A 72089-nucleotide genomic window follows, 5' to 3' on the forward strand; every position below is an offset into this window, starting at 1 on the left:
ATTACAAATATTCAAATAAAACCGCACTCGAATTATGACCCCAAAATTTTATGCGCAATATTCAAAGGTTATGTTCGCAGGGCATACTTCATATGCAGTGTTGCTTATTCAAAAAATGAGAACTTTTTTATTCAAGTTTTTAATGAAAATGGGTACACCGAAAGCCAACTAAAAAGTATTGCAAATCAAATTAGGAAAAAACGGTCCGTAAAGAACAGTAGAATTCAATCCGAAAACAATGCTTTCCCAACAGTATCATTACCGTGGATACCTTCACTATCACCAAAGTTAAGGAAAATATTTAGAAAAGTTGGCTATAGAGTAGTTTTTAAATCAAATTCTAATTTAAGAACAATATTACATGTAAAAACAAATCTAGATTGCCCCAAAATAGCCAGCCTGGTACATATTTAGTTGAATGCAATTGCTCAAAAAAATATGTAGGAGAAACAAAATTACAAATTAGAACAAGAATTCAACAACATCAAAAAAGTTTAAATGATGGCAAACATTATCAGTCAGCAATTGCAACACATAGCAAGTTTTGCTCTGAAAAAATAAATTAGAAGAAAACTAAAACTCTTAAAGTTGAAATAAAAAAATTCGACCGTAAAGTACGAGAAGCACTCGAAATACAGAGGCACCAATGTTTCCCATCGAATGGCGGAATAAATCTCGATAATGGGCAATTTTTCAAAACTAAATTTTGGACTCCATTTTTTATATTCTTGCGTAACGAAAAAGGAAGCCATTCAACTGCTGACGTCAGTTAAAATTTTTTTATTAAAAAGTTTTTTTACGTTCAAAAAATTTTGTAATATTTTACGAGCTGATGATGCTGGTGTCCATTACCCAGTGAAAATTCTCAAAATGAATTATTATTTGTATTAAGAGAATTCGTATTGTTTTATGTTTTCTTATTAATATAACATACACTCTTATAAACGATGTCTACACTCAAATCATATATATATATATATATATATATATATATATATATATATATATGTATATATATATATATATATATATATACATATATATATATATATATATATATATATATATATATATATATATATATATATATATATATATATATATATATATATATATATATATATATATATATATATATATATATATATATATATATATATATATATATATATATATATAGTAGGCTCGTTTATTAAGGGAAGAATGTTGTTTTGAGAGAAAGTGTTTAAGAAACGTTTTACATTTATTTTATATATCTTATCAATCAAGGCGACGTCTTCAGGTATATCAAAAACTGGAACATTTTCAATCCACACAACCATGTGAAGGTACAGACGTCCTCTGTTCTGAAATTCGGTTCTCCACCAAGGGTCCTTAAGCTAACCGCTTAATATTTCATTATTTGCTTTTAAGAACTTAAGAAGTGCTTGAGCTCTTCTCATAAAATGACAGCTTACAAATGATGACAACAAATGACGGCTAACAGTAGCTGAATATATCTCAACCAGTCGTTGCACTTAATTGATGCTGATATCTATCAGCATCAATAAGGAGTTTTTTTCAAAATTAGAAATTTCTAGGTATAGAGGAGTTTTTTTAGTTTCAACTTTCACCTGTTAGTGAAAATCTAGAGGGGTGACACTAAAAGTTTACCGCACTGGGTGACACCAACCACTGCAACGCCAATAGAAGAGATAGTCGTGTCAATTGAAACGAGTACCTGGGCCAAGAACTTACAATTGTAAATAGTCTAAATAAGAAATTTTGACTTCTCAATTCTTTTGTTTTTCAAATTCCTTTGCTTTTCTGTCATGGTTATTGTTAAAGATAATGTTTCTTGTTTTGCAATCAATTTTATTAGCATTTGAACTTTTTTCGATTTCATCCTCAATATTAGAATCAATTGTGATGCATTAAAGCAGCAATTGTGGTGCATTAAAGATATTTGGAAATTCATATGTTGTGCGAAAACGATTGGACTAGACTTAGGTTCATCTTGAGTTACCAGCTTGAAAAATATGCTAAAAATAAGAAAAACCAATTTGTTTTCATACACAGAGTCTTAGAAAAAAATACTTAAGTCTATAAACTAATATTTAGTTAAATATTATTTTATTTTTAAGCGCCAATTCGATACGTTTTGGCATAGAATTGACTAGTTTTTTACATAATTCTTTGGTAATCTCAGTACATCAAACTCGCGTAATCCAACAGACTAAATTTTGCCTTTTTGTGTCATGCATGTTGTTTCATTCGCCGCTTAAGAACCATCCATAAATTTAATTCTATTGGATTTAAGTCTGGTGAGTTCCAAGGCCATTCCAGCACCTTGATCTTTTTTTGAACAAACAAGTGTTGAACTGTCTTTACTGCATGGCACGGTTGCCATCTTGTTGGAATTTGGATATCGATGTATTTGCATTGTATTTCAAACCTTGCTTTTCTATATTTCCAGATATTCGACTGCATTTACAGTTATGCTTTGAGGTATAAACTACAGTGCACCACGTCCAAAAACCATCAACTTTTGGCAGTGCTTCACAGTAGGAATTATGTAACAAGGGTCGTATCGTTTTCCGACAGGACGACGAATATAATGATACCAGGTACCAAATGACATAATTTTTTTTTTTTTTTTTTTTTTAAATTTTCCGTTTTTGTTACAATTAAATTCCGTAATATAATACAAGATACTCTTATTCTTTCAAAAATAATCCAGTTATAAATATAAAAAAAAATCAAAGACAAAATAATAAGAGATAGTTACACAAAAATATATAAAAACGCGGGAAACTTGCAGAAGACCATTAAGTCTTATCATCAAGAACCGTTGTACTAGTTATGTTTTTACAATATTAAATTCCTATAATATTGTTAAAAGCAAAAGTTAATTAACTAAGGTAAATAGTGTTAACACCAAAAACATTCAATGTAAAAAGACAAGAACAAATAAAACAAACAGTCAAAGAAACAAACAAAACAAAAACAAAAAAAGCAGTTTAAAAGAAATCATTAATCAGATTTTTATACTTTGAAATACTCTTTTTTATTAGTTTTTGAAAGCAATTTATATTGTTTACATCTTGTAAATTACTATATTTTGCTAAGATTTTATTCCAGATATGCGGAGCACGATACGTAATTTTAAATTGTTCTTGTTTAGTTTTGCACAATGGTTCAATTAAGTCTGTTGTGCGTAAAGTATTCTTAATGTTAGGTTTTATTTCATAAAGATCATTAAAAATTGAGGGGCATTGTTGAAATTTACTTTTGTACATGAGACATAAAATTTTATAAACGTTTATCTCGTATAACGTAAAGATGTTCATAATTTCGAACAGTGGTTTTGCATGTTCGTTTTTATTTTTAAAATTTAAAATCATAGTTTAATTTTAATTTAAAATCATAGTATAATTAAAATCATAGTTTCATCGCTGAATAGCACTTTACTACACTGATTAGAAGTCCAGTTCTTGTACTTTTTGCAAAATGCTATTCCATTTGTTCAATGCTTGTCATTTAATAACTGCTTCTTGGCTGCGACTCGGAAAAGCAATTTAAACTTAAAAATTATCTACGTCTTATTGTTCTTTCACTTACATAAGGTGGTAACTGTCTCCTAATTTCTGCTGATGATATAGAAGGATTTTACAAGTCTTTTCATACTCAAATCATTATGCTTTGTAGTAATTTTAGGCCTTCCAGATGATTTTTTAGAACTAAGATGACCAGTTTGTTTGTTCGATAATATTGTTAACAGTTCAAAATCAGGCTTAAAAATCTTAATTTTTTTTTTGAACTTTTCTGTTAGAAAAACCATCCTTGTGATACGGTACTACTACTGCACGTTGATTAGTTGAAACAGGTGTTGTTTTCTTCATTTTACATTATAATAAAGTGATAAACATCAAAAAACTCAACAAATAATTTAAAAAATTACATGATATTGCACCTAAAAAATACCAATAAAAGACTATTAAAAACTTTAATAATAATATTATTATTGCTCAATTCGCCTCATAGCAACAGCTTTCCAATACCTTCTAAAAATTGTTTTAACATAATTAATAACCTAGATCAATATAAGGAGTTAAAAAATTGCAAAAATATGTAAACTATGGCTGGCTAAAGTATTTTGGCCACGACTGTATGCAAAATTAGACCAGATTAAAAAGCAGATTTGAGAATGAGATGACAAAGTTAAGCAAAATATGTAACTGTTACAGAAAAAGCTTATGTTTTTTATTATAAAAGTGAAAAAATTACATCAACGTAGTCAGTTTCTGAATATGATTCAGATGTCTCAGAGTCTAATTATGTTTCTTCCAGACAAAATAAGAGCAACAAAGTTCTCTTAGAGCTTTCTACTGAAAAACTTATTAAAGCAACATTTGCTTGTGCTATTAGATACAATTTGAATAATAAAAGTCATTATAATATGATAACTAATATTATTAATGCTGCTAATCTTAATATTAAAAATAATAATATTTCTCTGTCAACTCTTCATAGAAACCGTCATATAAGTGTTGAGAAACAGGTTGATTTTAGAAATAAAATCATAGATAAGTTAAAAGATAAAAGATTTTTGTTGCACATTGACACTAAACTTGTAAAACAAATTTGTGATCAGAAGAACATCTCTGTTACAAATGATAGACTGGCATTAAGTGCATCCGCTCCAGATGCTCCGGATTCAGAAGACATTATTAAAATGTTTACACAGTTTTTAACATTCTTTAAAGCTATGATTAAGTTGGTTAGTAGATTGCAGTTAATTGCAGATAAAACCAGTTAAAATACTGATAAATAATATAGAAAATAGCAACTCTTACTAATATTATTGACTGCAAACCCTTTGAGTTCTATGTAAGCATCCTATATGTAAAGTCCACATTTGACATTTTTCAGAAGTTTTGCTTGGAGGTACCAAGGGTCCACAAAAATTGCTTTATATTAAATTAAAAAAAAATATGCTCAGAAATCTTTAGTGAAGTAAATAAGCTTATTAATGTAATTATCCTTGAGCATTCTAACTTCTAGTTTAATTTTTTATGTCAAAGCCAAAAAAGCTTTAACCAACTTGACTTATGCACTTAATTATGAAACCATTGCTAGAGTTGTTCACCGCAAAATATTAATCTAAGTATGTTCTTTCCTGGTGAAGTTATTAAGTAATTTAGATTACCGCAGCCAGGTGCAATGCATAAGGCAAGATTCATGATTGATGCACTATATATCTATATATCACTATATATTTTAACAAATTAGATGACCAAAGATACTCACAAGATACTAAAAGTAGACGAAGAGGAAAAGTTTAACGGTGCCAGCTTCTTTGTAAGTGTTATGTTTCCCATGGTTCCTAAAAAGTAGAATATAGATCGGAAAGATTAGAAAATATAAAAATATGCTCTAATAAAAAGTTTAAAATGTTAGAACATAGTATTTAGTTGAACAACTAGTTGTTCTTGATTAGAAAATAAAGAGCTGCCTAATATCACAAAGGTAGAAATGATAAAAAAATTTGCTCATCAAATTTTATACGGCTTATGTTTAAAAGTTCTAAGGATTTGTTTTTGTGCTATAACTTTTTCTTTTTTAATAAAATGGTTAAATAATAGATATTCTTTGAGCGCTTTGCATTATTTTGTGCTGGATTTTTTGCTAACTGATTTCATGCTTCCATTTATTCCAATATCACAGAATACTGAAATAGGCTTTCAGATAGCTATATATCAACATGCTACTAAACATAACTTTACATGCTGCTAAGATTACCTAACACTCTCCATTAAAAATAAAATCAAAGGTGTATTTATTATAGTTGAAATTAAAAGAAGTGAAGAAATACCTTTTTACAAAGAATATTTATGGCGTCTTTGTCTTTTTTTAATGTCATTCAATTGATCTTTGCTAACTGAATATTTTGTTTCGTTTTGCAAACTATTATAAAAAAATATTTTTAGCAATACGAGATCTAAATTTTAATTCCAACTTTTGGTGATTCTCGCTTGTAGAATTTGTTCTGCAAATTTTTTAATTAAAAAAAAAAGCTGCAATGTTTGGTTATAATAGGAGAAATAACATCTATAATACTAAAAATACGACAAATAAAATTAGACAGAAGTTTACTTGAATATATAAGTTCTCCTCTGTATAATATTTTCAGGTATTTATTATTAACAACAATATTTTTTTTTGACAGAATTTTAACATCCAAATCCTTTTTTTATAATTTTTTAGAAATATAACTTGCTATAGTGCTAGCAACTTCTATGCTATGCTATTCTTAAGTTAAGATTATCTAATGTCAGATAAATATTTTCTTCCCAAAAAATAATACCGTTCTAGAGCAGACTTCTGCCAAAATCTTTTCACTGATGTATATATCTAAAAGACTCACAAATAAACAATTACTGCTCATTTATCTATACTTCTAAAAACGTAGCTCCAAAGGATCCATTTTTATACTGGAAGTAAGAACAAATGTATAACTTTCTTCAAGCAAATGATTCATAAGAATGATTTGCTTAAAGTATTTTTATTATAACATGAAAAATTTGGTTAATGTAAAACCTTCAAATTTCAATATAATAAGCAATATCTCTGGATTTCATCTTTCAAAGCAGCATTGCTGATTTGATTGGATGTATTAAGTTTCTACTTTAAGTTAAGTGTGATAAATTACTTATAAAACAATGATAAAAATTGTGCTGCATTATTTCTTTCAGAAAAATAACTCAGCTGAAACAATATTTAATGAAACAGTTGCAGTTCAATATTTAATGAAACAGTTGCAGCTGCAGTTGCAACCCTATTTCAAATATCTGTAGCACGTTTCTACATACTACAGTTTATTGATTTTTAATTTTCATCACTGCAAAACCATTCAGGTTCAGAAATATAATTTATAAGACAATGAAAAATTAATAATTTGATTAACAGTTGTTGAATCAAAAACAGTTTGTATGCCTGATATTTCTAGACCTACTGTTATTAAATAGCCTAATTTATGGCATTTTAATTGCTGCATGTTTGAAATATCCAGCATTGTAGAGTACTTATCTTGCAAAACATTTTTTTGCAGTGAAAATATTACTAATAACAAAAAAAAAAATTTATTCCCATTAATTGCAAAAAAAGGGGGTTAAACGGACATGTCATGAATTTTTGGTGTTCAAGATAGGTGACTTCCAGAAATGCTACAAACTTTAAAATTTGTAATAATAATACTGGTATCAAATAAGAATGTTTAATAAAAAAGTTACGATCATCGGGGTCTGGAAACAATATTATTCTGAAAATTCGGGTCCCACTGTCCCATATGTAGAAGGAAAAGAGAAAAAAGCTTTTTTTTTAAATTTTTTAAACTAGATCAAAATATATCGAAAAAATTAATTTATATAAAGGAAATTTCCTGTCATTTAAAATCGGCGACCAAGTAAAGTTTATAATCAATTCTATATGGGGGGATATCAACTTTACAAAGTCATAACATTTCAACGTTTAAATATTTTCTTACTAAATAACAATTTTACACATAAATTTTAATCACGCTCATAATGGCTGTTTTTTTTAAATACTCATTGAGTCCCCCTCTTGATCCCTTTCATTTAAGTATTTTGACCTTGGGGCCCCAATTAAAAGGTAAATATTAATAGTTACTTATAAATATATTAAAAAATAATATTTTAATTACGTTAAATAAACCTAAATTACTAAATAACAATTTTACACATGAATTTTAGTCGCGTTCATAATAGTAGAGTTTTTTCTAAAGAAAATAGTAAACCCCCTTCCCTCCCTTCTCTATTTTATTCAAGTATTTGGACCTTGAGGCCTTAATTTTGAAGGTTAATATTAATATGTTAATTTTTTTAAATACTAACCATCATTCTTATGCCTAATGTACTTCCTTGTGGTATACCGCAAGAAAAATTTTTTTATCTACTGTTAATTGTAATAATTTAAACAGTTAATTGTAATAATTTAAACAGTTTAGCATTGCTCAAATCAAAAATGCCAAACTACAAAAAATCTCACTAAAATTATAGAGCCTTAGTCTGCTTAGTTTGTTTTTCAAAAGGATCAGGAATGATAGAAGTTAAAGAAGGAACTGTGACATTGAATAGAATATTTAAGTATTTTTTAAAATCATTTGATTTAAGCAATGAACATTTTCCTAATGGTATTTGTACTAAATGTAGAAAAGCATTAGAAAGACTGGAAAAAGAAGATAAAAACACCATTCTGAGTGAACCGTATGACTTCTCAAAAGTCAAAGTAAGCATACTCACCAGAAACCAATCGTTATGTGTTTTTAACATCTGTGAAATTGCTCAGACTACAATTACTCCTGGATCAACATCTGATAACAGAGGAAGAATCAAGCTGGGTGGAGTAAATATATTATCACCTGAACCAATAAAATATGCAAAAGGTGCAGGGCTGTTATTGGACCAGAATTATCCCACCCTTGCACTCTCACAAAGAGAAGAGAAAATTCAACTGGGGAACTGAACAATGGTAGGGTTAACTTTATACTGTTGATATAACATTTCAAACTCAAAATTTAGAACTTTTCGTAAATAGTTTGAAATATAAAAACTGAAAACCTTGATTTTTCATATTAAGATACACGAGGTGCGGAACTTCAATGCTCAAAAGTCCTGAAAAGAAAATTTTCGGAGGAGTGAACTAAAATTGAGGTTGCAGCCAAAAGTAAAGCACTTGCCGTTGAAAAATCGAAAAGCTCTGCTAAAGCACTTTTTCTAGTTAAAAAAATTCCTATTACTGAAATTAATAAACTTAAAACACTTGCAGACTTAGTAATAGATACCCAGTGAAAAAGCGCACATGGGATACGCGTGGATTTTTTCCACATGTAACCCATGTGGGGATTATTATTTTGTCCCATGTGGGTTTCATATGGTAAATCCCACATGGATTCCATATGGTAAATCCCATATGGGATACGCGTGGGTTTTTACCATATGTAACCCATATGGGGATTATTATTTTGTCCCATGTGGGTTTCATATGGTAAATCCCACATGGGTTTTATGTGGTAAATCCTACATGGGATATAGGTGGAAAATACGACATGTTATAGATCTTAAATGCCACATTATTTAATCCAAATGGTATAAAAGTAGTCAATACTAGACAAATGAAAGTCCGAATGCTTCTATGATAATTTTTAAAATTCTTTTAATTTAAAAATTACTTAAATAGTAGTTTAAAATTAATCAGCGAAGCTTTCAGAGAGGCTTAACTTAATCTGGTCTTTGCTACTTTATCCCATTTGGTATTCAAAACGTGTAGCATTTTTGATCTTTTACATGTGATGTTTTCCACCTATAACCTATGTTGGATTTACCTTAAACTATTATGACGAAATTTTATAAAATTAAAAAACGTGTTGCAAAATGAATTTATTTAAAAATAAATGCTATTAATCAATACATCCAAAACGAATATTAAAAATATTATTTTTTCTTTTGCGATTTACAAGCCGTTTTTTGTCAATTGAATTAATTAAATCGCTTCGGCTTGTATAATACCAAGGTTTTTAGTATCTTCTAACTTTCTTCAAACATTTTCTAAAAAAAAAAATATAAATACAAATATATATATATATATATAAATATATATAAATATATATATATATATATTTATATATATATATATATTTATATATATATATATATATATATATATATATATATATATATATATATATATATATATATATATATAGAGAGAGAGAGAGAGAGAGAGAGAGAGAGAGAGAGAGAGAGAGAGAGAGAGAGAGCGAGAGAGAGAGAGACAGAGAGAGAGACAGAGAGAGAGAGACAGAGACAATATTTCACAAATAATTATTTCCTAATTTATTACTTACAATGACTAACGTTTATGCGTAATTGAACACATATTATGCGTAATGAGCTTGAACCCATGAGGAGAATCCTGAAAAAAAGTGATCAATAAGGATAAGTAGTTAAACAAAAAAACAAAAATGTAAAAACCTACTTTTTCAATGATGTAGACTTCTATAATAACAGGCCTTGACATCGCGCAAAATGCCGTAAAAACTGAAGGCCGATTAAACTTTCACTTTTACTTATATTGATATATTTTTATATTAGGTAGGGTGTAATGGCAGTCTATGTTTTCTAATAATAATCTCTAGTAAAAACGGAAATATAAAAAGAAAACCAAAAAATTGTTAAAAGATAATCATGCTTTTCGTATTTCAAATTTCATTAAGAATATTTATGTAATATTAAATAGTATCAATAACAAGCAGAACCATAACAAAGTATATATCTATATATTAGAAAGATAACTGTTTTTTTAATTTTTTTTGCTAAAAATGGTAACAATAAAAATCACCAACAATAAAAAAACACCAACAAAAGTTGATTCAAGCAAAAAAAAAGTTTTATCAATATATCTCAACAGGGTTAAAGTCCTTATACTTGGCAACTTGTAGTCAATACACAAACAATCATATAAACTTCGTCGCATAGCAAAATACTCATATGCTCTACATATAATATCTGAAGTATATAAAACTTCACCAACATTAACTTTTCTCATAGCAATAAGGTGTTCGAATAGAATATTTGATTGAAGCGAACTTTCTTTATTTTTTAAAAATCTAACTGCTTCAAATAAAGCTGATTTTGTTTTTATTAACTTTAATTTGTTTACAGCTAAATATGAAATATTACAAATTGTGCCATTATGGTTAGCTACAAATGAATAATCATTGAAAATTACTAAAATAAATAATGAAACACCAAGTTTGTACATTTTTGACTGTATGTGTAAACTTTTTTTATTAAGCTGGAAAACAATAACATCGTTATTATCACTCAACAAAGATTGAATATCGTCAAATATAATTTCATCCTCTTTTAGAAAATCATTTAACTCATCTGGTAAAATGCTTCGAAAACCGCTTGAAGTAACATTTTTTCTAACTTTACTTGCTGGTGTGGCATAACAACTAGGCGGAATATTTTAAAAACAGATGGTTGGTTTAAAGGTCGTTGCTTCCCATATTTGCTTTCAAAAGGTGCTTCATTTGGCCAATGCAGTTGACATAATGCTGTATAGTCTGTAACAATAAAACCAGTTCTTGGGATAGCTTCACTACATCTTTTTCTCTCCTCTAGATTCTTCGGGAATTTATAAATTAATATTTTTGTCGTAGTTGAGTATTGATATTTTTGTTGTAGTTGTAATTGATATAGTAGTTGTATAAATTGATATTTTTGTTGTAGTTGAGATAGTTCGACTTGCAAAGAGATACACAGCATTTTAAAGGCATTTTTAAGGCATTTTAATTATTAAAAAACTTATCGTTAGTTTGACAATATTATTACCTTACAATGTAACGCCTTGAACCTTACAACGTTATCGTCTTGATGTTGGGCTATCTAATTTATAAACCAATCACATTTTAAAGATTTATTAAAAAAGCGCGAACACAAACTTTCGTCTAATGTTAAAAGATGAAAATGTAAACACAGTTTTAGGAATTGGCATTCAGTTTGTTGCGCGATGTCAAGGCCTGTTATTATAGAAGGCCGCGGTCACACATAATATAATATTCTGAAACTAATAAACAAAAATCTAAATTTCTATAAGTAAATTTATTCTTTGATCTTTGATTATTCTTTTGATATTCTTTGGCCTTCATATCCTATCTTATTTTCATATCATAATCTATTATGGAATTATTTATATAACATATCACAACAATATTATTAAATTTGTGATGTTCAAATATCATATGAACATTCTCTAACATGTTCATATGATATTTGAATATAGTTCTTGAGTATATTATCTGCAAACAATTGACTGATGCAAGTTCTAATGTTGTCAAAAACCAAGCATGCATGCATGGGACACTGCAGTGTCCCACAAAGAAATGCAGGTTTGAAAGTCAAATTTTCTTTATTAAAAAAAAAAATTAAAATAGGGGGGAGTTAGGGAGGTATCTGTAACTTTTTTTAGGCTCTAAAACTTTTAACTTTATATATAATAAGGTTCATAAAACTTAAGGGACTAACGAAGTACATTGAGGAACAAAAACAGGATATTTACAGAAACTTTTAAATTTTTAATCTGGAGTACCACAGTGTAATTGGGAATAAAGTCTCTATATGTATAACTAGTTATACATAAAATTTATTATATAAACTTATTTTTTAAGGTTATGCTTGAACAAATTAGAACCAATTAATTCAAATTCAAGATTTAGTTCAAGTTCAAGTTATTTGTTCATTGTTTTTTCACTATTTTATATTTATTTGTTCAAATTTGTTAACTAGTACTAATTCTTACTACAGTAAGAATATTTATCATTGTTGAACGTGATTTTATTAGTAACTTAATTTTACTATCAACATATTTTGACAACACCCTTTACATTTTAAATGATGACAGCTTTACTTTTCTATTGATGTTAAATTTATTACGTTTCAATAACTCAGATTGAATTTTAACTGAATTATTGTAAGCTTTGTTGTTTCTTAAATGGTGTTGTAAATAAAGTAAAAATAATATATATATATATATATATATATATATATATATATATATATATATATATATATATATATATATATATATATATATATATATATATATATATATATATATATATATATATATATATATATATATATATATATATATATATATATATATATATATATATATATATATATATATATATATATATATATATATATATATAGTATTTAGGCTATGGGATCATCCATAAATGATGCCAGTAGATAGAGGGGCAGTGTGAGTTTAACAATAATTGACAATGGGGAGGGAATGTTGAGACCAAAATAATGTCAATTAAAAAATTGAATTAAAAAAAAGTAAAATATTTTATTTTAAAAAAAAGTAAAACAATTTATGCTAGCTATGAGCAGGTTTTAGAGGTATTTACACCAACAATGTGGTCTAAAAACTTCTTGCTTTTGTTGCTTAAAACTGTAGACGATCATAGGAAAAACAATTTAAATTCAGAAATTAGCTTGCTTATCTGAAAGAACAATATAGTTCTTTTTTTTTTTACTTTTAGTACTGTTGAGAATAAATGTATAATTGAACCAGGAAAAAATTGATGGTATATGCTTTTTTTATACTATATTAACAATTCAGATATACCATCATAATACGATAACAAAAACTGACATCATTTTCAATGGGAGATGGCAAAAAATTGACTGAGTTTGATAAAGGGTGAAGTTGTTCAACAAACCGGGTAATCATCTGACATCATTATGCATATATGACCCTACGATTTAAGTAAAATAAGTAATCAATTTGCCATATTTCTCTTTAGAAAGTGTAAGAAAAAAGCATTGTTATGCTGAGAACCTACCTATTGAGCAAGCTTTGACCACCTATTTTATAAATTTGAGAGACAGAAGTGGAAGTGCGAATCGCAAAAGAACTAATAACAATGCTCTAAATTGATTTTAACTTTGTAGACTAGCATTAATATAGTATTTAGTAATAATACATGATTTTTATAATTTGTATTTATTTCCATTAATTATCAGTTGTCATCATTTTATAAAATGAATTAAAAAACTGTTTATTTATAGTATCATAATAATACATAAATACTAGTTTCCTAATGCTATTATCATCACAATGTTAATGGTATTCGTTTTAAAGTGAAATTTTGTATCAATTTATTGTTTTAATGTTATATATATATATATATATATATATATATATATATATATATATATATATATATATATATATATATATATATATATGTATATATATATATATGTATATATATATATATATATATATTATATATATATATATATATATATATATATATATATATATATATATATATATATATATATATATATATTATTTTTACTTTATTTACAACACCATTTGATATACAACAAACCCCTACAAAGCTTACAATAATTCAGTTAAGATTCAATCTGAGTTATTGAAATGTAATAAATTTAACATCAATAACAACATAAAATCACGTTGAATTTGAATTAATTGGTACTAATTTATTCAAGCATAACCTTAAAAAATAAGTTTTTATAACAAATTATATGTATAACTAGTTATACATATAGTTAACTATCAGGAGTTATATGTATAACTATATGCATTTTAAAGCATATTATTTTATTTAAACATTACTTAGATCGTATTACTTTGAAAACTGGACCCAGAGGCTTTATTATCAATAACACTGTGGTACTCCAGATTAAAAATTGAAAAGTTTCTGTAAATATCCTGTTTTTGTTCCTCAGTGACATTGAGGAACAAAAACAGGATTGGACAAACTACATTGACAATGTAGTTCGTAAGTCCCTTAAGTCTTAAGGACCTTATTATATCTAAAGTTAAAAGTTTTGGAGCATAAAAAAAGTTACAGAAACCCATCCTATTTTTTTCTTTTTTTAATAAAGAAAATTGGGAATTCTTTGACTTTTAAACCTGCATTTCTTTGTGGGACACTGCAGTGTCCCATGCATGCAAGATTGGTTTTTGACAACATTTCAACTTGCATCAGTTAATTGTTTGCAAATAATTTACTCAAGATCTATATTCAAATAACTATTATATTATCCTAATAATACGTCTATTCGCACAAATCTTAATCTTATTTCTATAAGGAAAGATAAAAATTACTCGTGGTACTTACATACTTGCTTGCCATTCTCTTTATTAATATAAAATATTTTCACACAATATCAACGTAACGCATTGCAATGTCGATTTAAATTTTTTTTTTTAGTTTCCAGCTTTTAAATTAATTCCCATGCAAATCCCACAGGAAACCCACGTGGGATTTCCCATGTGTGTAAATACCATATGGTTCCCACATGTAACCCATGTGGGATTACCCACATGGGTTTAAGGTGACAAATTTCCATACAGATACCACATGGGAAAATCCGTCCCACCTAAATCCCATCAATCCCACACGGAACCCACGCGGAACCCATGTGGGACGCGGTTTTATTTTTCACTGGGTAGGGAGCCAAAGTACTTAGTATATTTAGAAGCTGGAAAGGAATAGACATATTTGAAAGTAATTACTTTCAAATACTTTCTTCCTTTCCAGCTTCTAAATATACTAAGTACTTTGGCTCCCTATCTATTACTAAGTCTGCAAGTGTTTTAAGTTTAAAATTGAAACATGGCATGGATATATCTCTTAAAAGAAAGAATTCTTTCTTTTAAGAGATATATCCATGCCATGTTTCAATTTTAAACGATTCATCAAATTCGTTGTTCCATAATTAACAATCGTACAAACTTCATTACAGTTGCTAACTTGACATTTTGCCTGATTTTTAGTGATTTTTACAAAATGTTTCTACACTTCACTCGTCATTTTCTAAATAAAATTTTAGTTTAGTCAACGTAACCTAAAAAAGTATGAGATGACCTGATAGTAGTAGTTATAGTACTTCTTTGTATAATTTCAATAGTTAATTAAATTCACAATTAAACAAAGATAAGTTTTAAAAAATTTGATATAAAATTCACGGAAATTGCGTAACTTGGAAATTGAAATAAAGGGTTCGTAACAAATTTGATTTTTAAAAATGTGACGGTTATTTTTTAAAAAAATGCTGAAAAATAATTTAAGAATTTTTGCACTATTTGTATACAATTATTTGGGTAAAAATACAAATATTTGGGTGACCCCAAATAGTGCTAAAAACACCAAATACCCAAATAACAAAATAATTGGGTTCGACATCCCTAGAATCAACACAACCTTGCCCTTGGTGTAATATTAGCTAAGAAAAAATGCAAGGTTTTTAAACTCACGGTAAGCTCAGAACTCTGGGAAGTATCTGTTCATCAGCTAATGCTTACAAAACTTCCTGTAAAGATATAAAAAAAATTCAAGCTTTTAGCTGCATTTTATAATAATTGCGTCAACCGTCTACTAGTTGATCTACCTGATGACATAAAGGTTATTGAAATTCTTGCTTCAATGGAACTTCATCTACTTAGTGGAAATACAAACGGAATTTACAACTACCTTGAAAAATATTTTCAATCCATAGATACCACTTTATCGGCGAATCATTAGAACCAAAGTTTAGATTTTGAAAGGCCTTAGCTGCATGGTGGTCAATAAAAAGATGGGGAATGTTCAAAACTACTAAAAAATACTCACGTTTTAGAAAAATTGATAAAATTTTCGAAACTAGAAAAATATGAACATATTATTTCTATACTCAATTTCTTTAAATATTTAAAAGCGATTAAAGCTGCATGTCTTGGTTCTGGTTTTTTACCTGAATATGAATTATCTAATAACGAGTACAAAGAGGTCTATGTCAAACTTGGTCTAAGAGTTTCCCTGAAAGTCCACGCTCTTATCAAGCATACATGTGAATTTCTTTCATTTATGGCAAGTTCCGATCCAAATAAAGGATTGGGTTTTTGGTCTGAACTATCCTCAGAATCTGTTCATTATGATTTTAAACAATTTTGGGAGAGTGGATATAAAGTTTCCAGTAGTCTTAAAGATTATCTACAAAGACAGCTTAAAGCCATGGTTACGTACAATTCCAGACATATCTTCTTTAAAACAGTATAAGTATAAAAAGTATATTTTAATAAAGACCTAAAGACTAGAGCCCCAAGGTCCAAATACTTGAATAAAATGGAGAAGGAAGGGGAGGGGGGGTTTACTATTTTCTTTAGAAAAAACTCTGCTATTATGAAGGCGACTAAAATTCATGCGTAAAATTGTTATTTAGCAATTTAGGTTTATTTAACGTAATAAGAATATTATTTTTTAATATATTTATAAGTAACTATTAATATTTACCTTTTAATTGGGGCCCCAAGGTCAAAATAATTAAATGAAAGGGAGAAAGAGGGGGACACAACGAGTATTTAAAAAAAACTCAGCCATTATGAGCGTGATTAAAATTTATGAGTAAAATTGTTATTTAGTAAGAAAATATTTAAACGTTGAAATGTTATGACTTTGTAAAGTTGATATCCCCCCATATAGAGTTGATTGTAAACTTTACTTGGTCGCCGATTTTAAATGACAGGAAATTTCCTTTATATAAATTAATTTTTTCGATAAATTTTGATCTAGTTTAAAAAATTTGAAAAAAAGCTTTTTTTTCATTTCCTTCCACATATGGGACAGTGGGACCCGAATTTTCAGAATAATATTGTTTCCAGACCCCGATGATCGTAACTTTTTTATTAAACATTTTTACTTGACACCAGTATTATTATTACAAATTTTAAAGTTTGTAGCATTTCTGGAAGTCACCTATCTTGAACACCAAAAATTCATGACCTGTCCGTTTAACCCCCTTTATTTAAAAAAACTTCGACAGAATATTTTAAAAATTTAGATTATTATAGTAGGATGTTTCGTGGTTTCGAAAATGCAAACCCTTTTTTGGTGGACATTTTTTTTCCAAATAAATTATTTCCCCTACGGTTTGTTAACGGTAGTTTTGTTATGGAACTTTGTTGTTATAAGCGCTTTATTTACATTATTTTAACTTAGGTACATATTCTGCGAACTAAGAACTTTTAAACATAAGCCGTAAAAAAACTGGCCAATTAATTTTCAGAAAATGATACAGAATATAATTTCAGATACAGAAAATGAAACAAATCAGGCCGCGTAATTTAAGTTGGCCATGAGAAACCAATAATTTTTAAGAATTATTCAGAACTCTTTAATTTACCGTATTCGGACTACCGTATTCCCATACCCACAAAAATGTAAGTTTTAAAATGCTCAAACCCATAAACTAAAACGGAATTAAAAGAATTCGCGTATTTATTTCAAACAGAAATTCAAAAAAAATATATTCTATTTTATTACCTTTTTTCACTTAAAACAGCTTTAAAAGCTTTTAATTAACATAAGTCAAGTTTTTAGCCGAACCGTCAACGCAACAATTCTTAGCTGTGACAAAATTTGTTCATGGTGGCGATTTTTTATTAATAGTGATGATTTTATTTACAAAGATTACTCGATATATTTTTGTGGGCCTTATGCTGTTTTTGGGATTTAAAAGTAATAATTATATCTTATAGAGTTTTTAAAAGTATATTTATATTAAAGTGATTAATGTGTTTAAATTTCAATATTTGGTATTTTTGGTGACATCGTAGATATTTTCATTTTATCTATATAAATTGTAGATTGAAAATAAACTCGGTGCTAGATTATAAAGTATGAGATTAGCATCGAGTTTATTTTGAATCTACAATTTATATAGCTAAAATTAAAATATCTATGATGTCACCAAGATAAATATTCCTTTTACTAAAATTTAAACTTTATTTATAATAGGCATTTTTGGTGTCACAGATGTTCTAGTTGTTAACAAAAAATCAGACAATTCAAAAGAAGACACAAATGAAAAGGATGAAATTGCTTTAAATGAACCATTTATTCCAACTAATGAATGGCAAGTAATAAAACCTGGACAATCTATTCCTGCAGGATTACATGTTCGCATGAATTTTGAAACAGGAATAAAAGAAGCAAAGATAATTGAAAAAGAGGAAAAAGTAGTTAACAAAAGGGGTGAATCTTCAGGTGAACATGCATCTCCAAAAATTATTTTAGGTGATAATATAAAAGAATTTCCAACATCAGATGAAAAGATTTATTTTACAAAATCAGAGTTAAAAGGAAAGTTAAAAAACTTGCGCGATAAAGTTGGTACTAAAGATATTATAAATAATATAGTATGGTCTGAAGAAGCCAAAGATGCATTAAATGCTGCAGAAAAAGGTTTTTAACTTTAAATAAGAGATTGTTAGTAAATCTGCAGTTAAGCAGCCTAAAGTAATTTTGTTTTTCGTTTTTAAAAAGACAGAACAGTGTTAAAATGCATATCAATAAAATAATAATAAACAATAATAATAGTTCATAATTATGATTTATATATTTATGATAATAATAACTATTATTGTTCATAAAAAAAGTATTTATAATAATAAGTGTAATGTTTTTTATAAATATTAAAAGATATTTTAAAATCTCTACAACAAAAGTGCAAAAATGAAATTATTTTTGTTCACTTAACTGCAGATTTACCAGATAGTTTATTAATTAATATCTAATTAAAAAATAATTTTATTTAAAGTATATATTTTTGACGAAGTATATTTAATATGTTACAGTTTAGGTCATATTTGAGAAAACAAGATCTAATTATAAAACTATGAAAAACAAAAACATTAAAGTTATATCTAAAATAATCTGGAAAATAAAACATTAAAATAATATTTGACTTGTTTGACTAAAGTTGTTACCAAAAATTGAAATGGTTTTTATTGGTCTGTAATTAATATTTGTAGCTGAAAGCGTTATGTTTTGAAATAAAACTTTTGAGCAAATGTATCTTAAAGATTAACTGAATGATAAAATATAGTTTTAAAGTAATCTTATGTTTAAAGTAGAAATTTAAAAATTAAAGTTTTTATTATTCCTTTAAGGTACTTTATTACTCTAAGGTACTTTATTACTCTTTATTACTCTTTATTACCTTTAAGGTACCTTATTGCTCTTTCTTCACTTTTTTTAATTTTTTTTTACTTTCAAATCCAATAACTCAATTGCCCTTATTTGAATGCTTTACACAACATTACAGGTTGTTAACCAGCCCAATGGTGCTCTGTAGAGTTCCCAGCAGGTTTAAAATCCCCAAAATTCAATGACCTTTTATTTGCTTTTTTTTTTGTGAAGAGATACGAAAATTTCAATAAAAGTTCACAATATTTTGTAGAATAATAGGGGAGACTTCGGACAAGAGGAGAGAATAAACACTTCGAAATCTCCTACCCTGGTAACATTAGGACAATGTTGTCTATGGTTGATATGTTGGTAAACATGCTCTTAGCTATAAAATAGTTTGGTGGTAGTTTCTTGCTAAAAAACAGATTTTAGATGGAAAAAATGATTTTTTAGTTCTTTAATGTAAAATTTTCTAATCCAAGTGAATCATTCAGATCCTAGTTATCAACTCTGTGAGAGTTAGTACAATTTTTTAGAACAAACGGTTACCTATGGAAGTTTGGAAATGTAAGTATTTAAAATCTATAAATGAGTTTGTAACAATTTCCTTGATTTTTTCAATTCAGCCCTTATGGGAGACTTCAGACATTTAATCATTGTCCAAAGTCTCCTCTGATACTTTTGTAATGATTGCTAAATAACTATACCCTATGTACAGTTATTAAAGGTTTGTAAATTTCTATTTACACAATCATCAACAATTCCATCAGTATAATTCCTTTGTAAATTATTTCCTCATGAAGGAATTCTTGAGTGAATGTATATAAAAGTCATATTTCTATATTTATTTATTTTATGTCCATAATATCCCTTTACATATCCAAAGTCAACCCACATGACTTCGGGCACTTGACTAGCATTTTCTAAAAAGTTTTTAAACATTGAAAATCAAGAAATATAAAGGTTAAAATGTTAAAAGATACTTTGTAGTTTGACAAAAAAATATTCTAGTTTGAAAAAGTACAATAGTTATTAAATAAGCCCAATTAGAGTAAAACTGTTAGAAGTGTAACCGGTCTCCCCTAACAATAAATATTCCCAATATTGCAAAAACTTAAAACAATTTATATCTGCCTAACACACTGCATTACTGTTTTCACAATTTTTTTTTGCTATTTATGTTTATTTATTTTTTTAATTTTTTTTTTTAATTTTTCAATTTTTTTTTATAAATATTAAAATTATTAATGAAATAATTTTAAAGTAAATTTTTAATACTTTTGATTGCATTAATCATATTTAAATCAACTTCATCTTGTTTGAAGATTCTTGATTGAAATCTTGATTGAAAATCATAATTTTTTCAAAATGCAGGATTGAGATTTTCAATTTGAAAATGTAATAGCATCAACAAGTTTAGTCTGATTTTTATTTACAGTTTTAAGATTTTTTATAATTTTTTATAATTTTATTATTAGATTCGAAATTAAAATTTCGGAGTATTGAAGAGATCAGAGCAGACTTAGAACAATCATTTAATTGGAATGTTAAATCAGATCTTCAAATCATGCAAGAGTCTATAAAGTTGCTCCAGAACTTATCCTTGTCTGTTGATGAAAAGGTAGCAGCTTTAGATAACTTAGAGTATTATGCACATCAAATCGACAATGGTCGTGATTTAGAAAAAGTTGGTGGCTTGGAAATAGTTGTTCAACTGTTAAATCAGTCTACTGAGCAGTTGTTGCAGAAAGCTGCTAGTGTTGTAGGTGCTGCTGCACAAAGGTAACACTCATGAAACACTAAATTTTTACTATTTGTAACATTACTTTGTACTTTGTTCCTTCTTTATTTTTATACAATAGTAAGGTAATAGAAGGCGAGAGGCACAACTCTATTCCTTTTTTTAATATAAACTTTAACTTAATCAACAATTTTATAAACAAAAGATTATTTTATTTGTAAATTAAAAACTTTTGTGAAAAACAAAAATTTTGTGAATCTTTTCTTATGCAAAGCTATTTTCAATACTAAGCAGATCAGATTTCTAATTTTGAAAGTATATGCAAGCCAAACTTTTTTCTAGAAGGTTCTATTAAGTTCTGGAAAATTCTTGAAACTTCTAGAATATTTTAAAAAGTTCTAAAGACCTGGAAACATCTAGAAACTTTTACAAAGTTCCAAAAACTTCCTGACAATCTTTGAGTTTTCTAAAGTAAATTTTTTTTCAGCTTTAAAAACTTGGCAACTTTTTCTGGGTTTGGTTTTAGTTAATTGATAGTTGGTAGTTTACTAATTAATCTTAAATAATTTTAATTAAGGCTAATTAATTTTTTACTTTATTTTTATTTGTTTTTATTTTGAAACGTTGAATAAAATCACCTCTAATTCTTCTCTCAGAAAAACATTTTCTTTTTTTTTTTTGGACAGGTTTTTTTCTTAAATTCATTTATTCTATACTTGAAAATAGACAAATACTTATATACAAACATTTGGTATTTATTATTTGGCAAAATCAGTATTTATAGCATTTATTTTAGAGTTGTAAAAATACTTAATTATTAAATAGTATAAAGTTGTATATTGTATAATTTTTTATATTTATGTAACTTATGTTTATATTTTTTGTTTGTTTTTGTGTTTTTAATTTTTTTTTACTTGTTTTTAAATTTTTAAATTAAAAGTGCAAATAAAATAATGAAGAAATTTTAGTTTTAATAAATAATAAAGTAAAAAATAATTTAAATATCCATCTTAATATAGTTACTGTTGTTAACTATGATTTTACTTTATTTGATACAATCTTAGACTAAGTTGGCTAATACAAAAGCTATTAATAATTTTAATACAAAGCAAAATACCACAATTAAAAGTTATTTTCTGTGCTTAAACATTCAAGAGGAAACTCTTTTTTTAATCCTTAACAGAGCATTAGTTTAAAATTTCACTACAGCTTGTTTAACAGAATAGTTGTCACAAAAAAAAAACAGTATCTGGTATACTGGTTTGGGCACCCAAATTTTTAGCCCAAACTCCAGCTCAAAGTATTTCAATACTTATAAAATACTTACATAAGTTTGTTTTTTATAGAGTGTAAAGACTGTTTTTAATAGTGATATATTGTTTTTCGCGCAGATTGTTGCTTGAGATTCTGAAATATGTTGATACTACCAATTGTTAAGTCGTTTACTTTAAAAATAAAAAAGATCTTTTATGCGCCATCGGAGGTATGACCAGTATGCCCAAAAATATTTTAGATACGTCACCGTAAATATTAAGTTTTTAATTAAAAAGCTGAATTATTTTTAATATTAAAGCCAAACAATTTTTTTGACTAATGTTCTTTTAATTTTAATGGAGAGACAAGAATCTTATACATTACATTATTTTTAATCCTAATGGAGAGACAAAACCATTACATATTACATTATCTATATCTCAATAGAGAAATCTTTTTTTATATATAATATTATATTTATTGTTTTGTAGTAATAGCGAGGTACAGAATGCTGTAATCAATCATGGTGGTTTGGTATTTCTTCTTCGTTTGATTAATGATAATCAACCATTGACACGAAAAAAGGCTCTATATGCTTTGTCTGCGGTTGTACGTGGAAATAGTCATGTTTTGGAAAAATTAATTGAGTTAGGTGGTCTAAAATTAATTCTAAATATAGCTAAAGACCACAATGCTGGAGCACTAAGAGTAAAAGCAGTGTCTCTTTTGTATGATTTAATTGTTGAACAACAAGAAGCAATTCAAGACAGCAAAATACACAGGTTATAGTTTTGTTTTTTGTATGCTTTTGAATTCAAAAAAATATACCCTTGTGAATATATGTAAATGATATGAAATAAAATTTTATATATTGTTATTTATTTATTTTGTGTGTGTGTTTGGATGAGTTTTCATAATATCATTTTTCTATTTAAATATGTTTTTTACAACAACATTCATTTACTAGTGTTCATAGAAATAAGCAATTGGTAGTTTCTATACTCTGAATGTTTTGATTTTTTCTCCTATAAGTATTCCACAAATCTTTCAATGTTTTTTGAGCTCACCGAAAATAGTTTACTCATCACTTTTAAAACCAAAGTCTTTTTTAGAACTCCTCATAAAGTAAGCAAGTATATACATATACATTTGTATATATTTTTATATGTATTATATATCAATAAATGCGTAATATCTATACAAAAAACATAATTAATGACATCATACTTAGGTTTTCACCTATTGTTGCATTTATGTTTGTATGATTTGTCTTACTCGAACATACTTGTATCATATGTACTATATTTCATTAATTTCAAAGTCTGATAAAAATGTGCCATGATAAATTATATGGCATCATTCTTAAATTATCATCTATCATATATCCTTCATACAAAGGTACTGCCTGCCCAAATCCAAATCCTCTGTTGATGTGTACACTGAAGACTTGCAGTTAGCTATTTCATTACGACATTATTATTGATACTTTATGTATATCTAAATCCACATATTTTTATTGATAAAGTCATTGATATCCATTAATTATTAAAAAGATCAGTTTTTACATAATATAAAAAAGATTTATTAGTAATGCAGTGTATTTTATACAAAGAAATTTCACCTAAAATTTGGTTGGATTTCCTGCATTTAAAAAAATTATATAGATTTTATAATAATATAGAGCAACCTGTATTTAGAAAAAATGAGGTATTTAAAAAAAATGCAGGTCAGTAAAGTTTAACAAAAATTAAGATTGTCATTTTTAGAAGTTTATACTTACTTCAAATGAGTAGCATTGATGAGCATTTTTTCAGGTCTGCTCAGCAAACATAATGAGATTATATTGACTGTTGAAGAAATAACATACATTTTCATTTTATTATTCTTGTCAAGAAAGTGAAGTTTCCAGATATTTCTTGATTAGTCAAAAGTTTTTTTTTATATAATCAAGGTGAAACCTTTCCAACTCTCATACATCGGCCTGAGCTTATTACCTCTCCCAAGGATAAAGTAAAATTATTTGCAAATAACTTTATCTCTAATTTATCTATTGAATCTAATGCTTCTTTTAAAATCCCAGAGGAACAGATTAATCGATTGTTAGGTATCCTAATCACTGTGGCTTTTGTTACAATTTTTGTAAAAATATTGAAATTTTTGAAATTAAATTTGACTTGATTTTCCTAAACTAAAATGACATGATGATTTAAGTTGAAAACTAAGTTTTGAATTTTGTCTGTTGAAGAAGTTACGTCAATACAAATTTGAACTATTCAGAAAAAGAAAAAAAAAGCATTTTTAAATCAATGCAATAATGAACTTCTGGGCTATTGGACTTGATTGGTGAATACCTTTTTTAGGGCTTGAATTAAGCATCATGATCATGAATCGCAATCATGAATCATGATCATGAATCGCGATTGCTTTTACTCTATAATTTCTTTCTTTAAAAAAATATTTTTGCGATTTTTGGAGGTTTTTTTTGTTGCTTTGTTTTGTAAAATTATTTTTTCTTTTTAATTCGTTTTTCTTTTCTAATTTTTCAATTTTTTGGCCAACCTTAAAAGTGATGTTTTTGTCTAAATTTTTTATTAGGGGTCATAAAGTACATCACACTAAATTTATCTTTTGAATAGAAGTATGATCTTTGCTCTCTTGTGCAGAGATTTTATTCAACATAAAGTGCTTTTGAGTTTAAATTAGTCTCTGCGTGGAAGCCAATATACTTCTTCTTTTTCTTTCGGCATTTCTCGTTTAGGGGTCGCGACTTCAGATCAAACTCCTCCATCTAATCCTGTTGTGAGTGTCCTCCACTGACACGCCAGCCACTCTCATGCCCCCCCCCCCCACTTTCCTCCTTCTCTTTTTCCTTGTCCCAACAGTAGCCCAATTTCCACTAATGCCCTGTTGGGCAACAGCACTAGAGGCAGTTGTTGTTAACCCGGGGCCCCGACAGATCCGGTATGAAATTCCTATTGTTGATCCACATCATTTGATTTGGTGCAGTTTTTACACTGAATGCCCTTCCTGACGCAACCCTCCCTATTTATTCGGGCTTGGGACCGGCACTAAAATACACTGGTGTGTGCATCCTAGTGTCTAGGAAGTCAATATTATTTTAAAGTTATATTTAGTTTGATTTACTGAATGGATAAAGTACATCACAGTAAATTTACCTTTAAACTAAATCAAAACAACCAGTTATGTTACTACAGTAACTTACAGTTACTTAACTATTAAATTTACTTAATATACTCTATTCGCAAAAAGCAGCCATATAAATCTTTCTACAGTTGTTTATATATGTTGTTAACACATAATATAAGCTTCTAACAAAATTTATTTTAGCAAATCTCGAATAGAACATAAAAAACGCAATACCATTTTTTTATATTTCATTTCAAGTGATACCAAAATCAAACATTTTTTATAAATACGCAATTTGTTTTTAGGAATTTAATTTAAAAAGAAATCTATTTGAACAAAGAGAATTTGAATAAGAGAATTTTAGAAGACTAAAATTCTCTTATTCAAAGAAGTTTTTTTTTTTAAATAACTTAAGCATACTCTTAAGGATAAACTTAGGAAATAAAATTCAATTTATTAATCGAAATTTTTTTGTTTTACTTTTTTTATTGCAAATTTGAATGAAAAAAGTGAATGAAAACTTAAAAACCATTTGAATGAAAATTTAATTATACTTAAATTTTTAATAGTACGCTAGATCAAGGAGCAATAAATTATGAAAAATGTGGTATCTAATGTTTTTTTGCTTTGATCTTACTCGTTTGGTCTAGACTCATGGTCTATAGGCATGTTTTTGCGCAAATATGATGTTTAAAGTTTTATGATGATAATGTTTTAATTTATTATTTAGAATAGTTCTATTTATTTACTTTGTTTTATTTTAAAGGCGTTTTATGTTTTTAACTGTATAAAACAGCAGTAAAACAGCATTACAAAGTTGTTTTACATTAACACAAGCTCTTTATATTGTTGTGATAAAACAAGTTTGTTTTATTGTTGTTTTATAGCTTTTTACAGTAACAATTAAATATTCTTTAAAAATAACAAGTGTTTTATTGTCAGCATGAACGTATTAAATAGTTTTCTAATTAACATTAACATGGTATTGATTTTCATCATGTTGAATAATAATTCCATCTATCTTCATAATGTCATTGTTAGTCAAAGAAAGAGACTGGGTATTTTCATTTGGCTTTTTCTCCATTTGAATCATGAGTGGCCTTTGGGTAAAATCTGAGTTTTAGTATTGCTGCTTCCACAATAATAGTAATACATTCATAGTTATTGCTACGCTCACAATAATAGTAATACGTTCATAGTTATTGCTACGCAATAACTATGAACGTATTACTTTTCACAATAATACATTCATAAGAATAGTAATACTTTCTTAAGAATCCTAAGTGGAAAATACATTTTCATAAGATTGCTTGTAATAATGTTGTGCCGTTGGTTGTAAATCTTGTTCCACAACTTTTATCATAGCTAAACTTTACTTTTATTTTATGGGCGTTTTTAGTATTTCTTTAGAGGCCTTAGATTTATGGCAATTAAAAACACTCAAAACATCGTACAATAGCATTGACTATAGTTATTGTATTATGTATTTTTAATGCACATTAACAAGTTAAATCAAACATAAAGTTTAGGCTTTTTTTGTTTATGTCAAATTTTTACAGTTTAGTGTCCTTGTATTTTTTAGTTGTTATATGAGTTTGGAAATGTTTTTTGTTGATTGAGTTGGCAATTCGTATTTAAAACAAGAGTTGTGACCTAATATATTTTAATGCTATCATTAAATAATAAATATATTAATATTTTATTATAATCATTATTATAATATAATCATTCTAAAATATTTTATAGCTGCATTTTTTATAGTTTCCTTTCATAGTTTCCAAATGATCATACGAGGGCGGATACATAGGATGGGGGGTGATTGCCCCACCCACCCTCCTTACATGAATTGAAATTTTTTTTTTGTGATTAATACTTGGTGTTTGAAATCCTTTATAAAAAAAGCATGGAATGTTAACTAAAGTTAAATAGTAAAATATCTTGATTGAAGTAAAAATTACTAAAACACAACTATTTGATAAAGATTAGAGAGTTTAGTTGTTTAACAAAATATTTAAAACATTGATTTGTTGGTTATTCTATCAACTCATATTAAAAATTCTAAATTACAATTTGCCTACTTTACAAAACAGTTAATCATGTTTTAAAATGTACTCGAGTTTCTCTTTACACATTAAGTAAGGCCAATCCTACTTTTTTTTTTTTTTTTTTTTTTTTAAACATCTTCGCTTCCAACAAGGCTGCAAGCAGCCACTAATTAAAGTTGGAAGTTACTGTAAGAGAAAAGATGAAGATTGTAGAGCAAGATAACGATTGACGGACGACTTAAAAGATTACAAATTATATGAATCAGAAAAGCAAGATGAAGGAAGCGAATTCCAAAGAACTGATGTTCGAGGAAAAAAACTAGACGAATAAGCGCTTTTGGAGCACTTAGGAACAGTCACAGAAAAAGGATGACACTTAATTGAATGACGAGTAACACGAGAATGAATTTTAGTAGATGGCACAAGAGACGCTAGCTCTTTAGAGCAGTGCCCATTATAGTATTTGTAGAAAAGAGAAAGAGAAGCAACATTACGACGATGTGATAATGGTTGGAGGTTGGCTGCAAGAGCAGGTCCAACTATGTTTACAATGCGTTTTTGCACCTTGTCTAAAAGAGAAAGGGCATCATTAGAAGATCCGCCCCAGATATGGCAACAGTATTCCATACAAGGCCGGATTTGAGATTTATAGAGATAGAGAATAGAATCCGAAGTAAGAAAGTGACGAGCTCGATAAAGAGATGCAACCTTAGCAGATGCTAATTTTGCAACTGATTTGATATATGGTTTCCAAGAAAGATTGGAAGTAAGAGTTAATCCTAGAAGATGAAGAGTAGGTGACTCATCGAGTACATCACCGTTCATAAATATAGGAAGATCTAAATTATTGCGATAACGATTGGCTGAAAAAAATTGAGTTTTATCTGAATTAAAGTTCACCAGCCACTGTGAGCCCCATGCTGTAGCAGAAGTGAGATCCTTTTCAAGTTCAAATGCCCCCTCCAAGCAATCAGAGGGTGATGGTTTCTTATCACGACAAGAATAAATGGTAGTATCATCAGCAAACAATGCCACCTTAGATGTGAGAATATCTGGAAGATCGTTAATGTAAATTAAAAAGAGTATAGGGCCAAGGATAGAACCTTGAGGAACCCCTGAAGTTACAGAATAAGAAGAAGAGTGTTGTCCATCGAGGACAACTTTTATGCTACGATTGGAAAGGAAGGATTCAATGATCTTAAAGATGTTGCCGGATACACCATAAGAAGAAAGCTTATGGAGAAGACCAGCATGCCAAACTTTATCAAAAGCTTTTGAAATGTCAAGAGCGATGGCCTTAACCTCTCCACCTTCATCTAATGCACGATAAAACCTGTCAGTTATTACTGTTAGCAAATCAGCTGTAGAACGAGAAGATCGAAATCCATATTGATGGTCAGAAAGTAAGATATTAGATTCAAGATGAGAAATTAAGTGTTTGTTAATTAAAGATTCAAAAACCTTGCTTATGATAGGAAGAAGACTTATGGGACGGTAGTTAGACGAATCAGATCGCTCCCCAGAATTTTTGAAGATAGGGATAACAGATGCGGCTTTCCAGCAGGCTGGAAAACAAGACTCTGATAAGCACTTGTTGAATAGTTTTGAGAGTATAGACGACAGCTCCGGAGAACACTTCTGCAAGACAATAACAGGTATGTTGTCCGGGCCACAAGCTGTAGAAGAATCTAGGCAGGAAATCACTTTAGATACAGATGCTGGAGTGATATGAATGTCAAGCAAAGGATCAACCTGTTTGTTGGCAATATCAGGTAGAACGCAACTAGTGGAATCAAGAGATGATATTGATGAAAAGTTTTTAGCAAACAATTCAGCTTTGTCTTTAGGTGAGGTGACAAAGTCTGAACCATACAAGAGAGGTGGAATTATAGATTTGCCCTTATTATTGATATTATTAAAGATTCTCCAGAAGTCACGAGAGCCTAATTTTTGAGATGAGATACGATATTTCATGACCTGAGAATAGCGGGTTTTGGCGTTAGACAAAACCTTTTATCAGTTGTTTCGAGCAGTAATAAACAGACGCCTGTTTTCTGGAGAATAGTTTTGCTGATAAATATGGAAGTAACGGTTTCGATTGGCAATCGCAGCAGCACAGTGCGAGGAAAATCATGGAGGAGAGTGAGACTTGACCTGGAATCGTCGAGAGGGAATAAAAGATTCCATGCCAGCCTGAATCCACGAAGTTATGTAAGAAGCACATTTGTCGACAGGAAGTTGAAAGATTTCTACTTGTCTGTTTTCTGTCCTTCATGTTCTTAGCCAGTTTTTAATTGCCGAATTGAGAAGTTACATTTAGCACTGGCAACACTTAGAAATCATAACTTAATAATTTAAAACATTTTGTTTATGATTGGGTATTGCATCTGGTCACACAAATCAAAAATAACAGAAAGATCAGTAGGCAGTAATGCGTGATTCCTCACTCATCCTTCATCCTTAAACATTAGCGCTGCCATAACTTCTGATGTTATTTCAGGTACAGGTCAGTTTTGGATACTAAGTCCAAGAATGACATCATAGACATTACTGATTGCAGAAACAGTTTCACCAATATCTTTATGATTCAGTGTAATAATATCTTTTGATATCAAAGAATAGATTTGAAGACATTGCAATTTATCGCAAATTGAACGTTCTTAACTTGATGTTTTGGATCCATCCCTGTAACCATAAGAGTATTTTCGATGCATAGAGCGTATAAACATATTTTTAAACATAAATTGTGACCATGTAATTAATTATTATTCAAGGAAAGTTAACATTTTTTCCAGTGTCTTTTTCTGTGTCTTTATTTTTATTTTTTTATTTTTTTGTGTCCTATAAATATTGTATAGTCTTGTTATTATTTCTAATGGATAAATGTTCAAAGTTGATTTGTAAAAATATATTTTATGAACTTATATAATAATCCTAAAATATTTTTACAGCTGCATCCTTCATAGTGTCTATTTTGGTGTCCTAGAGTTATTGTATATTTTCAGGAAATATTTTAAAATTCATTAAGCAATGGCAATATCTTAATTCATATTTTAATTTCAGATTTAAATAGGACAATTATTACTAAAATTCTTTTTATTTTGGTATGCTTAAAGGTTAACACGGTTGGAGCAGTCCTGTATTAGAACTTCAATATATTACACTAAAACCAATTAAGATAAAGTTAGATAATTTTATCTTAATTGGTTTTAGTGTAATATATTGACACAATAAACATTGTTTATTTACAATTATTATATTTAGTTACATTTAATATCTGATATATATATTTATATCTGATATATATATTTATATATATATATATATATATATATATATATATATATATATATATATATATATATATATATATATATATATATATATATATATATATATATTTAAACAATTTTAAAATATATTCTACAAAGTAGAGTGCTCAATGTTCCTAAAGGAACAGCAATTATAAACTAGTAGAAAATCATTTAACAAGTGATTTTCTACTAGTTTTACTATTTTTCTCATTTTACACTGTGTTTCATCAATAAAGATTTCTGATGAGTCTTTATCGATGAAACCAGAGTAAAATGAGAAAAAGTTTTGTTAAGTGATTTTCTACTAATTTTTATATATATATATATATATATATATATATATATTATATATATATATATATATATATATATATATATATATATATTTATATATATATATATATATATATATATATATATTTATTTATATATATATATATATATATATATATATATATATATATATATATATATATATATATATATATATAGATCTATAGTTTGTTGTCTTAGGGAAGAGCGGAAGGAAAAAAGTGATTCTTACCAACACATACGTCACTTTTAATTACTTTTGACTTTCGTCCAACATTTGCGTGTTGGACGAAAGTCAAAACCATTAATTTAATTACAAATAAATCGTTTTTTAAAAAAACCACAAAAACGCAAATTTAATTGACCAGAATGTTTTAAAAACATTCTGAATTTTTTTAACAATATAAACAATGTTTTTATTTTTATTTTTTTTATAAAATGTTTTTATTTTTAATTTTTTTAATAAAATGTTTTTATTTTTATATTTTTTTACTGTAAATCATGCGCGGAGTGTTGCTACATCGACTATCTTATAGCCTGACTCACAAGGGAGTGCTGCTACATCGACTGACAAATAGCCTGACTCGCAAGGGAGTGCTGCTACATCGACTGACAAGTAGCTTGATCCGCAAGGGAGTGCTGCTACATCTACTATCTTTTAGCCTGACCCGCAAGGGAGTGTTGCTACATCGACTGAGAGTTTGGTTGGGGCAGGCAGTCTATCAATTAATTGAAAAAAAAATTCTGGTCTTGAATTTTAATTTTTAATTTTCGTCAACAAAATATGGAAAAAACTTTCGGACAACATCTAAGGGTTGTATATATATATATATATATATATATATATATATATATATATATATATATATATATATATATATATATATATATATATATATATATATATATATATATATATATATATATATATGCGGTAGTGGTGTAGTGGTAAAGCGCTCACTTCATAAGCGAGAGGTTCCGAGTTCAATCCCCACCACGTCCCTGGTAGTACCGCGCTCAAATTGTTTCTCAGCGCAGCGGCCTTGTTCCTCAAGGTTCGTGTTTCGGAGTTATAGAGTTGAGAGAGGGCTATAACCACTATTAAGTAGCCTCCTCATCTGTAGTGGCCTTCTCGGCCATGAGGAGGTGAATTACAAAGATATATATATATATTATTCTGATTCACTTCCAACAAGGCCTCAAGTAACCACTATTAATGAGGCAGTTACTAGTAAAAAAAAAAAAAAAAAATAGAGTTATAGAGCAAGCAAACAGTTGACAGAATACTTAAAGTGTTGTATGAGTCAGGAAAATATTAAGATAGGAGAGAGTTCTGAAGGGTTGAAATGCAGTGTAAGAAGCTTTAATACTTTCTACAGTATAAAAGTTTAGAGCATGCAGAGACAGGTACAGTAAATGTATGAGACTTAGACAGTTGGACCTACTCAGATAGAGTGGGTCCAACTTTGTTTACAATGCATTTTTGAACCTTGTCTAGAAGAGAAAGAGCATCATTATAAGAACCGACCAAATATTACACAGTTCCTGTTCTAATCAATCAAAAAGAGATGACTTTTGTCAAGACAGAAGTAAAGTTCAGTCATCAACAAAAAGAGTTACTTTAGATATAAGGTTGTCTAGAAGATCATTAATGTAGATAAGAAACAAAACAGGACCAAGGATAAAACCTTTAGGCACCCCAGAAGTTACTAGAAATCAAGAATAGTGTTAGCCTTCAAGGATGACCTTAATAAAGCAGTTAGAAAAAAACGATTTGATAATCTCAAAAACTTTACCATATACATATATATATATATATATATATATATATATATATATATATATATATATATATATATATATATATGGGTATATGGGTGGTACCTGTCCGGTGGCATGGGACGACTTGTTTTCTTCGAGGGCAACTGGAAAAAAATGCCTGTCAGTGGCCCAGCAGGACGACCAGACAGTTTGTTACTTGCAAAATTGTGTTTAATAAGATTTTATTCCTTGCAATTATTTAATAGAAAACTTCAAAAAGCATTTAAATTAGTTTACACGTCGTTTAATAATTTTTGTTTTTAACTTTGTCAAACAAAATTAACAAAATAAAAAACTTTTTTAAGATGCACATGATAAATTGTTATTAGAATGCAATTAATGATGCAAGTGGAAAGTCTTTTTATAATGGAAAATAATTAAAACATTAAAAACATAATGTTTTAAACATTCAACTAAATTAAATTTGATTGAAGATTAAGAGAGAATGATAAAATATTTTTCTTTTAATAAAACATTTCTTTGCGGTTTTGGTTTTCAACTTTTTTGCTTTGTGTAATGAAACCTTTGTTAAGATTGACAAAAAGAAACGACACGAAACAGATATCGACTATGACAGAAATGATGATCTTTAAAAGTTGTATTTATTGTCATCTCTTTACAAATTTTTCTTTGTAACTAATGTTACCTAACAATATTTTTTAACAGGTTATAAAGTTTCCCTTTTTTTTATAGTTATAATGAATAAAAATAAGAAAAATGTTATAACCTAACCTATAAATTATAAATTAGCCAAGATCCAGAGCTAAGCGTAAAACAACATCAAGAATAAATCGACAAATTGTCAAAAAAACCATTTTTATTAGCACAAAAAGTGTCAAGCCTCCTTGAGAAAGATTTTGAGTTACAAGTGAGCTCATGTACTATTTGAAATCGATTGAAAGAAAGTGGATTCAAAGCAAGAGTTCCATGCAAGAAACCATTCCTTTCAAAAATCCATCGAAAAGGAAGACTTGCATTTGGTTAAAAATATCTAAATATGCCGGTATCATTCTGAAGTAAAGTATTGATGGACAAGTCAAAATTTAATCTTGTGAAGTCCGATGGAGCTCAAAAAGTATGGAGAAAAAAAGGTGAAGCATTCACTCAGTTGTATTTGAGGCACAGTAAAATTTAGTGGAGACAATATTATGGTATGGGGATCAATGGCTTGGAACGAAACAGGATAACTGGAGTTTATTGATGAAATTATGAACTCTTAGGTTTATGTTAACATTCTCAATAAAAATCTTCTGGCTTCAACTAAAAAACTGCGATTAGGAAAACATTTTATCTTCTAATGACCCTAAACATACGTCAAAGAAAGCAAAGAAGTTTTTATCCAAAAGCAAATTGAGTTACTTGAATGGCCAGGGCAAAGTCCAGATCTCAATTTAGTTGAACATCTCTGGGCTATTCTGGATAAAAAATGTGGCACACAATGTCTAAAAAGAAAAGAAGAGTTAAAAATCATGATACAAGAAGCTTGGGCTGATATCGACTCAAATACGACAAAGAAATTAGTTGAATTGATACCATGTCGACTTGCAGCTAAAGCTAAAGGCAGTCCAACTAAAAGCTAAAGGCAGTCCAACTCGATATTAAAAAGTCATACAAATAATTACTCTGAGAAGCGTTAATCTTTAAGCCTTAATCTTTAAAATTTTGTTCAGATATGTAACATAAAATCAATTCTATTGTACAGTTAGCAGTTAAGCATAGAAATAATTATTAATTAAAATTATTAAAAAAAAAAAAAAAGATGCTGGGAGTATTAAAAAATTATTTTAAACAATAAAAAAACTTTTTTAAATTGTCATTCTCAAAAATATATAATTAGCTTAGATATTTTTCAGAATGACAAAATTAAAGTTTCTCAAATGTTGAGGAAAAAATAAACTTTATGCTGTTCAAGTTAGTTTTTTTGTTAGAGAAATAAAGTTTGACTTTTATTGTATCAAAATATATTACAAAATCTTATTACTTATTTAAAGCTAAAAAATTGCATAGTTTAAATTCTTTTTAAATTTTTTTTAAATTTTTTATTTATTAAGTATTATTGATATTTTTTTTTTTTTTTTTGCATATTGAATTTGTAATTAAGTTTTCTTTCAGAATAATCATTTTTTTTATTTTTATAAAGTTGTTTTTTTCTGAAATAACTTGACTAAGTTTATTTTCCATAATAAAATGTTTTGTTAGGTACTTATTTCTCTAACTGTATTTATAATAAGGGTGCCTTTAACCCTCCTATAGATAAAAAAAATCAGCACTCGGTTTTTTGCATGTGCTGTGGTTATCTTTTGTGATTCATTTAAGTTTAATTGTCCAATATTTAGTTTATGCTCAAGCTCAATTTTTATTTAACAGATCCCTAATATTGTTATAAAAAAATCTCTTTGAAAATAGATCATTTTAGTACTCAAATAAAAGGAAATTTTATATAAATCCAAAAAAAAAAATTATAAAAAAAGATATCAAAAAACTTATAGAAATTCATGTTTCTCATTTTTGATATAAAAACTGTAGTTTTTCTGCAATAGAATCCAAAAAAGGATTAACACAAAAAATAACCACACCACATTAAAAACGCTGAGTTATGATTTTTTATCTAAATAGGTTTTAAGGCACCATACTATCTATATATACATACATATATAGAGAGAAAGGATATCTTTAAAATGAGTGATTTCTTATTGTTCTTCTTGTTGGTAACCAATTATGATTAAGCTTTCCACACGAGGGCATAAATTAAACCTTAGTCGCCCATTTATTTAAACCTCTGAACCAATTTAGTAAAATAAAAAAAGTTAAATGTTCCTTTTGCCATAAGGTTGTCTAAAAATTGAACTTGAACAATAAAGTATGTTAAAAAATTTTGCAAGTGTCCTGATATAGTACTATATGAAAATGTCTGGATAAATAAAACATATTAGAAAAAAATTCAAATAAAAAAAAACAAATTACAAATTATCAGATGAAGGTGGTCTGGGAAACTCAGTAAATAATAATAATTCAAAATTTTTAAATTTTCCATGAACTTAAGTTCAGTGTAGGGCTTTTTTGTTAAGGGCCTACTAGCGATATATATATTTTTGACAAATATAACAAACAAGGTAAGACTAAATTTTTACACAATATACAGTTGGTCAATGAAATAAATAATCTTGATAGATTGCTTATTTCTTTGAGCATTTGAATTCTGATATTAAATTGACATGGTATTATATACTAATGTATTGCATTATAAAATTTAAATGGTAACTTTCTTATAGGATAAGAATAGTTTATATATGAGAGTGTTGTTAGGAAGTACAACATGACAAATAAACATTCCCATAGAGTATGCCTAGATGTATAATTAACTTATAGCTAATTTAATTTTTCATGAAAAATATAAGTTAAATTGGTGCTTATACGTGTATTTTTGCTTTTAATGATCATATACTAAAAATATACTAGAGTAAAGGAAACTTATTCAAAAACTGATGCCAAAAAACTAAAAAATTGCTTAAAAAATGCAGGAAAACAGCCAAAAAGTATAACAATAAAACACAACAAAAACACATTTTTTGACCCAAAAAAATGCCATAACAACTCTAATCATGACCATATATTATTTTCCTACACCGCAAAAAGAGATTATTCTTAAGTACAGTTGAATGTCTGCAAAAAGTACCAAATAAACTACTGCGCATAGTATGGACCACATTCCATTCACATTCTGACAGGGATGTTGAACAACATTCCTGCCAGTTCCTATTTTTAAAAACTTTGGGAATTGCTCTGACCCTTTAAAATATTTTCCAATCGTTTCCAAAAAATTTTCAAACCTTAGCAAGGTTTCATCTACTTAGCAAGGTTTACCAAGGATTTTAGGTCTTTAATTAAGAAACTTCTAATCTTATCTTCCAATAACTCTTTGACGATCAGTACACATCAGACATATGACAAATCAATCTTATCTTGAATCCAATCTGACAATCAGTACAGATTTTTTTCTTTTGTATTACTGCTGACTTGTTAACTGTGATAACAAAAAGGTTAATGTATTAGATTGAAATATTCATGTAAGGGTTATTGCTGTTGAAATATGAAAAGACATGCAATTTCAATAAAGTCTGGCGTGTTGGTTTTTTTTACATAAATTTACTTCACATGGTGTATCTAAAAAAGTTTCGTTAAATTATTGAACCATTTCTCTTTTAATTACAGTATTAAAGTTGTAATTGATGGACTACATTCTTCTTTCCAGTAACTTTTTTTAACTCCAAGTATTTTGTATTTGGTCCTGTATTGTTTCACGTTTACAAGAATCGTTTTTCTTGATTATCTTACTTCTTAATTGGTTCTATTTTCTGATGACAACTATATCCTCCAGTCTTAATATAAAGTCATCACTTTTGCTTAAATAAATATAGTTGTTAAGAACCCAAGTGTTTTTATTATACATATTTCAAAAGTGTCGGTATACTATATAGTCTTCTCCGTTCAAAATTTAATGCCAGCGTACGAAAAAGCGTTGGCTGGAGGTTCATTATTAGGCTGGGGTTCGCGATTTAAAAATTCATGTTTATTTGCTATTTAAAATGAACGTTTTATTTAAACTCTTCATAAAATAAATAAAAACGGCATAAGCATTTTTTTAAGCGCTGACGGATAAAAACATAGAAAAATAATTTTTATAGAATATTTTTTGTGTATTTTGTTTTTTCACGATATAAACGTAATAATTAGTAAAATATGGATGTGATCAGTAACACTTTTAAGTCCAGTTGTTTAATTGCTTGTATTGTTAGCGTAATATTATTAAATTTCCTAATTTAAATTAATAACCATTGCAACACTATTTAGCACTTTCAAAAGTATGTTTTCCGTCAGTCTAGATTTTGTACAACAATTTTAAAATCATGAAATGGTTGTATTTCTATTTTCATTTTTTATTTGCTTATCAAATTTTTGGAAATATTTCAATTAATTGCATTCTTGTAAAAGGCGTAAACAACTTCTTAATTTGTTTTTAATTTTACCAAGTTAATAAAGTAAAAATTTAATAATTCAACATCTTTATTTTAGAAAATATATTGAATAGTGAGCTTTATGATTTTAGGTCCCCTTTCTTTGAATCACTCATAAAAAATGGCTGGTGTCATATACTAATACCTTTGTTAAAAATTGAAGACTACGATACTAAAGAAAAAGTAATGCAGTCAATAGAGATTTCAGTTAAAGAATGCAAAAAGGAATGGATTGATGACCAAACTTTAAGTATATTAGATGAAATATCTCGTAGCCTTAAAAAGGATTATGAATTAGAAGAAGATGCTGATTTAAAAAACTATATTGCTGATTTAAGAACTATACTGAATGAGAAGATAATAAAACCTTTGAAAGAAGTAGAAATTTAGAATTATGTTGAGTTTTTTTTTCAATTTTTTTTTTTTTATATGTAGATTATATTTGAGAGTTATAATTGTATTTCTAGCGTTAGATAGTAAACATTTGTGGTGTATTGTGGTGGTAAACATTTTGGATGTTTGTGGTGTATTGTGGGTGTACAGTTAAATTTTAAGTTTTATATTGTTTAATAGAATAGCTATTTAAAAAATAGTCGGTGTATGCAAACTTATTGTAATTGTGGTGTAATTGCAGTGGTAAGTTTTTGTAGTGCTATCGTATTTGTGTTGTTTCCTGTTTATATTTATTTAAGTTAATAATATCAAATTATAAATTTTATACTATTTATTGTTCATAGCTAAAAAAAAAAAAAAGAAAGCATTACAATAAATGAAATTTAAATCAATGGGTCCGTTTATTTAAAGTACGCTATTGATTTACACAATTTATTTTATTTTTTCTCGTTCTACCTATTTATAGTGCGTGTTCTAGAAGAGCCGATGTGGAAGGTAGGTATTGCTTAATAGTAGCGCTCACTGTGCAGTACGCCGTACCTGAAGGTAACAAACACTGTAGAGTACGCGCTACCTAGGTGCTAATCACTGTACAGTGTTTCCTACCTGCTAGGTACTGAACACTTAACTTAGGGACCGTGCACTAACAACGAAAAAAAGTTATTGTTAAAGAAATGTTTCTTGTTTTAAATTTTTTTTTTTTTAATAATTTCATAAAAGTTTAAAGTAAAAATTAATTTTATGACATGTATTAGGATAGCGTCTTTTTGCTGTTTGTAATCGCATTATGGTTATAAATGATTTTAAATAAAAGATATTTTAGAAGATTACTAACCTATTGTTTTAATACCAATTTCATTAGTGTAAAAAATGTGGAGCACTATAATATACTTGGGGCATCATAAAACATTACACATAAGACACACATAACTCATACTTTCAGATCTTGCTCAGGTCTAGGAAATCTCGGTAATTTTTCAAACTCGGAATAACGAGAAAAATATTAACACCGAGATAAATGAAATGTATTGAAAACTGCATTTGAAACCAAAATTGAAATATACTAAAAACAAAATAGGCGCCAATTTTGGAAGTTTTCGATATTGTTCAGTAACCTGTGTGGCCATGGCGCAGTGGTTAGAGCGCTTGCTTAAGAAGCAGGGAGATCCAGGTTCGAAACGAGCTTATGGACATATTTTCGCGTCACGGTTAGGAAGGAGGCGTGAACGTCCTGGTTAAATGCTCTGTGACAAGACCGTTAGGTCTACTTGGGGCACCTAAATAACAAAAAAAAATCTCAATATTATATTTTGAAAAATCTCGCAACAAGTTGCTACTGCAATGCAACGTTTTCGCTCTTTTTTGATTATAATGTGAACAGTCACAAAAAAGTGCAAAAATAAATGTACTGTAATAAACTAAAAAAAGGAAGTATTATTAATTTACTACATTTTGCATAGCAATTGCAACTTATATGATTTTTTTTTAATTTGAACAGATTCAAAGAGTTGATAATGCCTCCCGGCGGTAAAGTAACTTTCTGCCAAATAGCCGACTTTTTAGGGAGGCGGTGGCCTCCCGATAAACTTTTAGCTTTTTTCAAGACGTTTTTCTTCCGCCTCTAATTGCTTCCACCTTTCTATTGGCGGCCGCAGCTAGAGCATAATGAAAATAATTTCACATTTGTTTTTAAGTTAACGAACAATTAAAACATTAGGAACGAATGTTCAAAATTTGCCATCAAAGTTACGTTTTATTTGATTTATTGCAATAGTTTTGACTATTTAAAAAAAGTTAAAGTTTTTTTTTAAATTATTGAACAAATTAGTAGTTTTTTTTTAATTAGTCGATATCCTAAACTTTTTATGCATTTTATTATTCACAATATTCTTATTTTTATTATTTAGATATTGTAAAATTATATCTTTTGATATTCATTAAAAATTTGCGACCTCGTATTTCGCTAATAGTTTTGACAAATTACAACAAGCTCGTTGAATACATTAAAGCAATTTTTACTCGGTAATTGGTCAGCTATACAACAAAAAAAGACTTAAGGATTTTCAAATTTTTATTCACGTAAAGCTGAGCGTTTTTGGAGTAAATTGCATAACTTTACGCAAATAAAAATTTGAGCAGTTTTGCTCAAATTTTTATTTACGTAATTTTATTGTTATAATATTTCTATTATTATTTATAGTAATGTTCCGTTAAGTAATTAATTAATCAATAACTCCAAAAACGCTGAGTGAACGAAATTGTTTTGTTTTTTTATTCACCCAGCCTAACAACAACAAAATTCGTTTAAAGTTAATTTTTAAACGTTTAAAAAGGTTAAAAGTTTTAAACTTTTAAGCAGCCATAGCGCAATGGTTAGCTATTCGAGCAGCCATAGCGCAGTGGTTTTTGCACTTGCCTCAGAAGCTAGAGATCCGTGGTTTAACGCCATCTCTGGGAGAATTTTAGAACATCAGTAAGGAAGAGGAGAGATCCGTTGTTCAACGCCATCTCTGGGAGAATTTTAGAACATCAGTAAGGAAGAGGTGAGATCCGTGGTTCAACGCCATCTCTGGGAGAATTTTAGAACATGAGTAAGGAAGAGGAGAGATCCGTTGTTCAACGCCATCTCTGGGAGAATTTTAGAACATCAGTAAGGAAGAGGAGAGATCCGTTGTTCAACGCCATCTCTGGGAGAATTTTAGAACATCAGTAAGGAAGAGGAGAGATCCGTTGTTCAACGCCATCTCTGGGAGAATTTTAGAACATCAGTAAGGAAGAGGAGAGATCCGTTGTTCAACGCCATCTCTGGGAGAATTTTAGAACATCAGTAAGGAAGAGGAGAGATCCGTTGTTCAACGCCATCTCTGGGAGAATTTTAGAACATCAGTAAGGAAGAGGAGAGATCCGTTGTTCAACGCCATCTCTGGGAGAATTTTAGAACATCAGTAAGGAAGAGGAGAGATCCGTTGTTCAACGCCATCTCTGGGAGAATTTTAGAACATCAGTAAGGAAGAGGAGGCGTGAATTTCCTTTTAAATGCTCTTCCGCGGTGCTCTGTGATATGACCACAAGGAGTTTTTAGGAAAAATATAATAATTAATAGAAAAGTTTTAAATGAAATTAAATGAAAAAATATAGTAAATAATTTCATTAAATGAAATAATATAATAATTAATGAAAAAGTTTTGAAATTTAAAACGTTTAAAAAGGTTCAAATTGAATTTTAAAGCTTTTAAAACTTTAAATCTTTTAAAACTCAATTCAAACCTTTTTAAAAGTTTAAAACTTTTAAAATTTTGAAAACGTTTAAAAGTTTAAAGAGGTTTAATTTGAGAATTTAAAGGTTTTAATTGTTTCAACAACCATGAATAACACGGATCCTGATAATGCCACTTAAATGGAGGTAATCAATCAAGGTAACCTGTTGCTAATTTGTGCGCAGAAAATAATTTAATTTGGAAGTTTAAATTACGTGAAATTTTGACTTCATAGTGCGACAATAAAAACACCTGCAAAATAAAAACCACTTTGTGTAATTTAATAAAAATTAGTGCAAATGTAACATTTGGTCTCACCAAACTTTGGATAAAATTTCAGCCGGATTGGTTAACTGGTTAAGGATATATGGCAGTTTTAACTTATATTTTGTTAGTTTTTTGCTACTTATACCTCAAAACGTCACTGATTACTATGAAATTCGGTCACAATTCAAAATAATGGTTACACGTGTGTTCTACTATGTAATACCAACAATTTTTGTTATAATAGTTTTATTGCTGCAACTACCATTTTCATTTTATTTAAAAACTTTGGCATATAAAATTCGCCGAATGGTCGCACACGAACAGTGTACGCCTGAGGGAAGAAATGAAGTACATTAGAATAAAGGAGAATTGTTTTTCGAACAAAGCATATTTTGACAGTTGTCAAGACAAAAATAAAGATTAATAGAGGTATATTTAAAAATAAATAAGACAGACAATGCACCTAAACAGTACTAAGAATAATAATTAATAATAAATTGTTTAATAAACACTAATATGAACGAAGATATACAAAAAATATATCACCAAACAAAAACTGATAAACCAAGAAATTGATTACAAAAATAAAAAATATGCGTACAACAATGAAAGGCCTCAGAATGGAAAAAAAAAACAGTAATGCTGATGTGTAAAACATAATTTGTGTAGTGATAAAGTAATAAACATCTCCTCAGAGCCGCGTCTATTATTACTGGCGTTTCGATGAGGATCAGCACTTATAACTAGTTTATCCCGTCAGACAACATCATCGCCACTTAGGCCTATTCCATACTGCAGCAAAAAGGACTCACTACAAATAGCCAAAACCCAATCATTCCCAAATTTGTAAAGCACCAATATTTTTTTGATAACATGATATAAAAAGTGTAGATCTACTAAACAAACAAAAATAGAAATAACTAAATAAATCAATTACCATTCTACCGAAAGAAAACATAAAACCACGATGAATTAAAATTCTAATAGAAACACAAAAATACTAATAAATATATTTTAAGACATAAAACCAAATAAATACTTTTATCATAAATAAACCCAAGACAATCAGAAAGCAGTATGCCTCATTAAATTTTTTTTTAAAGTCAACAAAACAATAACAAAACAAATAGTCTTCAATAAACTCTAACGCTGTCATAGATACCTCATTCGTAATTTGTTAACCAATCAAAAGTGTAAGAAAATAAGCAACCCGCGTAACCCAAAATCATTACAATAATTAAATAATCTATTAAAGCGAGAAAAAAAAAAAGTCGCACAAAAACCATTTAAAATGTCACCCGCATAAATGTAAGCACGTAGTGAAGGATATAAGAAATTCTATGAATAATAATAAAAGACGAAAACTGTGCATATGATAATTAAAATAAAGCTGTATAATGAATGTAAGATAATATAAAATAAAAATTCCTTGCTAATAGTAATAATATGAAAATCAGCAGATAAATAATATATTAATAAATATTGTAATAAGATTAACTGAATACTGAAATAAAACCAGATAAATTTTAGCTAAATAAGTGGTTAAAAAATTTTTTTGTGTGATATAACAATGATATAAGTCGTGATATAAAAACGATGTACGAAGCGGGAAAAAATATTGTTTAGAAGTAAAGTTTTCTCTACGGTTTGAATTAAAAGTAATTTTCTAAAATTACTTAAGAGCTATTTAAGCATTCGTAAACAGTATGTGCAAATTGATGTATCCTCTACAACAAATTTACTAGATATAACATGTGGTGTCCCCCAAGGGTCTATACTAGGACCACTTCTTTTTCTCATTTACATCAATGATCTTTATAATGCCTCAAATTTAAACACAGTAATGTTTGCTGATGACACAAACTTTTTTTTGTTTAGCAATAATATCATAACACTATTTAATGACATAAACATAGAGCTAATTAAAATTTCAAAATGGTTTAAGTCTAATAAGTTATCAATTAACATAGAAAAAACTAAATGGACTCTATTTCATCCAAAATCCAAAAAACATCTTTTGCCAAATGATATGCCTCAAATATATATAGATAATATTCAAATAAAACAATCAAAAGTTATACTTTTTCTTGGTGTTTTTATTGATGAAAACCTTACGTGGAAAAATCATATTGAAACCTTGCGCAACAAAGTTTCAAAAAATATTGGAGTACTGCGAGTAAAGCGAGAAGTTTTGTAAATAGACACGCATTAATTCAACTTTATTACTCACTTATTCAATGCCATCTAAATTATTCAAATATCGCATGGGGCAGTGCTAAAAAAAGTCAATTAGATCCTCTTTATCGGCAACAGAAGCATCTAGCACGACTAATAAATTTTAAAGATCGTTTTACTCATGCAAAACCACTTTTATTCAAAATGAGTATTCTTAATATATACCAACTAAATGTTTTTAACACTCTTTGCTTTATATTTAAATGTAAGATAAACATAGCTCCAATATCTTTTCTAAATTTATATGCAATAAAGCCCAAAAACAAATAGGATCTAAGAAATGACAATTTTATTTATCAACATTAGTCGCATACAAATTTTGGAAGGTCTCTTATATCTTATCGCGGATCTTTTTTTTTTTTTTTTTTTTTTTAAACATCTTTGCTTCTAACAAGGCTGCAAGCAGCCACTTATTAAAGTTGGAAGTTACTGTAAGAGAAAAGATGAAGATTGTAGAGCAAGATAACGATTGACGGACGATTTAAAAGATTGCAAATTATATGAATCAGGAAAGCAAGATGAAGGAAGCGAATTCCAAAGAGCTGATGTTCGAGGAAAAAAACTAGACGAATAAGCGTTTTTGGAGCACTTAGGAACAGTCACAGAAAAAGGATGACACTTAATTGAATGACGAGTAACACGAGAATGAATTTTAGTAGATGGCACAAGAGACGCTAGCTCTTTCGAGCAGTGCCCATTATAGTATTTGTAGAAAAGAGAAAGAGAAGCAACATTACGACGATGTGATAATGGTTGGAGGTTGGCTGCAAGAGCAGGTCCAACTATGTTTACAATGCGTTTTTGCACCTTGTCTAAAAGAGAAAGGGCATCATTAGAAGATCCGCCCCAGATATGGCAACAGTATTCCATACAAGGCCGGATTTGAGATTTATAGAGGTAGAGAATAGAATCCAGAGTAAGAAAGTGGTGAGCTCGATAAAGAGATGCAACCTTAGCAGATGCTAATTTTGCAACCGATTTGATATATGGTTTCCAAGAAAGATTGGAAGTAAGAGTTAATCCTAGAAGATGAAGAGTAGGTGACTCATCGAGTACATCACCGTTCATAAATATAGGAAGATCTAAATTATTGCGATAACGATTGGCTGAAAAAAATTGAGTTTTATCTGAATTAAAGTTCACCAGCCACTGTGAGCCCCATGCTGTAGCAGAAGTGAGATCCTTTTCAAGCTCAAATGCCCCCTCCAGGCAATCAGAGGGTGTTGGTTTCTTATCACGACAAGAATAAATGGTAGTATCATCAGCAAACAATGCCACCTTAGATGTGAGAATATCTGGAAGATCGTTAATGTAAATTAAAAAGAGTATAGGGCCAAGGATAGAACCTTGAGGAACCCCTGAAGTTACAGAATAAGAAGAAGAGTGTTGTCCATCGAGGACAACTTTTATGCTACGATTGGAAAGGAAGGAAGCTTATTTGTGGAACCAAATAGTTTTAAAAAATTTTGATTTTTCCCAAAGTTAGAATTTTTCTTCTTTCAAAAACAAACTGAAAAAAGTTATTTTCTCAATAGAAAATATTTTCGAGTTCTTCTGATCTCGTTTCTCTTTTATAAGTGTTTCTAAATGTAATTTAAAATATTTGTTTTTATTTTTTTATTGTTTTTTTAATCGGTACTTTATTTATATGACGGTTTTCATAAAAACGGTATTTATTAATTTCAAATATTTGATTTTATTTTTTTATTGTTTAGTTAAACGGTGTTTTATAATTGAGGTTATTTTATTTGTATGAAGGTTTTCTTAAACGGTATTTACTTTTTATTTTATATTTTTTTGAAATAATTGGTTTATAATTTTTGTATTGTTAAACGGTTCTCGGTGACAGGATCTTATGATCCTCTTCGAGTTTCCGTGTTCTTCATATATTATGTACCAACGATACTTTTACCAGAGAATATTGTTAAATGAACGAAAAAAAAAGTAACTTTAAGACCATATCTAAATCGAAATTTCCAAAAAGTAAAGCTTTCCCTCGGTCCGAATTAAACGTTATTTGAGACCATAACAAAACATCAATGAAAAGTCATTCATCAACAAAATACGTCAAAAGCCGCTAGTTTAAAAGAATCGCTCTTATATATATTTATATGAACCCTAACATGAAAAATCAATCTCACATGATAACCACATATACATAACATATAAATCTGCATCTATATTCCAACCACATACTATCTATTAAAAGAAAATATTACCTAAATAAGAATGAGTTCAAACAAAGAAAGCATGCAAACGATGTAAACAGGCTGTATGTGCATAAGGGTGTATAGGTGTAATGCGTAAGTCCGTGCTGTTTATGTCGTTCAGTAGAGTCTTGTGTTGTTAGTAACCAGTCTAAAAGATTTACTGATTACTATGAAATTCGAGTTGGTATTACATAGTTGAAACGCGAGTGTTCTACTATGTAATAACCAACAATATTTATTATAATAGTTTTATTGCTACAACTACCATTTTCATTTTATTGGCCGAAGGTTGATTTGTTATTTAAAGCGTGATTTGACTTGGCTAATGCATTGCGGGAAATTATCAGCATTTTCTAAGGTATAAGCTACTGGCAAAATGCATGAAAATGTTTAGAAATGGTTGAAAAGCTTTTATAGTCAACATAAAAAAATATATAAATTTAGATAAGATAACTAAAATAATTGACAAATAAAAAATTTGGAGGGGCGGTCAAAGGAAAATCTTATGAAAGGAAGGTAGTCCTTTGAAGAGCAGTAAAGATCTTTCGTAGAAATATGTTGTCAAATAAAATTTCTTCTAAATTTTTAATAAGTATGACAAGTGTCATTAATTTAAATAATTATTTCCTTTAAAGAAAAGAATTATGTAAGAATTATTTCCTTGTAATTTAAGTAATCATTTCCTTAATTTTAACTTAAAAGAGCAAACCACTTCAATCTTTAGGAGCAGAAGATGCCAAAGCAGCCGTACAAATTGTATCTTGAGTTATTTCCAATAAAGAATTATTCCCTGAAGGAACTATTAGACTTAGTGAAGGCCTGCCAGATGATTTTGATTCTGCCAGGCCTCCACTTACAATTATCCCAGATAAATATTTAAACTTAAATAATGTTTACATATATATTCAAAGAAAATCTTTAAAAAAAAGGACAAGATAGGTTTCGGGAAGTATATTTTTAACAAGTTTCTAATCACTTCAAAAACAAACAACTTGAAATTTTTAAACAAAATTTCTAAACGAAGTTTAATATAAAGATAAAATATTTATGTCTCGGTTTCAGGTCAAAGTAGTGCTCAGCCACTATTAAGCGCTCCAAAATTGACAACTCTAGCTTTTGTAAATGTACAGTTAAATACGGGACTATCAAACAAGGGATTAAAGAAACTAATCAAAACTGTAAACCAAACATCAAGCAGCAAGATCCCAGTAGGCACAGCGACGTGACAAAAACGTGAATTTCACGTTATTTTGGCACGTGACAATTAGGTGACTTTTTGGTCCCCATGAAATGACCAATTCACGTGATTTATGGACGTGTTTTTCACGTTACTTTTGGCACGTGATATTTAGGTGACTTTTTGGTCCTCATGAAATGACCAATTCACGTGATTTATGGACGTGTTTTTCACGTTACTTTTGGCACGTGATATTTAGGTGACTTTTTGGTCCCCTTAAACTGTCTAAAAGACGTGCTTTTTATGTTAATTTTGGCACGTAATATTTAAGCAATAACTATGCTTTATAATTACAATTATAAGTGTTTGGATTCGTGTAAAGAAAAAAAACTCATCGTCGAGGAAATACTTTAATACGTATTAAAATACATGGTTTTATTAGTCAGTATATTAGTTCTTGACATAAAAATTTTTAATTTGTAATAAAAGCTTTTGTTAAAATATCCTCCTTATATCCAATAAGTAATAAGTACGAAGTCGTAGATCTGCAACTTACGAAGAGCACGCTTCAAACTTATATATCTATTCTCCCATAAAAGCACGCTTCAAACATAATCTAACGAATCAGTCGATATTTTCTTCTATAAGAGCACGCATCAAACTTCATCTAATGAATCAGATTTAGCTGAAAAGAAACGAATAAAATCTTAAATAATAATATGATTATTTAATAATTATCTTAAATCACAAACTTTTAAAACAAATCTTACTTTGAGAGTTGCTAACTACTTTTGGCAACAAGATTTTCTAGTGTGTTATTTGTTTTCTTTTATCTAAATCATTAAATAATTTTAAGAAAACATTACTACATACAGTGTAAAAAAATAAAAGTCATTTGCCTTCTAATTTTATACTCTGATTGCTAAAAAAGTAAATAAGTATTTAATAAAAAAAGATGTAACAAAAAAGTCGACAGATGATTAAAAAAAAAGAAGTACATAATAAAAAATACAAGTTTAAAAAAATTTTTTTTATCTATATATATCTATATCTAATATCTATCTATAGATTTATCTATATCTATATCTATATAAAGTTAATAACTGATAGGCGTGATTAGAAAAAGACCTGTACTCACCTTATGTTATAACATCTGTGTACTGTGATAACATGATAATTTGTTTTCTTTGTTTTCCATCTTCTTATATTTGCATCTGTTTCTGCATTAACTTGTTCATACATTAACTCACTAGATGCAAAGGTGACAGCCCACAAAGTTGCTTTAAATGAGTAATCTACAAAGTTTTGAACAGCATTAAATGTCATTTTAGAATGCACACAAAAGTTAAAACAATTTATATAAATGTAATAGTTATCACATAACCACAAAGCATTATAGTGGGGATTTTATATCATGATTTTCCTTATCCATGGTCAGATTTTCACCTTGAGGCGCCTTTTGCTGTGGAAACATTCACCACGGCTAAGGAGCCTCATCTACCCCTAATTATATATAATATATTAAGTATAATACTAAAAATATGTATAATAAAGTATTGTCAAATTAGGTCACCAATAAATACAGAGTGCTGAAAATTCAACTCAGAATCAAGTTGCATTCTCCAACAAGATATGAATTAAATCAAATTCTTACTACAGAGTGCGATCACAATAGTAGACAAAGAGAGGGTAAAGTGAAATTTAAAGTCAAACTTTAAAAGTTAAAAGGTTATTGGGTCTTACTACAGAATGATATTCCTAGGCAATAACATAACAATACCATTGGGTCTTCCTAGTCAATAATATTTTATGCAGAACTTATCATTTGTCATGTAGCCTAATAAATTTAATATTAAATAAGTTATAATAACTTATTTATTATCAAATTAATTACATTGACAAATTTGACAGTCTAAAATAATATACAATATGGTAGAAAAAAAAGTATACCTCGTAGTAGGGTTTGATCTTTTGCGTATTGCAATATGATAATTATCTGCCATAACGTTACACAATTTTGAACTAAGCTTTATAATATATTTATTAAACCTAAATTGATAAAACTTAGTTATAAGATAATATGTTTGGATAAAATATTATATATGTGACATTTTATTTTTGTCAAAAATGCATTGCGAAGTTATAAGATATCTTACGCCCTACTTTTTAAACTAATTATTATAAAATTACAATGCAAAATAATTACATTATTGTAAAAGTAAAATAAAAAGTAATTACAATAATGAATATATAAACTACATATTTCATGTAATCATTATATTTAAAATATCCGGAAAAAATTTACGGAAAATATCCTGAAAAAATTCAGAATATTTCCCCCCTCATTTTTCCCTTAATTTTGCATTCAGCCAAGTTGTTTCTCAATTTTTTAAAAAATTTTCTTAATTTTTGTATGAATGATGACTAAAACAACATAAAAACAAATAGATGAATAATATATACTTGTTATATGTTGTAATATAAGTTGTATGTATGGAACTTGTAATATAAGTTGTATGTATAGAAAACTTTTCGGATATTTGGAAAAAGATAAATTTCACAAAAATATCTGGTATTCCGGGAATATCCCGAATAAGATAATCCCTGAAACTAAATTATAAAAAAATAGTAAATAAAGAATATCTTTCCAAGTTTCTAATCACAGGTTTTTATTATGAATAAAAAAAGTTCCAAAATACACAATATTTTGGCAACGTAACATTCACGTTTTAATCAAGTAAAATTGTCACCTGGACAAGGTCACCTAAAATATACATGATTGAAACATGAAGAAGGAAATGGGGTAAGAGCAGGCATCAAACTTTATCTAATGAATAAGTCAATATTTTCTCCAATAATAGCTCACAACACCAAATTTAGCTCAAAAGAAACAAATAAAAACTTAAATAATAATATTAATATTAAATAATCATCTTAAATCACAAATTTTTAAGACAAATCTTACATGGTGAGTCACCAACTGTTTTGGCAACAAGATTTTCTGGTGTTGCTATTTCTTTGATCTAAATCATTAAACAATTTTTAAAAAAGCAATGCTATACTTGAGAGAAACTTGCTTTACATATTGGAAGGTCGTCAACATTGAAAGATAAGTAAAATGCAGTTTCAAATACAATAGCATCATAATTATCTTTTTGTGGGGAAAACATCGAACAAATCCGCGTTAATAACCTGTTTTATATTGTACATAATAACAATAAAAGTCATATAATATATATAATAATAATTTCATATAACTCGAATATATATAATCATATAATATTCAAATAATATAAAAAAAAGAAATAAATAAGTATTAACCCTTTTTAACAAGTAAAGCACGAGATCAAGATGTCATATATTATAAAAAGATAAAGTATTTAATAATAATATATACATATATCAATAATAAATAACATAACACATTTATTTATTGATATTATCTTGGATAAATTCTTTAACCTTGTTGATAAAAACCAAATAAAGAAAGAAAATCTATTTTGGGTTTTTATCTAAAAGACTCTTGAGTAATAATGCAGAAGTTCTAGAGACATTATTATTGCTCAAGAATCAAGAATAAGTTCTGCTAGAACTTATAATTTCTCCATGTAGCTTACTTAATTTGATATTAAATTCGTTATAACATAACTTATTTCGTACTAAATTAAGTAAGGAAAATGGACAAATTCGCCAGTCTAAAATATTATATCATAAAGTAGAAAAAAAGCATACCTTGTATTTGAGTTTAATCTTATTTGTGTGGCAAATAGGGACGGCAAATAGGGTACTAATTTATTTAACTTAATTTGATATAATTTAGATATTAGATATTACAACTTAAATGCATCGCGTTAAAAGATATTATATAGACCAATTTTTTTTTTTTAATTATGATAATACTACAATAAAAATTAATTATATTATCATAGAAGTAAATAATTATAACTAATATAATGAATACAAAAACTATACTATAAAAAAATAATTAATATAATAAAAAATATTATTTCACATTTCTTATGCCAGTTTTTTTTTAAAATAAAAAAAGTTCCGAAAGACGAGATATTTTGGCACGTAACTTTCACGTGACTTTCACGTAAAATAGTAACCTGGACGAAGTCACCTAAAATACACGTGATTGAAACGTGAATAAAACGTTGCGTGCCTACTGGGAAGACACACTTCGAAAAAGCTTTCGCAGTGTGTGTAATAGTTCGATAAGTTAACATTAGGAATATAGATAAGCATACCTCACGCATTTTTGCAATTAGTCCATTTCTTCTTGCTGGGGCCGTATTTCTTCGCACGTTATTCTTAAGGTAAAAGTCTCTTCACACGGTTTCAAAAATGGTGAATATGGTGGCAAATATTTTATTCGAATGTTTTAAGCCCTCATCTCAACATTATGATGGATTCTAACATTATACATCACCAGGGCGAATTCTTCCTCTGTCCCCAAAACTCGTACAACTTTATCAATATATTCTTGAAAAAAAGACTGACACACTGACAGCTTTGCAGAGAATAATATTTAAACCATTGACAGCCAATATCATTGAAACGTTACGCTGCCTAACGGTGTTACTCCTCTTTTTTCCCATGAATGACTGCGAAACATGTGTAAATTAAATGGACTTTCATCAATAAAAACAATATTTCGATAGCGATGAATAGGCGAGACTGAAGTATACCACCTAATATATTTAATCGAAGATTTTTTACATCGTTGTTTCTTCTTTCATAAATTGGTCGAGTAATTTTATATGTGTATCCAAGATTGGTCACCCATCTCAACAGTTGTAATCAATACATTTACATTTAAAGCATATTTAATTTCAACTACAGTTGTCATTGTATTATCGTTTATAAGCTCTTTAATTCGTCTTCTAATCTCTTCATTATAAATAACGTGACGAGCGCCACCTCTAGAACCGGGAAGTGTTGAATTCGTTCAATCGTGTCTTCTTAAAACTGATTGCGTTGTGTTTTGATTAACTCCTGTTAACAATGAAGCTTCAGATTGAGTTTTTCCTTGATCAACGGCTAGATTTACAACAAGATATCGCGTGTTTTTGGAAACGAATTTTCGCGGCGTGAAGATTCAGATTGAGTTTTTCGCGCCAATGAAGTTTTAGAATGAATTTTTCTTTGATCAACTACCAACCTCAAAAAATTTTTTCGCTTATTTAGGCAAACAGAATTTCGCTGCATGTTTTAATGAAAATCTAATATGCACATGCGCTAAATGTTTTAATAGGAAATCATTGTTGTTTTAATTATCATCACGCATATTTTAATTGAACGTCACGGTTGTTTTACCAATACAGTATTTGTATAAGAATATGTACCGGGTTTTGCATCCATTTAAAACAAACACGACACCCATTCAAATTTAAAATAAATTCCAAGAAATTAAAATAAATTAATATAATATTAATAAAAAATAAACTTAAATAAATATATAAATAAAACCTTTTTTTTAAATAATATAGAATGTTGAGATTGCGCATGCGTTAAATGTTTTAATTGAAAATCACGATTGTTTTAATTCAAAATTACGATTGTTTTAACTGATTGTCACGATGTTGTAAATGAATGTCATGGTTGTTTTAAATGGATACCATGGTTGTTTTAAATGGATGCAAAAACCGTACTATGTAGTTGATATATATGCATATATCAGCATCAATCACAATAATAACATCGTCATTATACTATCAATTAAAATTAGTTTACGCAGCTTTAATTATATGTAGTTGAGAATATGACACTGTTTGTAATCAGTATATCAAAATATTTATAGTATATCCATTTTTACATTTGCAAAAAAAAAAAAAAAAAATATACATATATATATATATATATATATATATATATATATATATATATATATATATATATATATATATATATATATATATATATATACTTTTAAATATTTTAAAGATTGTGGCTTGTTTCAACCTGGGGAGTAAAAATTTATTATTAGTTAAAAACGTAAAAATCTTATACTACACCAAATATTAAATAGGTAAAAGAACCTCCGTAGAATACTATTTGGCTTGACTAAAACGCGTTATTTATTCTCAACTAGGGTAAGTTGACGAATTTCAGGCAGCATCGAATTTCGTGTAAAAAACCTTTGTCTTCAAAAAATTACACTGCCTTTAATTTTATAGCAGTGTTGTTTTACGTGTTAGTTAATAAAATCCTTTTCCATCCAGTTAATGTTAATGTCACGTCATTAGTCTAGTTTCTCCATATAAAAATAAACAAAAAATTTCAAAAAATGTCACAATAAGCAGACAAGATCCAAAGAGGCTTGTTAAGACACCTCGTAATGTCAATGAAATCGATTTTTTTAAACTCAACAAGATGATCAAAAAAAGAAAAAGAAACAAAATGAAGAGAAGGAATAAAGAAAAAAACGAGAGAAAATAAATCAAAATCGAAAAAAAGTGTACCAATGGCTTCTCTCAAAAAAGCCAATTCTCAGAAATTTCTGAACCCTTACTCTGATAGTTACGACTAGTATTGAATTTAAAAGTAATCAAGTGCTTGTTTCTTATTTTTATTTTATCGCTTTATAAAAGTTTTTAATTATTGTTTAGTTTTTTATTATGCGTTAACGTAAGATATATTTGCATTTTTAAAATAATAATCGGCAAGTCATGTTTATTCTTTGAAGTCTTTTATAATCGTAATCGGTTTTTACAAGATCACTTGGAACTTTAATCAGCCCCAGGTCCCACGCTTGTTTTAAATTCCAAAACCGACTCCAATTCTAAGGTAGATATTTAATCTCTAAAAATAATTTACACAGAAATATAGGAATTACCTAATTTTTTTGAATAGATCTATCAAATTTAATAATATAAACAAAATGCACAAAATTACATTTTACTTCGTCAACTTGCACGAAATTGTGTAAATCGTAAAAAAAAATATCGAAATAAAAACAAATAAATAAAATAAAGTAATTATTTGTTTTCCAAATTATTACTATGTTGTAGATAAAATTATCGGCTGCTCAAATTAACATCTACATATTCATGGAAGTTGTTTGTTCAGATTCCATAATTTTTGCGATAAACGTTCACCAAACTTGCTGAAATTTGCCAACTTACCCTAAATTTATCTCGGTCAGTTCGTGAAAACTTCCGATTTGAAGCCATGTTACAATATAAGTATTTCATAAAAAATATTTCAATTTATAAATCCAAACTAATATTTTTTACAAAATACGCATAAAACTATTTAATTCTAGCTTGGCTTGCGTTCAAATGCGCATTTTTTAACAGCTGTTTTATCATAATTTCACTAGGAATAAATATGCTGATATAAATTTAATACTTTGGTGAGATATAAACTAAAAGATCATTTTCGACAAATCGAGATTTACTAGGTCGACGATTTCTAAAGCCTGTTTACACTGAAAGTTTTTCTTTCATCCGTAACTGAAATAACTATTTTCTAATTTTTATGGCCTATTTTCACGAATTTTTTTTTTTAGTTTTGAGTTATAAATTTTTTGTTAATAACAAGTAAAAATTAAGAAATGGGGTAGTCTAAATAAGCTTAAGGTGGGTAGATAAATTTTACAAAAATTTAATAAAAATCTTCCACCCCTCACACCCCCTTCACCCCCGTCCTTTCCTTCACCTTCTTGTATTAAGGACTCGAGAGTACTAATGTAAATAAAACGGGGGAAACTCTACAAATTATCAGTTAGGAAACTAAATACCCACCCCAGTTAACCATGAGAAAAAGTTTATAAAACTCATACATATAATTAATAAATAGTTGCAGAACCTGCCTTCATATGAAGACGGATAAATTATCTTAATTAACTGATATTTAGACAAAGTTGAATCATTTAAAAGTAAATTACTATTTCAATTCAAAAGTAAAATGTCGTCTTCATTTAAACAAATGTTATACATTCTTATTTGAAAAAAACGATACCAATTGGCTTTTCAATAAATATTTATAACCACTGCAATATCACAAAAGATTACCCTAAACAGGGAAATTGATATCCAGTATTTTAATGAGATATATTTTTTTATTATGGGGTCATAACTTATTTACTTTTTTTATTTTAGATTTATCATATGACGTATCTTTGCAATATAAAAAAGCAAAACTAACAATTAATACGTTTTCTTTAATTTTTAAATTTTTGTTATTTTGTTGAAAAGATTTTTTTTAATTTTTTTTTTATATATATTTCGTTAAATTATTTATTAATTCTTATGAAGATAAATAATTTGCTCATTTTAATTGATACTTCCTTATTTTATATATAATAATTTTAATTGATTAACTCAAGTTTAAGCCAAAGTTTTAAAATAATAATCTTTTTTTACCATTTTTACTAAAACCTATTTGAAATAGACTTTCAAGCACGGATGCACCATTTCTTGATGTTTGATATTGCTAACTTCCAAACTATATGTTTATACTTATTTCAAATAAGAATGGATAGCAAAAAGTTGCGATGATTGGAGCCTAGGAACAAAAAAAAAATCTAAAATTTTAGCTACACCTGCCTCAAACGTCAAAGCAACAAGTTAATAAAATAATTTTTTTACTATTCTCAACTAAATTTATATTCATCAACAAATTTTAAAATTCACACAATAGTTTTTTAGCGCTCAAAAACAATGACCATAAAAAGTTTGAACCCCTCAATTTAAGGAGGTTACAAATTTTATAAGGCCATAATTGTTGAACGCTAAGAGATTATTGCATGAATTTTAAAAATTATTGAAGGATATAAACTTAGTTGAGAATGTTAAAAAATATTTTATCAACTTGTAGCTCTCACGTTTGGAGTAGGTGCAGCTAAAATTTTTGGGGTTTTTTGCACCCAGGTTCCAGTGATAGCCATTTTTCGCAAAGCATCCTTATTTGATATAAATATAACCACATAAATATTTGGAGTTTTAATTTTTATTTTTTTATTTTACTATTTAGGTGCCACAAGAAGACCTAACGGTCTTGTCACAGAGCACCGCGGAAGTGCATTTAAATAGTTCACGCCTCCTTACCGTTACGTGAAATGTGTCCAGAGTTCTTTCCAACCTAGATCTCCTGCTTATAAAGCGCTCTAACCACTGCGCCACGGCCGCCTATATTTGGAGTTTGTACCATGTCTGGAAGTTAGCTATCTCAAACATCAAAGAATGCTGCATCCCTGTCTTTGATTGATTGAAATAACAATTATATAAATGATTGATTTCGAACAGCTTACCATGACCCGTATTATGGTAAACTGCCTTTTTTAAATTACGTTTTTTCTATATTAATGATTGAATGACGTATTTTTAAGATAAAGTTGTACGAGAATGACAATTGCTACATTTTGTTAGTTTGTTATTTTTTTTAATTTTTATTCAGGTGCCCCACGAAGTCCTTACGGACTTCATGGGGCACTGAGCACCGCGAATGAGCATTTAATTGGAAGTTCACGCCTCCTTACTATCCGATGTCGCAAAACTTGCCCAGAGGTGGGTTTTCAACCACGGATCCTTTGTTTCTGAGGCAAGTGTGCAACCACTGCGCCACGACTGCTGCAAAGTAAATGTTAGAAACTGCTGTTTTAAGTAATGTGCAACGGCTGCTGTAAAGTAAATGTTAATCGTTATTACTTATTTCAAACCATTATTTATGGAGATGAAAATGCTTAATATTTATGAACTCAATGTTTATAACATTTTATGCTTTATTTACATGAGGAAAAGCAATTTAACTTTATCTATCTTTAAAGACCTTTTCTCTCTCAACCCAATTAATAAATATTTACTTTGAAATAAAAATTTTGTATATAAACCAACTTGCAGAAAAAAGTTTAACAAGTTTTGCATTACATTTCGAGCACAATATCTTTGGAATAAAATTGTTATACCTAGTTTTGATATATCCGATACTTTTCCAATCTTTAAAAATACTTAAAAACTTTATTATATCTATTGATATATTTAAATTTTAATTTAATTTTTATAACAACCATATTTCAGAAGCCTTGTTTGTTTGTTTTTGTATACGACGACAAATGTAAACAAGCAGAAAAAGTTATTAAAAAAATGCGTAAAAATATTTATTTTTTACGCATTTTTTTAATAACTTTTTTTATTTATTATTTAAATTTCAAAAAATATACGGGGAAATATGTCACTTGAAGATTTTTGAACTAATTTTTTTTTACTGTTTATTAAAAATTAATGAAATGAAGAGACTATTTAAAAAATAAATATAGAAATGATCGGTGTGGAACAGACTTAACAAAACCCATTTTATGGGTCCAGACTAGGGTTTTTCAAATGGGATCCCGGGATCCCGGAGGTAAAAAACCATCCCGTTATCCCGGGATTTCAATGAAATTTCACAGGAACCCAGGTAATTTTTTTAAACGTATTTTAAACATTTGTAAAGATATTAAAAATATTATTACTCAAAATTTGAGTACTAATTACTTCCTTTTCCCTTTTGTAATGAATTTCTATAAAAATTAGGAAGATATATTATAGAGGGCAATTAAATCACCAATATTTTGCAGTTTTGGTTTGTGTCTAAGATAGATAAAATATTATTGAATTTGATTTATAAATAGATTTGATTTACTTATTTAAATTTTATATGTTGTAACTTACAGCATATAAAGCTGCTGTAAGACACAAACCAAAACTGCAAAAAATTGGTGACTAATCTAATAAATAATCACAATTGCAAGTAGTTACAATGAATAAAGCAGAGTCCCTGATATGTTAAATATAAAATAACCACGGACAAGTTACAAGCACTTTTACGTACAAAAAAAGTAATTAGTTACCCATAAAAATTGGTAGCTAGTAAGTAAAGTAATTAGTTAAGAAAGTAGTTAGTTTGTAAAAAGTGAAATAAGTGAAACACCAAGTAAGTGAAGTTTAAAATATATGTTTAGTAATTACAACGAATTTAAAATAATTTATGTAAATCTACTACACACTATTTCGGGATTTAATTTTAGGTAATATAGTTTTATATTTATATTTTAGTATATTTTAATCTATTTATTTAATAGTATAATAAATATAGCGCATCATGTCAAGTGGATCTAAGGCATTGCGAAATTTTACAAAAGAAAAAAACACAGAATCTGCCACTTGTAATATATGTAAAACAACAATAATGTGTAAAGGATTTTCAACAAGTGGTCTTCTTCGTCATTTAAAAAACCTTCACAAAGAAGTCGAAATTGAAGTAACGAAAAAAAGGCCAAACGAAGACACAAATTTTGAAGTTAGAAATGCTCAACCTAAATTACGTCATTTATAAAAAAGGAATCTATAAAGAAACTGTTTCAAAATTGGAGACTGTAGATGGCTTTTCTATTAATGCTATTGCAAAATCTGAATTTGTAAGAAAATCCTTATCTGATAAAGGAATGATATTGCCAAAAGACCCTTCACATCTAATGGATTTGGTAAAAATTCAATAACATCGAGGAAAACAAGGTGTGGTTAAGGAAATGACTATGCAAATTCAAGGTGGCTCAAGATTCTCTATTTTGATGGAAGCATACACATCTTTAAAAAATCATCGCTATTTGAATTTAAATCCGAATCCATTAACTAGGCTTTGGAACTTGGGCATGGTTCGAATAGTTGGGTTGCTTCCAGCTGGAAAAATTATTGATGTGGTTGAAAAAAAAATATCCGAATTTAGTTTATCTACAAAAAAGCATATAATTTCTAGTGTACCTGACGGTGCATCAGTTATGAAAAAATATGGAAGATTAGGTGGGATGAAACAATAACTTGGTTATGCACATTTGGCAGTTTGTAATGTTCTCTAGAAAAAAAATCTTTTCAAATTCATCGGGCAGTGAGTGTAATGCATCAGACAGTCAGAATTCTGATGAAAATTATAGTGAAGTTGACGAGTCTGAAGAAATCGATTTTACAACTTCAGTGGATTTACAGTCAAGCCAAAACAACGATTTATTAAATTTATAAGACGTTGAGATCACTTACGAATTATTAGGCCACATTAGTATTGCACAAAGAGTTCAAAAGATCCGGAGAAATGTGTAAGAATGTTTCGTAAATCACCACTCAAATAAAAATCTTACAAAATTACGAAAAAATTACATACAATAAAGAACTCAAGTTAATACTGGATGTAAAAACAAGGTGGAATAGTCTTCTTGCAATGTTGGACCGATTTGTTGCATTTAAAACATGCACAGTATCGGACAAAATGAGTGCAACCAAATAATGCTAATTTAGTTTCTTTATATAAAAGTGCTGCATTTTTTCAATTTAGAGAAATAACTATGTAACTGTTTAGAGACAAAGTTCTTCAAGTTTTATTCATCACAAAGTTCATTATTTGTACACGAAAATTAATAAATTAATCAAAAGTATTAAAAAAAGTTGATTTCCTTCTCGACAAAATAAGTGCAACTCGACAAAATGTTGACCAAGCTGTATTTCGCTATCAATATTTCGTGGCGAATCCTTTGTTGTCGATCACAGCCTTGCATCTTCGAGGCATAGATTCAATCAGGTGATCAATGAAACTTTGTGGAATCGCTGCCCAGGCCTTTTGGATTTGTTCAAACAGTTGATCCTTATTACGAACACCTTCACGATTAATTCTGCGGTTGACGATCTCCCACAGCTTCTCGATAGGGTTGAGATCGGGAGATTTAGAAAGCCTATATACTCAGAGAGCGGACACAAGTGTGATCGCTTTGATTGGATGTTCGATTTTGATGGCTTTTGACGCCATGTTTTTACCAAAAAACACTAACTGCGAGTGAACTTTAGGGTTGCCAGATGTCCCGGTTTTACGAAGGAGAATTCTGCGCCAAATATGTAAAAATATTTTTTTTACTTAGTTCTCCTTCGTAAAACCGGGACATCTGGCAACCCTAATAACAAGTTCAGTGAACTTGCTACTAAATTTTTGTTAAATATTTGTAAAAGTTTATGAAAACTGATGTAAATGTAATAAAAATTCATGAAAAAGAATGTACTTTAACTACTGATGTCATGTCAATAACTGAAAGTGGTAACTATGACACATATCAAGCTCATACTATGGAATTGTTAGATTACCTTAACATTATACTATAATGTTAAGGCCATAATTTATGACCAAGCTAACCATACTTTAGTTTTTATGCTTAGAGGAATATCTACGAGATGAAAATAAACTGTAAAATATTATTATAGTGAAAGTTCTGTTTATAAAGGTGCAAATAACCAGTCAATGTGAAGATTTTTTAGCACAAGCTGCATTTAAAGTTATACTTTTTCCAGTTTAAATAAACATCCATGTGACTCAAGTTATTGATTTTTTAGCAAATGTACTTCATTTATTGAAGAATATAAAAACATCTCTCTCGTATAACAAACCTTTCATAATTACAGCTGGAATTCAAAAAATATATATACTTCTATCACCAGTTATAGATTAACATTCCTGCACATGTTGACATTCTAAATATGTTTACTTATAAGTTTAGCATCTTGATGAAAAACATTTTAACAAAAAAAAAGTATCAAGAGTATTATATTGTAATGAATTATAATGAATGTTGTGGATTGAAATTTATTGCAAATAAAAAAAGATGATTCCATACTCACAACTGCTTGATTTAACTGAGTTATTGATAAATGGTTTACACTTATGCAATCACGAAACCTTTCTATGGCTTTTAGTATAGAAAATCACTAAATTTACAATGAAACAAAAGCTTTTTTCAATGAAATTATAGAGGTACTATTCAATTACATGTATTGAGCCTGAGTAAAAAACTAAGGTGGAAACTTATTCCATCTGGTGTTATTTTGTCAACAACCAAATGTTCTTCTTAAAAAAAAAACTTTTAATATGAAATTACGATTTACCCAAAACTTCTAAAAAAATATTTATAACTGGTACGTTCACAAAACAAGTAATTCCTCAGCTTTTCAATACAAAAATGACTTGAAACTTATTTGTTTTGCTTAACTCTTAAAAACATTACATTATCAAATTTATCAAATTGCAGTTATGATACCAAATAATGATCATCGATTTTTATTGTGTTTTCTTGAGTTAGTTAATAGTAAGGTCCACAAATCCACACAAAAAAGAGCACATTGTTTTACTCAAAGATTTGGATAAAACGTCAAGTTTAATCTTGAGTAATACTGAGCAAACTACTATTTTTAATGTATTTTAATGTAATTTTTTTAATATATACGAGTTTTAGAGTTGAAGAAAATTAAAGAATTTTCCTAATTTGCTTTAAGTCACAATATTTTAAAAAACTAGAGTAAATGCTGATTATACAATGTTTGCTACATACAAACAGCATAATGTGGGAAGTTTATTTTCTGCTAATAAAACAAACTTTGCTTTTTTTAAAATAGAAATAATATTCAGATCATTTTTTGGCATAACTTTTTACCTAAAAGAATGGTAAATCTATACTCTATGAGAAAGTCAATTGATGAACAAATTAAAACTGATACAAAAATTAAAAGTTCAGCTTTTATCCTAATTCTCATTAATTTTGATTGAAACTTGAAAACAGGTTTAAAAAATTCAGACCTGTAATATTTAGCCTTAAGGAATAAAAATGAAGTAAAAATATTATTTTGAACTTGGCAGCAAGATATGATAATACAAGCATTGGCTTTGAAAGAATACATTCAACTAAAACTAATTAATAGAAAAAATTGTATAACTTTTGTCAGGTCTAAACTTTTGTTAAGTAACTTATAAATTACAAATAGTTTTTTGACGTTTTTTTTTTAAAGAATTTATTTATTTGCCAAATAAATTTTTGTTTAATAAATAATTTTATTAAAAAACTGCTAAGAAAAACATAAAATATTCAAATTTTCAAAACAAATATTCCTTTAAAATATTGGGTTATACAATTGTTTTTATTTAAATTCATTTGTCGCACGCTAATTTGGCAAAAACATGGCTGCCGTTTTCCGTATGTCCGCTCTCTGAGTATATAGGCTCTCTAGGGAGATTAAGGCGGCCAATCCATCACTGATTGGTGGTTGTCTTGAAACCACTGCGTGACTACTTTTGCAGTGTGTTTCGGATCGTTGTCTTGCTGAAAAACCCATTTTATTGGCATATTCCATTCAGCATGAGGTAACATAACATCTTTCAGGATATTTTTATACATGAAACGGTCCATTATTCCATCGTTTCGATGTATTGGACCTAGACCGTTTGCAGAAAAACACTCCCAGACCATTACATTGTCTCCACCATGCTTCACGGTCTTATGGCAGTAACGTAAATCGAGGCGTTTTCCGGCCGGTTGACGTACACGGAAAATGCCATCGCTCCCAATGACGTTGAACTTCGATTCATCACTGAACAGGACAGTTTGCATTTCTGCACATTCCAGTCAATATGAGATGTAGCAAACAGGAGTCTTTTCTTCTGATTTTTTAGTGAAATCAGCGGTTTCTTTGCAGGGCGTCGAGAAAACAATCCGACTTCAACAGCACGTCGTCTGATTGTTCGGTCCGATACAGGCAGCTCTAATTGCTTTTGTATCTCGACTGATGATATCTAGGGATCATTCTTGACGGATCTGACAATCATAGAATCTTCTTTAGAAGTGGTGGAACGCGGTCTTCCACCTTTGTTATCTGCTGCCAACTTCCCCGTATAACGATATTTGGAACATAGTCTTGATACGGTCCATTTTTTAACGCGATATTTATCACAAATACTTTTTTGTGACATTCCACTTACGTAATCGCCAATAATTTTCTTTCTTAGTTCCAATCCAAGATTTTCGGGAGCCATTTTTGTACTTGAAGTCATAAAAATAATGAAAATAAATAATCACGCTTCTCAAGGCTTACCGTGTTACATTTACCTTGTGATGACGTTGTGTTCCACAGAGCATTATTGTGATACAATAATGCTCTGTGAAACACAACGTCTTGGTTGGATGTGGACTGTATTGATGTAATGAAACACTTGTTGTATTTCACCTCTTGTATTGATGTTCTTTGATAAAACGCTTTGATAAAACTCACTTCGATAAACTGTCTTGATAATACTAACTGATTGACTTCCATATAATGACTGAATTACATGTCAATTTACATGTATCTTATATAGTAAAATGAACCTGTGTGAACCTGTTTTGGAAGATTCTAGATGCTTTTTTTCGATACTTCTGGAAGCTTCTGGATGCGTCTGGATGCTTCTGAATGTTTCTGGATATTTCTGGATGCTACTGGATGCTTCCAGATGCTTCTTCTGGAAACTTCTGGATACTTCCTTTAATTATTAAAACACTTCCGTGACGTTGACACGGACCAGACTTAAGAAAATGAAAGAAACCAAAAAAGTTGCACTTGTTTTGTCCACTGCAAAATGGCACATGTCAACGAAATTCTGCCTGTGTGCTGTCACCTGTCAGCTGATTGCTCATGTCATGGCATGCTATGACTCCAGACTCCTGAACTGTTTGCTGTGGTAGTATATTTCGTTTCGTATTTAAGACATGCAAAATTAGGAACACTTTTTAGCATTGTTCGATGTTGGTTGCAAATGTTTTGTCCAATGCTGTACATTAAAAGCATTGATAGATTTTAAACACAACAATATTAACAATATTTTGGAGGAAGAATATTTAGTGGTGCAAACTGTAGCAACGGCGCACTATGCGTTGCACTGATAGAAAAAAAAGGAAATAGCCTTATAGCTAGAGAACTGTTTAACATTTTGAAGAAATTTTTTTAAAAAAGCATCAATTATAAGATATTGTTTGTTTATATATATATTTATAAAAAAATTACGGTCTTTTTTAAGACCGGTTTCATTCCGGTTTTTTAGATGGTTCATCCGGACTTATTCGATATTTGATTAAAAAGATATAAAACCGATAGCTTTTGATATTTAAAACTCTAAGTCTGATATATCAGTTTATCTTTTTTAGGGGTTACAGGCATTTTTTGTCTTCTACTTATATATTCATTTTAAATAAAAAAGGAAATAACATGCACCAGCACCTTGCTTAAAATCTATATTTTCATGTTAAATAAAAAAGGAAATAACATAAGTATTTTATTATAAATAAAAGTAAAATAAATACTCCAGAAGTTCCATTCCCTTCAATTGCAGAATAAAGGTTCTGATGCTAAAATAGGTTTTTAACAATATATGGCTATGAAAATAACCGTTTTCTAAAACTTGCTTATCAATTACAGCTGCATGGTTTAATGATACTTCCTTGATTTCTTTTCTTAATACGAACAACAAGATTTCATTTTGTAAATGTTCAAACTTCTCTTGAATAAAACTAGCAGTCTCTATGGCAAAACAAAACATAAGATGACGGGTTGCATCTGGACTATTTGGATTACAATTTTTCCATATCTTTTTTCCACTTCGAATCTCCAACAGTACCAACACTATACTATACACAGTGGAATCATCCACACCTCGCTTCATAGTTGCTGCATTCTGAAACTCAGATCGGTCACTCTGACCACCACCTCTTAGTTTGCAAGTAACATATATGTTATCACGTTCCTCCTGTGCTAAAACTTCAATAGATGATTTCATCCTCCAAAAGATACTCAAACACTCTAGAAACTAAATGCTTGATCATATTGAAGAGACTACATTTTACTTCAGTTTCTGAATATTCCAGCTGCTCTGGGTATGTTAATTTTTTGTATTCATTTAACTTGGTTAAACCTAAAGGAACAAGATGATGATTTTGTGTAACAACTTTCTTAAATTTAGCCCATGTTCTGTCTGTTAGTCTCAAACTGCAAAAAGTATGCAATGATAAATTTGGACCATATAAAGTAGACCTGAGTGCAGTAGAGGGATTAGATGCAAACCTTTTTACACCATATTAAAGTTCTTTCAGTTCTTTTCCCTGAAGATTATCAGTACTTTTACGTTTCATCCTACATGCAAGTTCTAAAATAGATTTTCTCCCAGTGAAAAATAAAACCGCGTCCCACATGGGTTCCGCGTGGGTTCCGTGTGGGATTGATGGGATTTATGTGGGACGGATTTTCCCATGTGGTATCCGTATGGAAATTTGTCACCTTAAACCCATGTGGGTAATCCCACATGGGTTACATGTGGGAACCATATGGTATTTACACACATGGGAAATCCCACGTGGGTTTCATGTGGGATTTGCATGGGAATTAATTTGAAAGCTGGAAACTAAAAAAAAAACTTTTTAAAAAAAACTAAATAAAAATTTTTAAATCGACATTGCGTTGCGTTACGTTTATATTGTGTGAAAATATTTTATATTAATATAGAGAATGGCAAGCAAGTATGTAAGTACCACGAATAATGTTTATCTTTCTTTATAGAAATAAGATTAAGATTTGTACAAATAGACGTATTATTAGGATAATATAATAGTTATTTGAATATAGATCTTGAGTATATTATCTGCAAACAATTAACTGATGAAAGTTCAAATGTTGTCAAAAACCAAGCATGCATGCATGGGACACTACAGTGTCCCACAAAGAAATGCAGGTTTGAAAGTCAAAGAATTCCCAATTTTCTTTCTTAAAAAAGAAAAAATAGGCTGGTGGTGGTGGGGGAGATAAGTTTCTGTAACTTTTTTTATGCTCCAAAACTTTTAATTTTAGATATAATAAGGTCCTTATGACTTAAGGGATTTACAAACTACATTGAGGAACAAAAACAGGATATTAACAGAAACTTTTCAATTTTTAATCTAGAGTACCACAGTGTTATTGGGAATAAAGCCTCTGGGTCCAGTTTTCAAAGTAATATAATCTAAAGTAATGTTTAAATAAAATAGTATACTTTAAAATGCACATAGTTATACATATAACTCCTGATATAGTTATACATATAACTCCTGATATAGTTATACATATAATTCCTGATATAGTTATACATATAACTCCTGATAGTTAACTATATGTATAACTAGTTATACATATAATTTGTTATAGAAACTTATTTTTTAAGGTTATGCTTGAACAAATTAGTACCAATTAATTCAAATTTAAGATTTAGCTAAAGTTCAAGTTAAAGTTCTTATTTATTCATTGTTTTTGTTAATTTTATATTTATTTGTTCAAATTTGTTAATTAGTACTATTTCTTACTACAGTAAGAGTGTTTATCATTGTTGAATGTGATTTTATTTGTTTATTTTATTTTCAACATATTTTGACAACACCCTTCACATTTTAAATGATGACAGCTTTACTTTTCTATTGATGTTAAATTTATTACGTTTCAATAACTCAGATCGTATCATAACTGAATTATTGTAAACTTTGTAGGGGTTTGTTGTATATCAAATGGTGTTTTAAATAAAGTAAAAATAATATATATATATATATATATATATATATATATATATATATATATATATATATATATATATATATATATACAACATTAAAAAAATAAAATTGATACAAAGTTTCACTTTAAAACGAATACCATTAACATTGTGATGATAATAGCATTAGGAAACTAGTATTTATGTATTATTATTATGCTATTAATAAATAGTTTTTTAATTCGTTTTATAAAATAGAGACTGACAACTGATAATTAATGGAAATAAATACAAATTATAAAAATCATGTAAACTTCATTTATTATTTCTAAATACTATATTAATGTTAGTCTACAAAGTTAAAATCAATTTAGAGCATTGTTATTAGTTCTTTTGCGATTCGCACTTCCACTTCTGTCTCTCAAATTTATAAAATAGGTGGTCAAAGCTTGCTCAATAGGTAGGTTTTCAGAATAAAAATGCTTTTTTCTTACACTTTCTAAAGAGAAATATGGCAAATTGATTACTTATTTTACCTAAATCATAGGATCATCTATGCATAATGATGTCAGATGATGACCCGGTTTATTGAGCACCTTCACCCTTTATCAAACTCAGTCAATTTTTTGCCATCTCCCATTGAAAATGATGTTAGTTTTTGTTATCATATTATGATGGTATATCTGAATTGTTAATATAATATAAAAAATGCATATACCATCAATTTTTTTCTGGTTCAATTATACATTTATTCTCAACAGTACTAAAAGTAAAAAACAAACAAACAAATTGTTCTTTCAGATAAGCAAGCTAATTTCTGAATGTAAATTGTTTTTCCTATGATCCTCTACAGTTTTAAGCAACAAAAGCAAGAAGTTTTTAGACCACATTGTTGGTGTAAATACCTCTAAAACCTGCTCATAGCTAGCATAAATTGTTTTACTTTTTTTTAAATAAAATAATTTACTTTTTTTTTTAATTCAATTTTTTAATTGACATTATTTTGGTCTCAACATTCCCTCCCCATTGTTAATTATTGTTAAACTCACACTGCCCCTCTATCTACTGGCATCATTTATGGATGATCCCATAGCCTAAATACTATATATATATATATATATATATATATATATATATATATATATATATATATATATATATATATATATATATATATATATATATATATATATATATATATAGATATATAGATATATATAGATATATAGATATATAGATATATATAGATATATATAGATATATAGATATATATATATATATATATATATATATATATATATATATATATTTATATATATAATTTTTACTTTATTTACAACACCATTTGATATACAACGAATTCTTACAAAGCTTACAATAATTCAGTAAAATTCAATCTGAGTTATTGAAACGTAATAAATTTAACATCAATAGAAAAGTAAAGCTGTCATCATTTAAAATGTAAAGGGTGTTGTCAAAATATGTTGAAAGTAAAATTAAGTTACTAATAAAATCACATTCAACAATGATAAATATTCTTACTGTAGTAAGAATTAGTACTAGTTAACAAATTTGAACAAATAAATATAAAATAGTGAAAAAACAATGAACAAATAAGAACTTGAACTTGAACTAAATCTTGAATTTGAATTAATTGTTACTAATTTGTTCAAGCATAACCTTAAAAAATAAGTTTATATAATAAATTTTATGTATAACTAGTTATAAATATAGTTAACTATCAGGAGTTATATGTATAACTGCATGCATTTTAAAGGATTTTATTTAATTTATATATTACTTTAGATCATATTACTTTGAATACTGGACCCAGCGACTTTATTCCCAATTACACTGTGGTACTCCAGATTAAAAATTGAAAAGTTTCTGTAAATATCTTGTTTTTGTTCCTCAATTTACTTTGTAAGTCCCTTAAGTTTTATGAACCTTATTATATATAAAGTTAAAAGTTTTGGAGCCTATAAAAAATTACGGCAACCTCCCTATCTCCCCCCTATTTTAATTTTTTTTTTAATAAAGAAAATTTGACTTTCAAACCAGCATTTCTTTGTAGGACACTGCAGTGTCCCATGCATGCATGCTTGGTTTTTGACAACATTTGAACTTGCATCAGTCAATTGTTTGCAGATAATATATAATATACTCAAGAACTATATTCAAATATCATATGAACATGTTAGAGAATGTTCATATGATATTTGAACATCACAAATTTAATAATATTGTTGTGATATGTTATATAAATAATACCATAATAGATTATGATATGAAAATAATATAGGATATAAAGGCAATGATCAAAGAATAAATTTACTTATAGAAATTTAGATGTTTGTTTATTAGTTTCAGAATATTATATTATGTGTGACCGCAGCCTTCTATAATAACAGGCCTTGACATCGCGCAACAAATTTGTTAAACTGAAGGCCAATTCCTAATACTGTGTTTACATTTTCATCTTTTAACATTAGACGAAGGTTTGTGTTAGCGCTTTTTTAATAAATCTTTAAAATTTGATTGGTTTATAAATTAGATAGCGCAACTTCAAGACGATAACGTTGTAAGTTTCAAGGTGTTAACATTGTAAGGTAATAATATTGTCAAACTAACGATTAGTTTTTTTAAATGCCTTAAAAATGCCTTTGAAATGCTGTGTATCTCTTTGCAAGTCGAACTATCTCAACTACAACAAAAATATAAATTTATACAACTACAACTACAATATCAATTACAACTACAACGAAGTTTATATGATTGTTTGTGTATTGACTACAAGTTGCCAAGTATAAGGACTTTAACACGATTTACTTCAAAAATAAGCTCAATGGAGGACCTAAGTTTCATAAATAGTATTTTTATGAATTTAAATCCATTAAAAAGAATTTCCATACTACTAATTGATGAGGTCTATGTCAAAGCTTCATTACTTTACCAAAGAGGTGCTTTGTTTGGTCAAGCAGTAAACTACCCTGAAAAGTTAGCTAAAACAATTTTATCATTTATGATTAAATGTCTTTTTGGAGGTCCAGAATTTGTATGTAGAGCTGAACCTGTTGCAAATCTTTCCTCTGAATTTCAGTTTGCTCAATGTCAACAAATTGTCTATACAATAAATAATATTGAAAATAGTAAGACACTGGTAATAATTACTGATGGTAACCGTGTAAATCAAAGACTTTTTGGAATGTTTAAAACAGTTGATAGTAAACCATGGTTAACAACATCAGGTATATATTTATTGTATGATTATGTGCATCTACTAAAATCTATACGAAACAATTGGTTGACAAAAAAGACTGGGGAACTTCAATTTTTGAACAATAAAGAACTGGCTTTGGCTAAGTGGAGTGATTTAGAAACTATATATAAAGCTGAGTGCAATAGTCTTTTTAAACTCTCTAAACTTACAGCTAAATCAGTTTATCCAAAACCAATAGAGAGACAATCTGTAAAGTTTTGTTTGTCTGTTTTTTGCAAAGAAACAGTAGCTGCATTAAGAACGCATCCAGAGATTGAAAATAAAGCATTTGAAGGTACTGCTGTATTTATTGAAAAAATAATTTTTTTTCGAATGTTGTTAATGTCAAAGCACCTGGTGCTGGCATTCGGTTTAGAAATGAATTATGCGAAGAAATCCACTCAGTTGGTGATCAACAACTGTTACAACTGCTACGAGATATTGCTGAACTGTCAAATTTTATGAAACCTACAGGTAAGCGTGTAAAACAGCTTACGCTAGATACTAGCAATTCAATAGCGCATTCATGTTATGGCTTTATTGATCTTGTAGAAACTTTGTTGAGTAATGGAGCAAAGTATGTCTTATTAGGTTGGTTTTCAACAGATCCACTTGAAAAAGCTTTTTCTAAGCTTTGACAGGGATCTGGAGGTACTTACTTTATAAACGCTAAATCTGTAATTGAAAAAATTAATATTCAACTTACTAAACTGATATTACAACTTGACATTCCTGTTGATGGTATCGATGGTCATACTTGTGACATATGTTTTAGAGATATTTCTACTGATGAAAAAGAACTTCTGGATAATATACATGATCTTGAAAGCTCAGTTAATAAATCTACATTAGTGGCTATAGTTTACATAGCTGGCTATGTGCAAAAAAGCGAAATAAAAATTTATGATGATTCTACCAATTATTATTATAAATATGGAAGTTATCTGTATAGCCTAAACAGAGGCGGACTTGAAATTCCTTTTGATGCTCTTTTCTAATGGTCAATATTGTGCTTTTTTTTTTTCAAGGTGCTACTGACCCTTTATACAGAAAATTTTGTTACTCAGTTTTAGTTCATTGCTGCTAAATATTAATTTAAAATCACAAAAAAACAATGCAGAGTATATTCTAATATTCTGCTAAAGAATTACTCACTAATTACCACTCCCAAAATACTAAAGCTATCATAATTTATGTGAAAATTAGTTTTGTAATTAATTATGCTATTTACTTGTTATGTTTTTTATTTTCTCATTAGCCTATATGTCTTTCAATATGTTTGGATTTGTAAATATTTACCTTGTTGAGATATATTGATAAAACTTTTTTTTTGCTTGAATCAACTTTTGTTGGTGTTTTTTATTATTGGTGATTTTTATTGTTACCATTTTTAGCAAAAAAAATTAAAAATACAGTTATCTTTTTAATATATAGATATATACTTTGTTATGGTTCTGCTTGTTATTGATACTATTTAATATTACATAAATATTCTTAATGAAATTTGAAATACGAAAATATGATTATCTTTTAACAACTTTTTGGTTTTCTTTTTATATTTCCGTCTTTAGAGATTATTATTAGAAAACATAGACTGCCATTACACCCTACCTAATATAAAAATATATCAATATAAGTAAAAGTGAAAGTTTAATCGGCCTTCAGTTTTTACGGCATTTTGCGCGATGTCAAGGCCTGTTATTAGGTCGTGTGTGTGACGAAAAAGTGTGACGAAAAAGTGTCAAGGCCGTG

At 28.4% G+C, this 72089-nt stretch overlaps 2 protein-coding genes and 2 long non-coding RNA genes across 7 annotated transcripts in view; 2 read left to right on the forward strand and 2 right to left on the reverse strand.

Annotated features, from left to right (window-relative positions):
• Positions 1-9422: 9422 nt before the first annotated feature.
• Positions 9423-14975, reverse strand: LOC136077731 (uncharacterized). Its single transcript, XR_010637226.1, has 3 exons — positions 14735-14975; positions 9905-9972; positions 9423-9605 (listed from the first exon to the last, which is right to left on the reverse strand). It is a non-coding gene; the product is annotated as an uncharacterized LOC136077731 (long non-coding RNA).
• Positions 14976-17696: 2721 nt separating this feature from the next.
• Positions 17697-39440, forward strand: LOC100207222 (nucleotide exchange factor SIL1). Its single transcript, XM_065793150.1, has 5 exons — positions 17697-18112; positions 18392-18838; positions 21043-21346; positions 23051-23341; positions 38306-39440. Exons 1-5 carry the CDS (start codon positions 18046-18048, stop codon positions 38601-38603), a joined length of 1407 nt encoding a protein of 468 aa, XP_065649222.1. The 5' UTR covers positions 17697-18045; the 3' UTR covers positions 38604-39440.
• Positions 39441-48149: 8709 nt separating this feature from the next.
• Positions 48150-51933, reverse strand: LOC136078134 (uncharacterized). 2 transcript variants are annotated; one of them, XR_010637558.1, is made up of 6 exons: positions 51485-51702; positions 50503-50775; positions 49703-49801; positions 48891-49047; positions 48523-48585; positions 48150-48437 (listed from the first exon to the last, which is right to left on the reverse strand). It is a non-coding gene; the product is annotated as an uncharacterized LOC136078134 (long non-coding RNA). The 2 variants fall into 2 exon arrangements; XR_010637557.1 differs by having other exon boundaries at positions 49703-50775; positions 51485-51933.
• Positions 51934-65974: 14041 nt separating this feature from the next.
• Positions 65975-72089, forward strand: part of LOC136078135 (uncharacterized) — a 6834-nt gene continuing 719 nt past the window's right edge. Inside the window, exons 1-2 of one of the 3 annotated variants that reach the window (XM_065793151.1) lie at positions 65975-66084; positions 69443-72089. The exon at positions 69443-72089 is cut by the window's right edge and continues 71 nt beyond it. In XM_065793151.1, coding sequence (XP_065649223.1) covers positions 69747-70802 — 1056 coding nt within the window. In that variant the 5' untranslated portion in view covers positions 65975-66084; positions 69443-69746 and the 3' untranslated portion in view covers positions 70803-72089. Of the gene's footprint in view, positions 66085-68752 lie in introns of those variants that run through there. The other 2 variants (XM_065793153.1, XM_065793152.1) reach the window with 2 other exon arrangements.

Source organism: Hydra vulgaris, chromosome 03, assembly GCF_038396675.1.
Source record: "Hydra vulgaris chromosome 03, alternate assembly HydraT2T_AEP".
In the NCBI taxonomy this organism is placed as follows: Eukaryota; Metazoa; Cnidaria; class Hydrozoa; order Anthoathecata; family Hydridae; genus Hydra; species Hydra vulgaris.

Excerpts from the sequence above, each read along its gene's own strand:
- LOC100207222 (XM_065793150.1), top strand. The coding sequence starts at position 18,046 with ATGATTTTATTTACAAAGATTACTCGATATATTTTTGTGGGCCTTATG. Across the intron at positions 18,113-18,391 it reads GCTGTTTTTGGGATTTAAAA|GCATTTTTGGTGTCACAGAT; the intron begins GTAATAATTATA and ends TATTTATAATAG. Across the intron at positions 21,347-23,050 it reads GTAGGTGCTGCTGCACAAAG|TAATAGCGAGGTACAGAATG; the intron begins GTAACACTCATG and ends ATTGTTTTGTAG.